The 72,089-nt window shown below is 40.9% G+C and overlaps 1 protein-coding gene across 1 annotated transcript; it reads right to left on the bottom strand.

The window, feature by feature from the left end:
* Positions 1 to 37,168: 37,168 nt before the first annotated feature.
* Positions 37,169 to 59,528, bottom strand: OLFM4 (olfactomedin 4; the record flags this gene model as incomplete). The annotated part of the gene is made up of 5 exons (XM_080916952.1): positions 37,169 to 37,980; positions 45,311 to 45,470; positions 47,609 to 47,821; positions 53,576 to 53,728; positions 59,343 to 59,528. The coding sequence occupies 5 exons, from the start codon at positions 59,526 to 59,528 to the stop codon at positions 37,169 to 37,171; spliced, it is 1,524 nt and encodes a 507-aa protein (XP_080773078.1).
* Positions 59,529 to 72,089: the final 12,561 nt, after the last annotated feature.

Raw genomic sequence — 72,089 nt, 5'->3', positions numbered from 1 at the left:
GTTCACCACTATGCACACATAGACACACACACACACACACATACACACACACACACATACACAGAGAGAGAGAGAGAGAGAGAGAGAGACAGAGACAGAGACAGAGACAGAAGAAAGACAGACAGACAGAAAGAAAGAAAGAAAGAAAGAAAGAACGAAAGAAAGAAAGAAAGAAAGAAAGAAAGAAAGAAAGAAAGAAAGAAAGAAAGAAAAGGATACCTTCCTGGGTGATTTATTTATCTATACTATTCCCATTCAAACTCAATGAAAGTTATATTGCTAATATTCCATGTAGTGCTTTGAAAACTTTTATTAAAGACAAAACAACAACAAACAAGCCATAGAGCAAATCTTCTAGTTAAAAGCATTTTTAATGCAGAGACCTAGATAAGAGGCCCAGAGAGGTCCCCTGAACCCAATGTTATTCAGACTCTTAACCTCCCAAGGGCAGCACAGAAGGTGCTTTGGGTACCTTGGTTCAGTGTCCATATTGGGAATGATACTGTTCCCTTTCCTCCTCAGAGAGTACACAGCATCTCTGCCCTCTCCCATGCTACTGGGATGCTGGTAGGCAGTATCTGCCCACGTTCAGTCCTCTGGAGCCCACTCCTTACCAGTAGCAGCATCCTGGATAAAAGCAACTGTAGCTCTGCTGGTAAAGTGCTTGCTATGAAAACCATGAAGACCTGAGATCAAGTCCAGAACCTATGGGAAAACGCCAGACATAACTACACACTTTAATCATTGTGTTGCAGTAGTGGAAACAAATTTAACCTTGTGGCTCATTGGCCTCCCAGACTAGCCTACTCAGTCTGTTCCAGGCCCGGGAAGGAGGATGGATGAGTGGGAGAGGGGACTGCAAACTACAGATGGCACCTAAGCAAGAACACCCGGAGTTGTCCTCTGGCCTCCACACATAGCACATATATGGGCATACACGCTCACACGAATGTACACACATCCCTCACCCACTATGCCAGTGGCAGGTGGCAAGCTGGGAGCATAAAATATGCTAGTTTTTGTTTTAGGGCCGCTTTGGGGACTTTGTTTTTTTTTACATTTTTGCATCTACCAGATGGTGGAAAGAAAACTTACATATTAGGACTATTGCGAGATGAAAGACACAAAGGTGTTTGGTAAACACTCAGTGTAAGACTCTGCTTACATTTATTTCATAGTTTGCATCTTGTCTCCTTTTCCTAATGGAATTAAGCTTTGACATGACCAGTGGATAAGCACTGGCAGAAACAGTTTTCTGGAAAGGGTGGAGTTGAATGAAGAGTAAAATGTGACCTGGAGGATCAGCACTTGGGCTCACCTAGAGCTAGCAATAGGACAGAACATTTGTGCAAGAGAACTGGGTGTGTTTGTCTTCTGTGTGAGGCTATCGTCCCCACTGTTCTTGGGGACTCCTCTCTGTCAGTTTCTTGGGACAAAGTAAAGACCTAGCCATGATGTCTTTTGACAATTATACTAATAAGAGGCCAAAAAATAAATATATAAGAGCTGAAAAGATGTCTGAACATTTAGTAGCACTTCTTGCTTTTCAGAAGATCTAGTTTGGTTCCCTCTACCCACACTGGGTAGTTCATAACTGCTTGTAACTCTAAATCCAGAGAACCTAGTACTTTCTTCTGACCTCTGAAAGCACTGTACTCATGTACACAAACTCAGGTACAGACAACAAATAGGCACAATTGTTTTAATTAAGTAAACTAGTGAAAAATCAAGACATCTGATTTACCCAATGTATTTTACCCATCTTTAGAAGGTGGTACCCTAGGAGAATGTTATCCTCACTTGCTCTCCTAAATCTACATATCAGAGATGGTCAAGCCTTCCAGCTCACAGCAGATATCAACTACACTGCTCCTCCTCAGTGAGGGGAGACTTAGTTTCTATAGTTAGATATCAACTAGCAATCAATCTAAGTTGAAACATTGTGCAATTCATGATCTGGATTCCTCATTTAGCCTCTGCTAACTCAGGAAACTTTCCTAAATACACATACTAGAGATGGTCAAGCCTGGTCTACATACTGCCAGACTTCTCTGCTTTATTTACAGATTAGAGCATTAATCAGCCTTATTTCCTTTGCCTAGTGATGGATGACTTAGTTTTCTACTCAAATATCAACTACCAATCAATCAAATTTTAACCACTGTGTGATTCATGATCTGGATTCCTCGGTCATTATCCAAAAGGCCAAAGTGCACAGAGGGGCAGAAGTTTTTCTGCATGCCTGCCAAAGGCTCAACCTCTGAGCTTTGATTAATTCCTGGAACCATGGGTGTCAAGAGAGATGACATGTGCCACAGAGGTGCTTTTCTATACTTATCAACTTAAGATTATGCGTTCATGTCAAAGCCAGTAAGAGAAAGATCCTTACAGAGATCTCCTCTCATAGCTTCTACCTCATCTCTAGGCTCTCCAGGGGTCACCACCGCACAGTGAAAGATGGTTGTCTTCTTCATGCTGCCACAATTCTACTTTGCTGTCATCCTCACTAGAAACATGGAAAAACACAAACCACTAGCTGAGTTACTTGTCTGATTGGAGTGTAGCTAAGTTAGCTGAGTGCTTACCCAGCTTGCACAAAGCCCTGGGCTTGCTCCCCAGCACTGCATCATAAACCAGATGTCATTAAAACATGCCTATAACACAAAAACTTTAGAGGTAGAAATAGAAGGATCAGAAGTTCAAGACCATATGTGACCATGGATCAAGTATAAGACCAGCTTAGGATACCTTAGGCCCTGTCTTTAAAAGAAAACAAAACACAAGACATTTTTTTTGCTGCTTACTTTTTCCCCCCTCTAAATTCCACAAAGGGTAAGAACTTTTGCCCTTCAAACTAACCAACACCTATCTGTGAACATGAGGATTCTTCTGGTTGGGATGCAGTCCTATCAAGATCTAAACTAGTATCAAAAGATATAGGAAGGGGTTCGTTCTGACTTTGTCCCACACTTCCCCTTAGGAGGGAGAATTAGTGACACTAATTAATGACAATTCATATCATTAAGCTTCATAACTCTGAGATGTGTTTATCCTTTTACAAATAACAGGACTGGGTTTCAGGGAGATTTAAATCTTTTGACAAAGTCATACAGCAAGTAAGGGATTTGATTCAAAGGGTAGAGTAGATGCCACCTTTAGTCCCAAACTCCTGTTATCCACATGCTGCTTATATACTAAAGTTTTATGGGGCAGGAACAATTCAATGTTGGAATATCACTGACTAAGGAAGATGAGCTTGAAATATTCCTAATGTATACTTGTATATATTCGCTCAGACTCCAGACTGATGTTTACAAACAGGTAAGTGGCAGCAATAGCTTTAGCCTACTTCTCCGAGGTGGTTAAATCTCACTACAACAAAGACATCAGCACGTTTATGAGTGCCATGTTTCTACAGGTCTCAGCCTCTGTCAAAACGACTTCTAGACATGCTGCAGTAGTTTAACTTATCGCCCTCACTCACCATGTTCCAGAATCTGCCCATATAGCCATCCAACTCCCTCTGTGAAAAGCACCAATAACTTCTCATTGCTCTTTGGAATAAAATTTGTCTGCTGATGATGGCTTGTAAGATTGTATCCTGTGGGCTCCTTCCTGCTATCGTCATCTTTAACTTACCCATTTTTAAAATCTGTTTTATGTATGTTTTTTATACAGAACATTTATTTTGGAAAATGCATATTTTTCTTATGTTCTTTTTATAACCCAGCATCTAGCGAACTGCCTGGTTTATACTCACTGCTCAAAACTGTCTGTTGACTTTATAAATGAACATTATCTGCAGCATGTAAATGAACATAAACTCCCTCCCAACACTGTTTTCTCAATGTCTTGGTTTGAAGAACATGAGGAGTGTAAAGGCTTAGAAACAAGTCTTGGATCGGGCATTCCACTAACAGCATGGGCCTAGAAAGATCCTCAGCCTCAGTTTCCTTGTATTTTAGTAGTGTTGACTTCATCATAGACTGATAAGTTGGTGCTATTTATGCATCAAATGGCACTTTGACTATTGTGTGCCGGGCACTGTTCTTGGTAATGACTGTGCCAGCCTAAATGAGATACATTTTCTGCCTAGGACTTAATTCAGGATGAGAAGGGTATATAAATAAGTCGTACCTTTCTACTGTATGGTCCAAAAGAAAGCTAATGGAAACACAAGATGACACATCAGAGCAAGAAGTCAGCTCATCTGAGGTTTGACATGAAGACTGCTCTTGAGCTAGTTGTGATGATCAATAGAATATCCCCTCTCAGTTGGGTCATACTAGTGTGTAGACCATGCAAAGGTGTGACAGTTATATTCATAAAATAGAAAATAGTTCACCATCACTGGTTATAAAGTATGAAGTAAAAATGGGGTTGGACAGGTTTACCTGTCTATGAAGTATAAAACTTCATGCCGGGCTAAGGAGTCCTGTAAGAAAGGGGTTTTGTACTCAAACCAAAGCATGTCCTTCAGAAAAAAAAAAAAAAATCGTTCCAAGAGTTTCTTTGGAGGGTGGCATAGAATAAAACAGTAGAAATGGAGAATAAACCATGACAATAATATGGGCAAGCAGGCTTCACATAGTGTCTGGGAGATGAAGATGTAGAGCAGGTGGGACCATTGAGGGATATGGTGTATCTTCATTCCAAAACTGCTGGAAGCATAAGTCATTGATAAATAAAATTTCTATGTTATTTATTCATCTATTCATTGATAAATGACGGCATATGGAAAGAGGTGTTTAGGAACAAACGTTCAAACTGTTTTAAACCCTCAAGTCGGTTCCCTATGCAAACAGGTGTGTGTTAGATTGTGATTCCTGTCCTTTTTGCTTTTCCTCGGTCACAGAAGCTGGGACCTCTGCAATGGATCCATCATTTCGTCATCTTCTCTCATCTGTGAGGAAAGCTAGTTATGATGGTTTCCTTCCTCAAGGGGGTGAAGTGAGGCTTTCTTAGCTGTTGAAAGATCTGTGTCACATGCAGACAGAAAGGGCTCTGTTCTGTTCGTGAAGAGCATAAGGAGGCCAAGCATAAAGAAGCATTTAAAAGGCTGCCTGAAGGGTAGGAGACAGGCTTGCAGGGGGCTCATTCTGGCTTCATAATGAGATTTAAAGACTCAGAGATGAAAAACAGAAGATACAGGCAGCAGAAGATGTGGATGAGTTCTCTCTCCAGATGGATTAACATTTGGATCATTTTCCCCAGATGTAAGTGCCCAGGATTAAAAACCTACCATATTTCTTCTGCAGGGGGATACTCACACAGAGGCAGTTGAGATCCCCTGGGGGTAGCATAAAAACCCAGCTGTCATCAACTCAATGTGGGGACATCACTACAAAGGTGCAGAAGCTGGGAGCCATACAGTTTCAAGCATGAGTTACAACTTGTCACAGGCCAGGGAGCTACCACCAGGCATGCTTACAAAGCCCGTGGGGAATGGCCATCAGACAACTGTGCCCGGGAGCCTGGAAAAGATAAAAAACAGTTTGCTTGGTCCTAAACACCAGATGGTTTCCTTTCAGCCAAGACTTCCCAAGTGTCCCCAGCAACCGTTCCTCTCAGCTAACCTTTGAGGTAAGCCCCCTCTCCCTTCCCTGGATACAACTCCTTTGTGCCAGATGTTCTCCTCCCACCCCTGCCCCCAAGGGCTCTGCAAAAATGAATCTGGCTTTGTAAGTTCTGGAGAGGAAAAAATGTCTCCCCTAAGAAACAAGTCTCCAGAAGCAGGAGTGGCATCTCTCCCTTCAGGACATGACTCCTTCACACACGTGGTTCTCTCCCACTCCCATCCCTCCCACCATGACCAGGACAGGATGCCTGTGCTTCCCCTTCAACCAGAAAAAAAAAAGTATTTCTTCCAAGCTTCCAGCCAAAGCTGAATCCTTGCTCTTCCTTGCTCTCCCAGCTCATTTGTCATGTTTTGTTATCTGCAAGCCCGAGTCTATTTGAGCTATACTTGCTGTGTATCTAAGTTTCTCTCCGATTCTCACTTTTCAGCCTCGGAGGGAACTATCTCAGACTCACTGTTTTTGCTTCCACGTCCTGCACACTGAAGCCATTTAGACAGTGTTTGTGGGATTCATTAGAAGAGGTGAGGAGAAGCCACACAAGGTGTGCTGCTGCAGATGTTCTCAAAACAAGTGTGTTTATATGAGCTGCCTGGATTTCATAACCCAATGTTATTGCAGGGGGATTTAGGGATGTCTGGTCTGGCAAGAGCCGTGGTTATAAGCTTGACTAGTTTCTGGTCAGAGCTGCTAGAACTGCACAGGGGCGGAGGCTTCATGACTCTGTGAAGCATCCTGGCTTAGACACGGATTGGTGGACTGCAGGCATTGGCTCCTTGAAATAGCAAGACAGTGTCTGGTCCTCTGGGTTTCTCAGTTCCTTCCTTTGCAAGGTGATGAGTATCATTCCTATGCTTGCCACCTGTTAGATGAACAGGTGGGTACTTTTCAGTGTCTGGCACCAAACTGGCATGCAACCAATTAGTTTGATAATCCAGTCATTCACTGGTGGAGCATACTAACTACAAAGTACACAGAATAGAGATGGAGACCCCTTCGCTTTCAAATAAGGTTTGAAGATGTGATGCAGGTTAGCAGAAATGTCTCTATATCAATGCCACAGGAACCCATTGACCATGTCAAGCAGAGAAGCAGGTAGACTAACTATAGCTCTTCATCTCTCCTCCAAATCCAATCCTCTAGTCTCATCACCAGCTCTATAGCAGATGACCGGCTGCTGCCTTTCCTTTCTCTGTGCCCTGATCTCCAATGGATCTCACAGGCCCAATGATCTCCTCCTACCCAAAGCAGGCACCTGGGAACCCAGCAGTCAAGCCTGCCAGAGAAGCAAGCAGACAAAGTAGGCAGATACTCTAGCTTCAGATACTCTAGCTTCAGGTCTTTACTCTCCCTCCTCTTCTCTAAACACAACCCTCCAGTCTCATCCCCAGCTCTACTAAAGACTGCCTACTACAGCCTCTCTTCACTTTCTGCCCCCATTCCCAGAGGACTAAGCAGATCCTGGTGACTCACCCAGATTCTTCCCTCAGGTAGACCCTCAGCAACTCTCCCCAGCCCATCCCCATTCCCGGGTGTCAGCACACAAAACCTAGAAACACATGCAAGATGGAACCCCCAGTGGCCACACATGGATCACTGAAGAATTACCTGCCAGGAAACACACGGCCACTCCAGTCTACTAAAAACACGAGCAGGCAACAGAAACCAAGGAACAAGACAACAACACAGCAAAACGAGACCAGGTATCATCACTTAGAATCACAATCATCCCAAGCCCAGATGTCTAGATGCCAGAACACCATCAATAGTCAGGACACTATGTCTTCACTCAGGCCCAGCAAACCTATTACAGTTGACATGGGAAATGCAACATAACTGAAGCACAAGGCAAGGACCTTATAGTGCTTATGAATATGATAAGGGTACTTAAAGAAGAAATTAATTAGTCGATTTCTTAAAGATATTAACCCACTAAGTTAAATTCCTTAAATAAATCAATCCCTTTGTGTGTGTGTGTGTGTGTGTGTGTGTGTGTGTGTATGTGTGTGTGTGTAATGACCAGTAAAATGAAATGAATAAAAAGGTTCAACACCTGAAAGTGGAAATAGAATTAATAAATAAAACCCAAACTGAGAAAAATAAAGAAACAAAGAATTTAGGAGCTCAAACAAACCCTGAGGCAAGACTTACCAACAGAGTGCAAGAGATCATCTTAGGCATTGGGAACATAATAGTAGAAATGCATACCTCAGCCAAAAAAAAAAAAAAAAAAGTTCTAGCAAAAAACATCCAGGGAATCTGGGACACTGTGAAAAGACCAAATCTAAGAGAAATAGGCATAGATAAAGGAAAAGAAACTCAGGTCAAAGTCACAGAAGAAAATTTCCCTAACTTAAAAAAGGAGATGTCTATCAAGGTAAAAGAAGTATACAGAACACCACATGGACTATACCAGAAAAGAAATTTCCCTTAGCACAAAATCAATGCACCAAATATACAGAAAGAGAGACAATATTACAAGCTACAAGAGAAAAAGACCAAGTAATATACAAAGGCCGGCCTATTAAAATAATATCTGAAATACCTGGCTTCTCAATGGAGACTCTAAAAGTCTAAAGGGCTGGACAGATGTTCTACAAACTCCAAGAAACCACAGATGCCAGACCAGACTACTATACCCAGAAAAACTTTCAATCACGTGGATGGACATAATAAGACATTCTACAATAAAGCCAGATTTAAACACTATCTATCTACAAATACAGCCTTAATTTAAATGAGACTCTAGAAAGAAAACTTCAGCCTGAAGAGATCAACCACACCAAGAAAACACAAGGAATAAATTCTCGCAGACCAACAACCAGAAAAGGGAACACACCACCACCATCACCACAACCAACCAACACCACCAACAAAATGGTTGGAGAAAATGAACACCAATCATTGATCTCTCTCAACATCAATGGTCTTAATTCCTCAGGAAAATGACACAGACTAAGAGAATGGGTGTGAAAACATAATCCGTTATTTAGTTGCATGCAAGAAACACAACTTGTCATCACCTGAGTGTAAAAGGATGGAAAAGATATTCTAAGCAAAAGGACTTAAAAAGGAAGCTGGCATCACTATTTTAATATCTGATAAAGTAGACTTCAAACTAAACTCATCAGAAGAGATAGGGAAGGGCACTATATAAACATCAAAGAAAAATTTTTCTAAGAGAAATTTGCTTTGGTATTATGTACCAAAATAAAGGCACCCAATTTTCTAAAAAAACACTACTGCAGCTTAAATCACACAATGGCCCTCACACAATGATAGTAGGAGACTTCAAAACCCAGCTCTCACTAATAGACAGGTAATCTATAATAGACAAAGTTAAACAGAGAAATGCAGGAGCTAACTGAGTGGACCCAACAAATATTTACAGAACATTTCACCTAAACACAGAAGAATATACCTTCTTCTCAGGACATGGTTTAAATATGCTTGGTTCTAGTGTCTTGAAGCCAGCAACTGACACACTTTTACTTTGAACTTTATACTCAAATTCTCAATACAGTTTTGGCAAGTGGGGTAGGGGTGGGGGCAACAGAGAGAGAGAGAGAGAGAGAGAGAGAGAGAGAGAGAGAGAGAGAGAGAGATAGACAGAGACAGACAGAGACAGACACAGAGAATTAATATGCCCAGCCTTTTGTTTGTTTGGTTTTTACTTCTTAAAATTTACTTTTTTTATTGGATATATTTTATTTACATTTCAAACGTTATCCCCTTTTCCAATTTCCCCTCCATACCCCCTATTCCATCTCCTTCCCCCTGCTTCTATGAGGGTATTCACCTACCTACAACCCTATCCCTCCTCCCTGCCCTGACATTCCCCTGGGGCACCAAGCCTTGGCAGGACCAAGGACTTCTCCTTCCATTGATGCCCAACAAGGCCATCCTCTACTACATGGACAACTGGAGTCATGTACACTCTTTGGATAGTGTTTTAGTCCCTTGGCGCTCTGGTTGGTTGGTACTGTTGTTCTTATAGTGTTGCAACCCACTCAGCTCCTTCAATTCTTACTCTAACTCCTCCATTAGGAATCAAATTCTCAGTTCAATGGTTGGCTGTGAGCATCTGCCTCTGTATTTGTTATGATCTGGCAGAGCCTCTCAGGAGACAGCTATATCAGGCTCCTGTCAGCATGTACTTCTTGGCATCATCAATATTGTCTGGGTTTAGATGCCCAGCCGTTTTAAAAACTAAGTGGGCCCAACAAATATTTACAGAACATTTCACCTAAACACAGAAGAATATACCTGCTTCTCAGCGCCTTTCTTCTCATGTGACTTTCTCCAAAATTGATCACATACTGAAATACGAAGCTAGTCTCAACAGATAAAAAAGAATTTAATCAAAGCCCTGCCTCCTGTCTATCACAGATTAAAGCTGTAATATCAACAACAGAAACAATAGAAAGCTTAACGGAGTGGGAAAGTGGGAAGAGTAGAGGCAAATTTACTTCACACTAATCAGAATATAGTATGTGGAGAAAAAACTATTTTCAATAAAATGTCTACATATTAATGAAGCTATCAAATGGGTAAAGAACCTGAGTTCTAACCTAGCTTCTCTGCCACTCCAGAATGCACTATATCTATCTTAAAGCCGTGGTTCCTGTCATTATCTTGATGGGTTAGTGAGAGAAAAGTAAGTCATACAAGGTTGCTGACCCTTACAGACTGTGAACACCTTACATAGCCCTGCCTTCATCCTCCAGGGAGCAAGCCATGAGTAAGGAGCTGCCTTTGTTTGTACTGTTATACAGTCCAATCTGCTACAGTCTAAGTGTCTTGCACTCAAATTCTCAATACAGTATCTGGAAAATGGGATGGGAGCGGGGGTTCATGTGTGTGTGGGGGGGGGGGGAGAGAATTAAAGAACTGTCCAGCTCTTTTTTTTTTAATTTCTGAAGCTTTCTGTGAATCAGAAAGCCTGTGATGATCAGTCATGCTGATCCTGTTCTATTGGCATAAACTGATTTCTAGTCAGATATTATGACCAGTGCAAGGCAACAAACATTCCAGCTGTTGAATCTGTGACTACATTGTATCATGAATAAAAATAAATCAACATCTTTCTCAATCTACTTATTATCTCCCAGCAGTAATTGTGTACTGGGAGAAATTCTATGTTCCTTCTTTTTCTAAATGTTGACCCACAAGCTTACAATCTTGAACTTGTAGTAACAATTAGTATTGATTAACTTAATTTGCAAACTTGGGCACATTGCTGTGGGGGTGGAATTCTGAAGATCTTCTTGACACTGGCAGAGAACAATCAGTATCCATAACCACGGCGAGACACCTCTAGACCAAAGACCCAGACAGACTTCCCATTCTATCCAAACAAAGGCTTTGGGAGTAGAACCGAGAAAGGAAAGTGTGCTAGCCCTATGCAGAGACTTTGTACTCATTCAAGATACCTGCCAACCAAACATCTCAAGTTTTTCTTTTAGTCCCACCCTCAATCTGAACTATAAAATGTGAGCAGTGTTTTTGAAGAGCCAGCGTTATACTTTGCACACTCACAGATCCTCTGCCATAGCAATGAATCACACAGTGGTGCCTCCTCCTTCAGCCTGTGGTCTGGAGAAAAGATGATCTGGATCAGAGTCCTCAGCTTATTCCACATGAGTATGTGTTATTATCAACAAACCATTTCCCAGGTATAAGGCACTGAGACCTGACAGCCACTGTTGGTAAAGTGTAGCTTTTACTAACCCAACTGATAAAATGTGTTAGAGCCTTCAGTGCTCTTTTTTGCCTTCTTCTTTCTTTGTTTGTTCATGAGGTGGTGTTGAAAGACAATTCTTAAGGGCTCTCATGCATCCTATATGTCTTTTGAGCAAGACACTAGCTACCTTTGTTTCAGAGTATCTTTTCAAGGACATCAATAGAACTAACAGCCTGGAAAAATACCATAAGTGGCTACTTCCAGGGGAAATTCTAAGCATACTTATTGTCCATTTTACATTCAGATACTCTAAAGCTTAGAGTCCCTCTCATTTAGTAGAGATCATTGTGCATGCAGACATCTCTCTGGCTATTTGCAAGGGAAATATATAGAATAAGGTGTCTTCCATCCTCTGCCATGCCGTGAGTAATAAAGTCCTTGTAACTGACCCAAACCTTTTATGCCTTCTGCCAGCATCTTTGAGACTGTAGCAAGCAAGATTTTAGATTTGGTGGTGGGTAAAATCTTTGACTTACCTCATTTCTCAATGGTAGCTGTTGGCACTGATCTAGCAGAGCCATAGAGAGAGCAATGCTCAAGGTGACTCCGTTAATAATTTCTTTTAAACATCCCATTTACCCTGTTATTCTACAGTGGTTGCCATGGGTGAAAATCCAAAGCATCACTTATTCAATATTCTATTCTTTAATTCATTCATTCACTTATTTGGATGGTGTTCATTAACTACATTTCTTTAAGCACTATGCTACAGTGATGTTTTCTAGGGTTCTTTAAAATATCACTGTAGTTTGAAAAAGTGCTTTTTTATTTAGACACATGGGGGAAGTGTAGGAGGTTGGTCTGCACCCAAATACTAAATACTGGCCCCATAGATCTGGTTCCTCCTGACAAGGACATCCTCATATACACCAAGTGATGCTGTGTAACCTTACTCAAGTTAATTTGTCAATATAAGGCAAATACCTATGGTTGGGTAATAGATAAATAATAGGTGGGTTGTCTGTTACCTGACTGGGAGTCACAGGAGAGAAAAGGAGAAAGGAAAGGACACCAAACTAGAGAAAGAAGCTGCCAGGAGAAGAGATGGACCATGAGCATGTGGCTAGGAGAAACAGCAAGTATAAAGGGACACATGGCTGGAGTGTAAGTTAGAACTGCCCTAAAACCTGCCCAATCTAAGCTTACAGCTTGAAAATAAAATACCAGGCTTGTGTGTCTTTTCTATGGGATAGCTCAAGTCTATAACTTCCACATATCACAGTGGAGCCCCCACCCCATCCTGCCAATATAACTGGTTTGGATTCTTGGTGAGATTGTCTTAACCTTGACAGATATTATACTCACTTTTACTGGCATTATCCCAGCAAGTAGATGACCTGTGTAGTATAATAGAGAATCATACGTCCTACAAATTAATATCCAGGGCACGCTTTGGCTACGGGTACAGTAGTAATAGGTCTGGCAGCTTGGAGACTTCAGGAGTGAGCATAGAGTGTGCGCAGAATCAACCGTATGTAGTCTTAAAAGCTACTTACTTCCTACAAAGAGTACTGAAACACAAAGAGAGGATTCAATTTCTCTGAGTTCTCCTAGGCACTGCCACAAAGAAAAGGGAACCAGAGGCTAAGTATAGCTAAACTGCAACTGCATGAACTTCCCCATATTGCAAAAGCCTGGGCATCTGAGACCCCAAGAAGACTGAGCCAGAGTCCCCCGGGCAGCCTGACTTGAAGTCCTCATTTATAGCACGGTGCAGAGGACTTAAGCTGACTGATGAAGACTTATCTGTCAGTTCTGCTTCTAACCAACTATTCATGACTCTGGTGTAGGTTATTTTGACCTTTTCTAGACTCTCATCTTCTCTTCCATAAAAGTTACCATCCTGTTTTATAAAATTCTCATGCAAGTTAACAAAGAGGAACCTGGGGTAACGTACAGCACTTAGCACATAGTAGGCTTTCAATATGTAGTCGCAACATACATTATTAGTATCATCATGTTTCTTTGACTGAGTAAAATGAACATCCCTTTAAACTAAAAGAAAATTAGAGATTAGGTGCAGAGCCACTGGCTGAAAGCCAAGGGGGGAAGATAAAGCTTTATAATTGCCTCTCCTGGGAAAAGCAATAAATTCAGGCAGCTGTGCTGCTCCCACACTTGGGCTGGCAGAGGATCGCTGTGTTTGTGGATGACTTACACACCGTCTTGGAACACATGAGCATCCACTGTGCATAAAGCACTCTGTGCCACAGACACATGTGGGCAAGCCTTAGCCCTGCCCTCTGGAAACGTGATATCTGTACAGATTAGATAAAAGAAGTGATACCCAACCAAAGACGTCACTTTAATATGAGGCATGAGATGGTCATCAAGGGTAAGATGTGAATCTTACCTGGCTGGCAGGGATGGGGTGGGTTCATTATTACAGGTCTTAATAGGGATATGTGGGATATTAGGGGTAAGAATAGATAAACTTCAATAGAGAGACCCAGAGAAACAACAAAGACAGTGATGCGTATGATAAGGAGTAGTTCACTGAGATAACAGCAAATACGTCTGTATGACTTCAAGTAGGATGATGTAACCAGTGTCCATAGATGGCCATTAGGGCAGCTTGCTGTGCTTGTCAGTGGCAGTGGCAACCTTTGGACAGTATAGAAGGAGGTTATGCTAAAAGCTACATGGATGATAGAATAAAGGAAGAAATTAGAACCAGAAATGTCAGCTAGGAAAATGTGCTGTACATAGTAAATTCAGAATGGAGGCCAACAGATGGAGGAGATCCATTCCAGGCCCTGTACTTTAAGTCAGAGCTTCTGTCTATGGGCAGCTGCTTGGTGAGTGAGAATCATTCTTTCTGAGGATGTTCTCACTAATATGTTTGTATACTTCACACCCATGTACATGTAGACTAAACTAATTGGCCTTAGGGGTTACCAATGTGTGTGTGTGTGTGTGTGTGTGTGTGTGTGTGTGTGTGTGTGTAGAGGTGGACATGTTAGGGAGGTATAAAGGCAGCTGGAAGAGGAAAATGGGGGTTTTATATGATCATCTGTTATTGAATATACATGTACAGAATACTCAAGATCAAGAAAACTTATAATTAAAAAAAAGCTTACATTGAGGGATGTATCATAAAAATGATTTAAGGCTTAGGTGGGAGTCATATGCCAAGAAGTTATAAAGGCACAAAAGCTTCTTTTAAGGCATAGAAAAGGAAGAAAAGGAAAAAATATGTTAAAAATAGAAGTCCCAGAAACAGGAAAGAGGCTATATTATTTTATGTATATGGAATATTTTCATATATTAAAAATCCTATTTCTTCAAATATTTCATCAATTTGAAGATAGGGACAACATATTTGTTAGCTCTAAGTACAATAAGACTCTACAATTGCCTCCCAAAATACATCTTTAAAAACTGGGGGTGTGGGGAGAGGTACTTGTTTACAAAAGAAAGTTGAATTAAAAAACAAATAGTTTACTGAACTATATATACTTTAGGGTAATATATTGGCTAGTTTTGTTATTTGACACAAGCTAGAGTCATCAGAAAGGAAGGAGCCTAACTGAGAAGATGAGTCCATAAGATCCGGCTGGAAGACATTTCTCAATTAGCAATTAATGGGAGAGGGCTCAGACCATTATGGGTGGTGCCGTCTGTGTGCTGGTAGACCTGGGTTCTGTATGAAGCAGGCTGAGCAAGCCATGAGAATCAATCCAAGAGCACACCTCCATGGCCTCTTCATCAGATCCTGTCTCCAGGATCCTCCCCTGTGCAAGTTCCTATCCTGATTTATTTCAGTGATGAACAGCAATGTAGAAGTGTAAACCAAATAAGTCCTTTTCTCCTCAATTTTTCTTTTTGGTCATACTGTTTTGTCACAGCAATAGAAACCCCAACCAATATAAGTTGGTACCAGGAGTAGGGTATTGCTGTGACAAATCTGACCAGGTTTGGGGGGAAGGTTGTGGAAGAGCTTTGAAAATTTGGAGCCACTGGGTATTCAGAACTCTATGGGATGTTCTGTAGGAGCTTGGAAGATCATAATGTTGAGAACAGTACAGACAATGGAGTCTGATGTGTGAAATTCAGAGAAAACTTTAGAGACTCTATTAGGGACACTTGTTTTAAATTAAGATTCTGTGGTTCTGGTCAGCTGGGGCTGAGGAATCAGCTTTGATTAACAAGATGCCAGAACTGCTAAAGTAAAACTTTGCTTTGCTAGTATGTTTGATGGTGGTCGGCTGCAGTTAAGAAGTTAGTGGTGATTAAAAAGAGAGAAGCATTGGTCTAACTAAGATGTTGGTATATAGAATGTAAATAGATCCATGTCTATTACCCTGAACAAAACTCAAGTCTAAGTTTATAAAAGACCTCAACATAAAACAAGATATATTAAACCATAGGGAAAAGCCTTGAATGCACAGGCACAGGAGACAGTGTTTTGAACAGAACACCAATAGCTCAGGCACTAAGATCAACAATTAATAAATGGGACCTCACGAAACAAAAGCTTCTTTAAGGCAAAGGACACTAACAATAGAACAAACCAGCAACCCACAAAATGAGGAAAGATTTCATCAACTCTACATTTGACAGAGACCTAATATCCAAAATATATAAAGAACTCAAGAAACTAGATATCAACAAATCAAGCAATCCAATTTAAAAATCTAAACAGAGAATTCTTAACAGAGGAATCTTAAATGGCTGAGGGACCTTAAAGAAACCTTCAGCATCCTTAGCCTTAAGGGAAATGCAAATCTGAACAACTTTTAGATTCCATCTTTCACTGGTCAGAATGAATAAGATCAAAACCACAAGTGACAGCTCAAGCTGGCAAGAATGTGGAACACTCTGCTACCTCAAGACCCAGTTATACTACTCCTGAGCTTATTCCATTCTACAACAAGAATAGCTGTTCAACTATGTTCATAGCAGCTTTATTCAAAATAGCCAGAAACTGGAAACATCCTAGATGTTCTTCAACCAAATAATGGATAAAGAAAATGTTCTATAGTTACACAGTGGAATACTACTCAGCTGTGAAAAACAATGAGATTGTGTAATTTGCAAGCAAATGGATGAAACTAGAAAAGAAATCCTTAGTGAGATTACCCAGACACAGAAATACAAAAATGTCATGTGCTCATTTATAAGTGGATATTAGCTATATAGAAAAAGATAATTAAACTACAGTCTACTGACTCAGAGATGCTACGTAGCAAAGAGGGCTTACAGTAACATACAAGGATCTCCCTGGGAAGAGGAAATAAAATAAATATTTAAGTTGGACTAGGGGTAGGTGGGGTTGGGAACAGGAGGGATCAGATATCCAGGTACAGGGAGAGAGGAAGAAAATCCTGGAAGAAATGACTGAAATTGGGGATGGCATTTCAGGGGTAAGGTGGAAATATAGGTCAGTGGAAACTCCAAGAATCTGTGCAAATAACCTTAGCAAAAACTCCTAGAAATGGAGTACATGTAACCTAAACATGCCATAAGAGATGAAGAGGGCTGTGTCTTACTCCTTCGCCTGTTTGTGAGACCCTTCTCCACCTACTGGGTTACCATACCCAGTCTCAATGGAGAAGGAGGAAGAGGAGAAGAAAAAGAGGAAAAAACATCAATGAGGTAAAATTTTCTGGTAAGTGTAGCAATAAATATTAGTAAATTGGAGATTCTGTTCCATGCCCCGTGTCACGCTACCTCCTGCCACTACCTGTTCCTGCCAGCAGCCATCTTCCTATCACTCTCTGCCCCAAACTCTGTTTACATTCCCAGTATCTGTCCCCTGCAGTTACTGTCACAATTTCTACTAGCCCAACAAAATTAAAATTCAGGAAGCTTGTAATTTATCCAATATATTTATATCAGTAAATTCTCACTCCAAAAACTGTTCACACAATAAACACAGAGCTAATTGATAATGATACAAACTGGCCACCTAGATAAGACAGATTGTCCTATAATAATCTATTTGTTATAAGATATTCATAGCTACCTGTGGCTATTTAAAACTACATGGGGGTAATCATCCTCTTCCTCCTCGGTCTTCTCAGTTTTTCTTTCTCTTTTTCTCTCTCTACAGCTGTTCAAAACTCTGTCTCTGCCTTACTTTTTCACTGACTAATCACAAGCCTTGCCTTATCTTGTGGCTGCCCTCACCTCCATATAGACATCAACCATGGAGAAGCCTTTCCTGAGATTACAGAGAAGCTTTCTTCCAGAAGTGACCAAGGTTGTACCTCATGCTGCCAGTTAGACTTGATAATGTGTAAGAGTGATCCAGGTGGTTTTGAAGGCATGAAGAGGGTCATGGAAAGCAGCTAATGCTTAGGAATGTGAGGGGCTAGAAAAGGCCATTGGTGAAGATGCATCCTCAGTAGCAGTTGATAGCCCAGGACTGAAAGGGTCATGAAAAGAAGCTGAGGTTTAGCATCATGAAGAGAGCCTATGAGAGGCTATTGGTGAAAATGCAGCCCAGTTACAGCAGAGGACCCCAGAATTTCAGAGATGCTGGTACCATGGAATGATCACCAATGAGAGCAGCAGCAATAGAGTGGGGTCAACCAGAGCCTTAAAAACAAGCTGTGTGTGCCGCAAAAGGTAGAGACAGAGAAGTGCCCCAAGCCTTTGGAGGAGACCAGATCATGAGTGATTCACAGACAGTGGTCAGTAAAAATTTAATTTGACAGATCTCTGGGAGCTCTGAAGAGCGGCAGGAACAATTTTCATCCTAAGTGGAAGGGCCAGACATGGCCCGGCTGCATTTGGACAGACGGCCAACCCACGCACAGGTTCCTGGGAGCTCGAAAGAGATGCAGACATGCTTTCCATCCTAAGCGGAAGGATCCACAGGAGAGACAGGCTCCACACAGAGACAACAAGATCACCTATAATCACAGATAACAAGATGGCAAGAGAAAAGTGAAAGAACTTAAGCAATAGAGACCAAGACAACCTGGCGACATCAGAACCCAACTCTTCCACAACAGCAAGTAGTGGATTGCCAAACACACCAAAAAAAAAAAAAAAAAAAAAACAAGACTCGGACTTAAAATCATACTTCATGATGATAATGGAGATCTTGGAGAAGTGCATGAATGACTCCCTTAAACAATTACAGGAGAACCAGTAAAAATCACTCAAAGAACTACTACAGGAAAACACAACAAAACAGATAAAAGAATTGAAAACAAAAATATAAACAATAAAGAAAACACAAAAAGAGACAACCCTAAAGTTAGAAAACCAAAAAAAAAAAAAAAAAAAAAAAAAAAAAAAGGTCAGGAGTCACAGATGCAAGCATCACCAACAGACTACAAGACGTGGAAGAGAGGATCTCAGGGACCGAAGACAACATAGAAAACAGACAAAATAGTCAGAGAAGATGCAAAAACTCTAACCCAAAAAGTCCAGGAGATCCACAACAAAATTAGAAGACCAAAGGTAAGGATAATAGGTGTAGAAGAGGAGGAAGAATATCAAATAAAAGGCACAGTAAATATCTTCAACAAAATCATAGCAGAAAACTTTCCTGCCCTTAAGAACAAGATTACCATGAACATACAGGAAGCCTACAGAACTTCAAATAAGTTGGACAAGAAAAAAAAAAGAGAACTACTCCTGACAAATAATAGTCAAAACAATGAATATTCAAAACAAAGAAAGAATCCTAAAAGCTGTAAGGGAAAAAGGACAAGTAACATATAAAGGCAGACCAATCAGAATTACACCAGACTTCTCAAGAGAGATTATGAAAGCTAGAAGATCCTGGACAGACCTCATACAGACCCTAAGAGAACACAAATGTTAGCACAGGTTACTATATTCAGCAAAACTCTCAATCACCATAGATGAAGAAACCAAGATATTCCAAAACAAAACCAAATTTACAAAATATCTGTCCACACATTCAGTCCTACAAAGAATGATAAGTAGAAAAATCCAAGACAAGGAAGGAAACTACAAAATAAATAAATAAATAAATAAATAAATAAATAAATAAATAAGCAAGGAAACCAAAAGAAGAAAAGCACAAACATAAGTCTACCTCTAACAACAAAAATAACAGGCAACAAAAGTAACTATTTTATCATTTCTCTTAACATCAATGGACTCAATTCTCCAATAAAAAGACATAGAATATCAGACTGGATATGTAAACAGGATCCAGCATTTTGCTGCATACAGGAAACTCATCTCAGAGACAACGACAGATACTACCCGAGAGTAAAAGGTTGGGAAAAAAAACCTTCCAAGCAAATGGGCCCGGGAAACAAGCTGGAGTAGCTATTCTAATATTAAACAAAATAGATTTTCAACCAAAAGTTATCAAAAAAGGTAAGAAAGGACACTTTTTGCTCATCACAGGAAAAAGCTATCAAGATCAAATCTCAATCTTGAACATCTATGCTCCAAATACAAGGTTACCAACATTTATAAAAGAAATCTGACTAAAGTTCAAAGCATGTATTACATCACACATAATAATAGTGGGAGAGTTCAACACCCCACTCTCATCAATGGACAGATTATGGAGACAGAAACTGAACAGAGACACAGTGAAACTAGCAGAAGTTATGAACAAACTGGAATTAACAGAAATCTACAGGATATTTCATCCAAAAACAAAAGAATATAGTTTCTTCTCATAACCTCATGGTACCTCCTCCAAAATTGACCATATAGTTGCTCACAAAACAGGCCTCAACAGATACAAGAAAATACTCCCATGCATCCTATCAGACCACCATGGACTAAGTCTTGTCTTTAATAGCAACAAAACAACAAAAAGCCCACATACACATGGAAGCTGAACAATGGTCTGCTAAATGATAACTTGGTCAAGGAAGGAATAAAGAAAGAAATTAAGGATTTTTTAGAATTTAATGAAAATGACACCACTACATACCCAAACTTATATGATGCAATGAAAGCAGTATTGAGAGGAAAACTCATAGCTCTGAGTGCCTCCAAAAATAAAAATAAAAACTAGAGAGAGCATACACTAGCAGCTTGACAGCACAAATGAAAGCTCTAGAACAAAAAGAAGAAGATACACCCAAAAGCAGTAGACAGCAGGTAATAATCAAACTCAGAGGAGAAATCAACCAAATAGAGACAAAAAGAACTATACAAAGAATTAACAAAACCAAGAGCTGGTTCTTTGAGAAAATTAACAAGACTGATAAACCCTTAGCCAACTAACTAGAAGAAAAACAGAGAGTATCCAAATAAACAAAATCAGAAATGAAAGTGGAGACATAACAACTGAAACTGAGGAAATTCAAGAAATCATAAGATCCTATTACAAAAGCGTATACTCAACAAAACTGGAAAATCTGGAGGAAATGGATGAATTTCTAGACAGATACCAGATACCAAAGTTAAACCAGGACCAGATAAACCATCTAAATAATCCCATAACACTTAAAGAAATAGAAGCAGTCATCAAAAGCCTCCTAACCAAAAAAAAAAAAAAAAAAAAAAAAAGCCGAGTACCAGATGGGTTCAGTGCAGAATTCTATCAGGCATTTAGTGACGACCTAATACCAATACTCTCCAAACTATTCCACAAAATAGTCAGATGGAAGACTACCCAACTCATTCTTCAAAGCCACAATAACCCTCATTTCTAAACCACACAAAGACCCTACAAGGAAAGAGAACTTCAGACCAATCTCACTTATGAATATTGATGAAAAATTACTCAACAAAATTCTTGCAAATCAAATCCAAGAACACATCCAAATAATCATCCACAAAAACCAAGTAGGCTTTATTTCAGGGATGCAAGGATTGTTCAACATATGGAAATCCATCAAAATAATCCACCATATAAACAAAATCAAAGAAAAAAATCCACATGATCTTCTCACTGGATGCTGAAAAGTCATTCAACAAAATTCAACACCCATTCATGTTTAAAGTTTATGAAAGAACAGGAATCCAAGGCCCATACCTAAACATAGTAAAAGCAATATAAAGAAAACCAATAGCCAACATCAAACTTAACAATGAGAAACTTGAAGCAATCCCACTAAAATCAGGAACTAGACAAGGCTGCCCACTCTCCCCCTACCTATTCAACTTAGTACTGGAAGTCCTGTCCAGAACAATTAGACAGCGAAAGGAAATCAAAGGGATACAAATCAGAAAGGTAGAAGTAAAAATATTTGCAGATGACATGATAGTATACTTAAGTGATCCCAAAAATTCTACCAGAAAACTTTTACCGCTCATAAACCACTTCAGCAAAGTGGCTGGATATAAAATTCACTCAAACAAATCAGTAGCCTTCCTCTACTCAAAGGACAAACATGCTGAGAAAGAAATTATGGAAAAGATACCCTTCACAATAGTCACAAGAATATGAAATACCTTGGTGTGACTCTAACTAAGCAAGTGAAGGACCTGTATGACAAGAACTTCAAATCACTGAAGAAGGAAATTGAAGATCTCAGAAAATGAAAAGATCTCTCATGCTCATGGATTGGCAGGATCAACATTGTAAAAATGGCCATCTTACCAAAAACAATCTACAGATTCAATGCAATCCCCATCAAAATTCCAACTCAATTCTTCATAGAGTTTTAAAAAGCAATGTGCAAATTCATCTGGTATAACAAAAAACCCAGAATAGTGAAATCTATTCTCAAGAATAAAAACACTTCTGGGAGAATCACCATCCCTGATCTCAAACTATATTACAAAGCAATTGTTATTAAAAAACAAAACAAAACAAACAAACAAACAAAACCCTGCAGAGTATTGGTACAGAGATAGGCAGGTAGATCAATGGAACAGAATTGAGGGCCCAGAAATGAACCCACATACCTATGGTCACTTGATCTTTGACAAAGGAGCTAAAAACATTCAATGAAAAAAATAACAGCCTCTTCAACAAATGGTGTTGGTTCAACTGGATATCAGCATGCAGAAAAATGCAAATTGATCCTTTCCTATCCTCTTGTACAAAGCTCAAGTCCAAGTGGATCAAAGATCTCCACATAAAACCAGGTACACTGAAACTATATGAAGAGCAAGTGGGGAAGAGTTTAGAACACATAGGCACAGGGGAAAAATTCCTGAACAAAACACCAATGACATATGCTCTAAGATCAAGAATCAACAAATGAGACCTCATGAAATTTCAAAGCTTCTGTAAGGCTAAGGACACTGTTAAGACAAAACGGCAGCTTACAGATTGAGAAAGGATCTTTACCAATTCTACATCTAATATAGGGCTAGTATCCAATATATACAAAGAATTCAGAAAGCTAGACTATAAAGAATTAAATAATTCTATTAAAAATGTAGTGTAGAACTGAACAAAGAATTCTCAATTGAGGAATATAGAATGGCTGAGAAGCACCTAACAAAATGTTCAAGGTCATCAAGGAAATGCAAATCAAAACAACCCTCAGATTCCACCTCACACCAGTTAAAATGGCTAAGATCAAAAACTCATGTGACAGCAGATGCTGGAGAGGACATGGAGAAAGAACAATACTCTTTCACTGTTGGTGGGTTTGTAAGCTGGTACCACCACTCTGGAAATCAGTCTGGCAGTTCCTCAGAATATTTAACATAGTACTAACTGAAAACCCAGCCATTTCACTCCTGGGCATAACCCAAAGATGTTCCAACTTATAACAAGTACACATGCTCCACCATGTTTATAACAGCCTAATTTATAATAGTAAGAAGCTGGAAAGAACCCAGATGTCCATCAACAGATGAATGGATTCAGAAAATATGGTACAGTTACACAATGGAGTACTACTCTGCTATTAGAAACAATGACTACATGAAATTAGTAGGTAAATGGATGGAACTAGAGAATATCATTCTGAGTGAGGTAACCCAGTAACAAAAGAACACATAGTATGCACTCACTGATTAGCAGATACTAGCCCCAAAAAGCTTAGAATACCCAATATCCAAGGAAGAATGTACAGACATTATGAAGCTCAAAAAGAAGGAAGGCCTAAATGGGGAGGCCTCGGTCTTTCTTAGAAAAGAGAACAAAACTCTCATGGGAGGAAATGCAAGGTGAAATAGAGGAACAGGGATTGAAGCCACCTCACCTGGGGATCCACCACATATGCAGTCACCTAATCCAAGTACTATAGCTGATGCCAAGAAGTACTTACTGGCAGGAACCAGACAGAGATGCCTCCTCGGGGACTATGCTAGAGTCACATAGATAGAGCTGAGCATGCTTGCAGCTAACCATCAGTCTGAACTTGGGGATCCCAATGAGGGTGCCAAAGAAAAGACCTAAAGAGCTGAAAGGGATTGCAACCTCATGGAAAGATAACAACATTATCAACCAACCAAACCCTCCAAAACTCCCATGGAGTAAAACACCAACCTCTGTGCACACGTTGAGAGACCTATTGATCCAGTTGCGAATGTAGCTGAAGATAGCAGTGTCTTGCATCAATGTGAGAAGAGACTTTTGTTCCAGAGAGGACATGATTTCCCAATGTAGGGGAGTGCCAAGGCAATGGGGTGGAGAGGGGCATCAGAAGGAAGTGCACCTTTGTGAAGGCAACTGGAGGGGGAGAGGGGAGGGCAGCGGGGTGGAGTAAAGAAATAACATCTCAAATGTAAATACAGAGTAGCTAATAAAAAAAGGGAAAAAGGGAGAAAAAATTTAATTTCACTTTGATTTGACTGTGACTATGCCCTGATTTTTTCCCGTTGACATAAGAAAGTGTTTTACTGGTGCCCAGGATTGAGAGACTTTTAATTTTAAAAGAGATTGGCTATCCTAATAGGACTGAGATGGAACTTTTTAAGTTATTTACATTTTTAATGTGAGATCTTTTGGATGAATAAGAATGGAAGGGTTTTGGCTTAATAGTGAAGTGTTTGTGTATCAAGTTGACAAGGGGTCAGTTGTACTGGCTGGCTTTGTGGGTCAACTTGACTCAAACAAGAGTCATAAGAGAGGAAGGAGCCTAGTTGAGAAAATGCCTCTATAAAATCCAGCTATATGTGGTAGTGCCTACACTGCCAATAGCTACTCTGAATCGAGCAAAGGCCTGAGGATTTGAAAGACATGACTTGATTACTTGTGTTACCAGAATATACTGTTTTACTCTCCCTATCCAGCTCTCAAGATATACAGCTACAAAGGCATTTTGCAAATTCCCTAGCTGCTCAGTGGAAGCAACAACCCCTGGGGTGAGTCTGTAAACTATGGCAGTATGAACAATCGGAACACAGATGTGGATCAGCTTGTGACTGGGCCCATCTAAACTTGAATGGAGGGCACATGCTATTCCCAATGTCTAGGCTTACAATCGGGCAGTTCAGCTAACCCTTGGGGGTGAGTGGAGATGGCTCCCAACATATATGGCATTTTCTTAATTAGTGATTAATGGGGGAAGGTCTAGCACATGATGGGTGGAGCCATCCTTGTGTTGGTAGTCCTGGGTTCTATAAGAAAGCTGGCAGAACAGGCCATGAGGAGCAAGCCACAAAGCATCTTCTGTGTCCTTTGCACCAAATTCTGCCCTGCTTAATTAAGTTCCTGTCCTGACTTCTGTCAATGATGAATGATGAACATCGATGCGGAAGTGTAAGCCAATAAACCCTTTGCTCCCAGCTTGCTTTTTGGTCATGGTGTTTTGTTGCAGTAATAGAAACCTTAACTAAGACAGATAGCATGCTAGCATACTAAATGGTTTGTTCCCTCAGTTTGTCCCACCAGGGTTTAGTCAGAGGGCCTTAGATTGATGTGATTTTATTTCCTTCTTCAGAAACCTATACACTTACTAATTTACATCTATAGGTTTGCATTACAACAATAATAAACATCCATGGAAGACTAACCAGTTCCACATAAGGAAGTATGAGCTGCATATGTGTGTCTTCCCATCCAGTCCTTGTGATAACTACAAAACAACTATTGGGTCAGTTTTACCACTGAGGAAATAGAGGCGTATGGAGATTAATTGATCAATATCCATCAAATGGGTGGGAAAGGGCAGTGGTCAAAATCAAAGTCTAATCCAGGGGCCACGATCTTTCTCTCCCACTTTTACTGATAATTTTCTTTTTCCTCCCAGCACTTTCCTGTTAAGGAATCAAAGGATATTCAACAGAGGAGAATATGGTCTTCAGAGCTAGAGTCTCATTTGTCGCCCTTTGGATAACAAGGTCACTTCAGTACCAAAAGTAACTCCTTTGCAGTTGAAGGGATAAGCTTTACAAAAGGGCGAAGAAAACTACTTTCTGTTGTTAGCTATTAGCTAATTAAGTGAATTATGTTAGTCAACACTAAAACTAGTCGTTAGACTTTATGAGTAAATTAAGAACAAGTGAGAATGTGGCTTTGATTTTGTTGCTTTCTTCATTTATTTGTTTGTTTACTTTGAAATAGAATAAAATTAGAAAGATCAGCCCATTCCACACCCCTGGGAACCCTGACTATGTTCCAATAGGCAGAGCCACGGAGAAGCACAAAGAAGCTTACTGGGGCTTTCGACGAGGTTCAGCCACTTGAAGCTGTTATGAGGGCCTTGGAAGAATATCCACCATTTGTGTCTCTTTCATCATCTATAAAACAAAGGGGTCCATAAGTTTCTAGCTCTAGTGATATCTGTCCTATTACAGACAGTATCAAAGACAAACCTCTGGCCTAATATCTGGCAAGACTAGTACACTTCCAGGTAGAGAAATCCAATTTTTTAACATTGCTGCTTCTCCCTGAGAGAGAAGGATCTGGAACCCACAGTTATTCTCACCAAGGCCAAGGATTTCTGCAGCAAAGCAGCTAAAATGATGGTTTACTAAAGAAGCCAAGTGGGACAGTACAGGAGGGAGAATATGACTCTTTTGGGATGTCCAGATCAATTTTTACCCATGATGCCCTTTGTGAACTACCACTCAGAGCACTGTGTACTGACTGGCCCTTTTCAAGTGACTCGTAATCCCAAGGGTCACTAAACTAACTTATAAAACGAGGAGATGAAGTTACTTCCTGTGTATATGGCACGATCCCCACACCCTCCACCCCACCCCACCCCAACCCACCCCACCCCCAACAAAGCCCTCCCTGGGCTGGCAGTATCTGGCTCACTCTACTTTCTTCACCAGTTGGTTTTCTGCTTATAACAGAGAGCACAGAAAAATCAAGGTGAAACCCAAATGCTGTGCAACAGAAGTGGGCTGAGAGCAGGCTGCTTAGTGGGGAGGGATCCTAGCTCTATCATACCATTTAGGGGAAAAGGACAAAGAAAGAGAAGCTGGACCTCTACAGTGTCTTCGAAAGTCAAAGACCCACACTAACTCTCTGACCTGCAGGAGCTTTAAAAACTACAATGGCCCTGGATTCCTAGCACACCAAACATTCCTGTGCTTCATTCTTCTAGCCATCCACAAACTGATACACATTAGACTCTGTGCAAATATGAGGTTGGAGGAGTTGAGCCAGATCTGGATGTCACTTATAAAGAACATGAAAAGTGAAATGAAATCAAAGATGACTTCCTCGTCAGAAGAGAGAACATTTCTCTTCGGCATGCCTCCCTCAGCTCCAGGTTCTGAAACTTGACAACTGAAGGACAAAATGAATAACAATTGGTGACTAACCAGATAGGCCAACCATGCTAGCAAAATTTGGAGCAGATTTTATTATATAATTTTCACAACCACTAAACCTTATAGCAAGGGAAACTGAGACTTGGGGTCTGTTTAGAAACCAGATAAGATCAACACAGCTAGTAAGTTGTGGGGGGTGAGAGAATTTAAATTCAGGTCCTAGTGCTCTGATGCCCTCTAGACCTAATCTGTTTCTGTGAAGCTTCTCATGGTTGAATATTGAGACGTTGAATGTCTATGTTATGGGGTGTGTCCCTGTATATGGATATCTTCAAAACTGACACAAGTTCTGTTACCTAAGATGCCATTCAGGCAGGGCAAGAGGAATTCAAGATGTACTACCTGTAGGCTTCAATGTCTGCTGGAGTGAAGACAGATGTGACTAAGTACCTGTGCCATCAGATGCCCCATCACTTACCAACATTGTCAGCATGCTTCATGAAAAAATTTCACTCAAGCTCCTGGGCCATTTCCAAAGCCTCCTCCTTGATCCCCTGGTACTGTTGGCTCAGAGCAGTGGTTTCTGTCTGCATTTGTGGCACTGGATGTTCTACAGCAGTCAACCTTTTTTTTTTTTTTTTTTTTTTTTTTTTCTTTTTTTTTTTTTTTTTTTTTTGATGTAGCCTGGTGTCCTTGAGATGAGTCTTGACCTCTTTCCAATGGAATTGTAGTTCTGCTCATCATTAAATAGCCATGTGAAAGTAGAGGCCACACGTCTCCTTACAGCTTGCCTGAAGCACTGACAAAAAGAGATAAAGAAAAACTAGAATTTTTCCTATGAGGTAGCAACCGTTTGGGTGAGTTTATGAACTAGTGTTCATACTAGACCACCTCTGAGAGTGAACGTGCTCAATAAATATTTACTCCAAAAGCCAGATGTGGAGGTGCATACCTGTAAACCCAGTACTCGGGAGACAGAGGTAAATGGATTATGAGTTAGAAGCCAGCTTGGACAACATATTGAGAGCATGTCTCAAAAACAAGCAAACAAACAACCAATTTGACATTACATAAACCAAATTGTCCATAGAAACCAAGTTGTCAAACCCCTGAATAGGGTGTAACTTGAGCGAGAAAATCTATGTTCCTTCTCTTGTCTGTGTAGCCTGTAGCGTCTTAGGACAAAGTCATGGTTGTTGTTATAGATTTTTATGTCGATATAATACAAAAAGAGAGGTTTATATTTCCCCCAGGGAAGGAGCTGAAAGAAGGGGAAACAGTACGGAATGAGTGCGGGTTTTTTGTTGTTCTTCTTCTGGTTTAGTTTGTTTGGTTTTGGGGGTTTTGTATGTTTCGTTGGTTGGTTGGTTTTTGGTTTCTGCTTGCACCACTCCTTCCCTCCCCCTGAACCATCCAACTGGCCCTCATCTACACTCAGGCCTGCTTCCAACATTTTTATGTATCCCATGATTCAAACTTTTAAGGCAAGTGTGAAAACCAAATCATTCTTTTTCCCAAAAGTTGTTTGCACTTTAACTCTGAACAGATTCTACGTCCAAAGAGTGGCTCTTGGCACCTCATTCTGTACCAGGTATGAGAACAGCCTGTTCCTCCTCTCACAAAGCCCCTTCATAATGGAAAGCACCAGCCCCTTCTTAAGTTTGCCAAAAGGCATGAGGAGAATAAACTAGCTCTCGTGCATATCGAAGCCCAGGATTAGCTGACTCCAGGCTTCGTCAATACAAGGTTAATGAGAGGCTCATGCTGGAGACACATGACATGCCAGGCATACACCGCGGCACAGACTACCTCACAGACACAGGGGCCTATCTACAGTCTCCACCTCCTGTTGACAAAAATGAAGTTTCTTTCCCTGCAGGCAGTGACAGTCCTGCAGACCTGAGGTCTGCTGCTGGCCGGGTCTACAGCCAAATGACAGCAGATACCACCAGGAGAGAGCTTCCGGGGTACGTCTTAATTGGGCACACAGAACCTAGAGTCTACTAATGGCCATTTAAATAGCAGCACCATTAAGCACTTCACTGTTTTACAGCTTACCAGATCGGATGTATAACATCCATACTTACTGGTCTGATTGTAGCTGGTTGTACTTTCTCTGGCCCCATGCCCCATTCATTCAAATAGCTATTTCCCCATCTGTTTAAATGGAAGAAACAGCCCAAAAATATGTCATCTCAGGTTTGCACAGAATGCCCTGTACAAGATTGGGAAGGAAGGCAATGTCAAGGTCAGGTGATAGCAACAGTCTGAATTTTTCTGTTGTTACAAAACAGCCTTTGAGAAGAGCAAATGTGTTCTTGCTACTAGAATGCTGTAGTTGCTTTTGCAGTTGGAAGAGGAATAGCTCCTTGGATGTTTTATTCAACAGGACTAGACCACTGGTACTAGAAATTTTCTTTCCAAACTATTTCCCTGAGCATAGACTACTAGAATTCCTCCATTTCCTGGGCATTTCTGCCTTCCTTAGATGACCTCTAGGCTCAGGCTAGGGAACCTGTCACCTGAGTTTCCATGTAAGTTTCCTTGGGAAGACAAAGACTAAAAGGCACAGTGCTTCCATGAATTGCCTGGACTCTTCTTGTAGAGATAGAGCTGGCTAAAAGCCTGGGTGCTCTCCAGATGTGATGCTACACCAGGATTCTGAGAAAAAAAAACCTTCCATGAGCAGCTGCTTGTCAACCAGTGATCCCATTGGCCAGACAAGGGAAGAAATGAGAAGAAGGAATGGGATATTTACCCCAAATTCTGGAAGATTCTGGGAGGTTTTAGATATAGAAAATATTGTTACCCATAGGCAGAAGAGTCTTGAGGTCTGGAAATATCCTAAGAGACCCTTATGTGGGTGACATAAGATGACTCACTACATGGAGAAGGTCATCCCTAGTAAAGTCTACCAGAGGGGCTGTAAAGTTGTAAAAGCAAGTTCCCATTGCAAAGGTCACTCAGAGTCACCACTATGGAAAGGGGCTCTCCTCACTCTGTTGGTATCAGACAAAGCTATCACTGGAGTGTGACGATTAAATATATAAAAACATATATTTATGCAATATATATTTAAATCTATATTTATACACACATACCCAGATGGCTTTGAATTAAAATGTTTCAACTTCATGATGGTGCAAAAGCAATACAAATTCCACAGAAATCATGCTTCACATCTTGAATTTGGATCATTTCCCAGGCTAGCTATATTCAGTACAACACTCTCGAGGTGCTGGGCAATAGCAGCCACATGCAGCTCCAAGTCATATCATGAGGGGAGGCAATATTCCACAGTGTACTACTGTGTTGCTTTGCTATGATGTTGGGGGAGGTTGGAGATATTCAGTGCATTTTTTACTTGATATTTTAAAACCAACAGTAAGCCTATCTGAAACAAGCCCCAACACAAATTGAGAAGTGTTTGTAGTCAGGCATGTCCAGAAGATAAATTATAGGTGCTGAGAAAAACATTCCCCTAAGGCAGAATGGGAGCATCAGCGACATCAAAAGCAGTAATGGCATTAACATCAGTTCCCCACCTCTCCTGTCATCTTCTCTTTATCTTAAGAAAAGGATCATTTCAACAACACATAGGGGAAAGGTGCAGCAACCAAAACTAATTATGTCTGACACTGCCACAGGATGCCTGTTAACTTGTGTGCTGTTTAAGAAGAAATAAACTATTTCTGTGTGTTCTTTGGAGATATTTTTCTGAGTACTTTAGACTCAATCAACAAAATCCATTTATGTTAGATTTGGAAAGTAAAGAATTTCTTTGGGGACAGGGATCTAAGTGGGCATCACAGAGGTGACTGTCTACAGCAGATGGGCTCTGGGGTCCATTGTCTGGTACCAGTTTGGAAGGATACAGGGATGGTACCTAGGATGGAAACAGATGTAGGTTGTTGGCTTCTGGATTGTAGGGGCAGTATGACCTCAAAACTAAATGTTAATTGATAGTCTGTGCTTGCTTCACCTATAAACTTCCCTAGAATTTCTGGAGCAATTCTTTGTATTGACCTCTTTCTGTGTAATACCTTCCATGGAAAAGCAGACTGAATTGGCTACTCGGAAGCCATTTTTCTTTCTGCTGTGTAAAAAGTACACCATACATTTCCCACCCTGCTTTCTAGCTAGCTGTGGCTCTATGTTAATTAATATAGATATGAATGGTGTACATTGCTTTTAGATCAGAGCTGAGTCCACCTTACACATAAGATACTCCATATTCTCTTTCTGTCTGCTTTGTATAAATAGCCACAGTGACCTTAGGTGCTTCATGGAATAAGCTGGAATCCTAAAGTCATTGCTTAGGAGAGAATCATTTTGGAAAAGAGAAAATAAGACCTGGTGCATCAGGAAAAAACAACCACACAACTAAGACATGAAGTAGAGAAGAGAAGGTTTGGGTCATGAGGAAGAAGTTAAAATGAATACTAATGAGAATAAAATAGTTTAATTGGTACCACAGAACTGAAGGAGAAAAGGCATGCTGCTGTGCCAAGCCATTTGTTATGGCTTGAATGTAAAATGTTCCCTGCAGGCTCATGTGTTTGAAATCTTGGTCCCCAGATACTGGCATTGTATTGGAAGGTTATGAAACCTTTGGCTAGTGGGGCATAGCAGAGAAAGTGGGTCACTATGGGGGCAGGCCTTAAGGGTTCTCCTAGTTAGCTTGAGCTTTCAAAATGACACAGTCTAGAGTTATCAAAAAAAAAAAAAAAAAAAAAAAAAAAAACATTAACTTGGATATTGCCTATATCAATTTGGCCTGTGGCACATCTGTGGTGCATTGTCTTGATTACTTATTGATGTCAGAAGACTCCGCCCACCATGGGCATCACCATTCCTAGTTAATGAGCCCTAAGATGTGTAAGAAAGCTAGCTGAGCATTAAAGTGAGAATGAGTCAATAAGCAATGTTTCTTCATGAATTCTGCATCAAGCTCCTGTTGTGCATTTCTGCCTAGGTTTCCCTCGATGACTGCCTATCATCTGTAGGCTGAAATAAACTCGTTTTTTTTTTTTGGCCATAGTGTTTATCAAACCAACAAAGGCAATAGTAGGGCATGGAGTGATGTTTGGGCCCCACTTTCTAATGATTGCTCTCTGCTTCTTAGCCTACTGAGACACAAGATAATAGTGGTCAGACACTAAGGCTACTACAGAGCCACCCCCATCAGACCCTTCCTGTTATATTGGACTATATCTTCCCAAACCATGAACAAAATAATGTTTTCTCCCTTAAACTGGCTTGCCAGGTATTCGGACATAGAATTGAATTAATCAGGCATGGTTAATAGAGTTAGCAGAACCCAGGTTAAAGAAGCTGTTTCTATCCTTACAATACAATTTAGCTGATAGTAGTTATTCTTGTGAAAGTTAGAGTAAATCACCAATAATACCTATATAAAACATTATTGAAGTTCGGTAGTGCGTCACAATTATAGAGTACTTGCTGCCTAGCATACTCAAGGCCTTGAGTTCAATCCCCAGTTCTACAAATGCACCAAGAGAATTATTGCCAACATTTCAAAAGCAATGCAATTGGTTGGCAGAACCCAACTAAAAGAAAACAAATGCAGTCGTTATGCGAAGTAATGGGCATAATAATAAGCTCAAAAACATTGGGCATTTAACAGTGCACCACAATGAACATGCAATCAAAGTCATGTGCATCGTTTGCTTATTATTTTCAAGAAAGTTAAAGTGGGAATGTAAAAAGAAGGAAGGAAGGAGGAGAGAAAGGAAGAGAGAGAGAGAGAGAGAGAGAGAGAGAGAGAGAGAGAGAGAGAGAGAGAGAAAGAGAACGCTAACCCATTCATCATTTCATCATATCCTCTGCCACTTTCACATTCACTGAGATCCAAGACATCTGAAACTTCTCAATCACATAGGTCTTCTTCTTTTAATAATTATTATGGGAGTCAAGGTCCATGAAATCTTCCTTACAGTGGGACTCCTGGCTCTAAAAATCCTGGGGTGACACTCTTTGGGGAAAAAAGATCCTCTTTTGATGCACTGAAGTTCATCTTTCTACACCATGGACCTTAATTCCAAGGGTGGTTTCCCCTGAATGTGCTCCAAGAACAGATGCAAATTTCAGAGACAAATGAGTACATCCCATGCAACGTATGTGGGGCCTGGCAATGAGCTGACAACTTAAATAGCATGCCTTACCCATGAGCCAAGCCAGCTGGTCTTTTTTACTGGTTGGGACTATGCCTTAGAAATGTGCTTGCGTTTTATTTTCTGGTATGTTGCAATTCACCCTTTTGTTGCTATGGGATATTCCGGAACACCAAAGACTAATACATCAATACTTCATGATGTGACATCTGATTGAGATAAGACAAGGCTCAGACTCAGATCCCAACTATGTCATCTGAAGGTAGCTGCACACTGTCCCCTGTGTCTTTTTTGTAGGGCTTTCCCTCTGTGTCGTTCACAACTTAAAAAGACAAAGCACACCATTGTGGTTAGTAACGTAATAAATCCTAACATGTAGCTATACTTAACTAAAAGTGACAAACAAAATAATACCCATCCCTGATCTGAAGACTGATGTCCCCGTTGAGTACAGAAACGCAAGTAGAAAACAGATACATCTATTTTAAACTTATCTGCAGAGCATGATGAAGTCAGATTCCAGCTAAGTTAAAAAGAAAATGGCAATGAGCTCAGTTTCAACTTTTCTTGTTGGCCTTATTCGTCTACCAAAGCACAGGAAGTATCAAGTCTAAAGACCAATTCTGGATGCAAGGACAAAGAGAGAATGTTCTTGCAAGTCTTTCAGGCCAAAATGTTCCTACTCAAAGGGAAACTGCTTACAACAGCTATCACAGAGAAATGAAACTCAGGCCTGGTTATCCTTTTCCTTATCAACACAATCACTACTCTGAACCTAAATTGAAAGAAACAGAGGTAACTGTTTGTGAAGGGCAGAGCACATACCAGAGTTTATATGCTTAGCATCATTTAATTCACCCAAAAAGACTCTTATCTGGGTGCTCATACAGAATTATCATGCAGAAAATGACATTGAGTCTCAGGAGTGAAAGGCACCTGCCTACAGCCATACCCTTAATATCAGGGAAGAGTCAAATCAGCTTTGCAAGACTGAATCCTGTACTCAGCGACATTCCATGTGTCATGAATTAGCATCAAGTCTCACTTGAGTGAGAGATGCTCAAGGCACAAGGTATGGAGTTGAAGAAAGGCCTTTGCATAGCTAGGTGCCTAGGAGCTTTCACACTTTAGAAGTACTCCTGGGAGGTTAAGCCCCTCCCCTTCATGGCAGCTCCAAGCCTCTGGCCCCTTATGCAACCCCAAGGAAAGTAATGAAAATGAAGGAAGCCTCCAGAGACGTGATAAAGCCTTGGTGCAATTTAAATCTCCTATCTGTCCTTAAAAGGAAAATGAAGAACCCAGACTCAAAAGGCTATATGTTCTTCTGAAAAAAAAAAAAAAAAGATTAACAGTATGGTGGTTGAGAGGTGAAAGAGGAGTTGACTGTAAAAGGGTTTGAGACATATTTTGAAAGGTATGATAGAAATCTCTTCTTTCCTAATCATGGCAGACATCTCATTACTATCCATTTGTCAAAATGCACTAAATTATACATCAAAACTCAGCACACTTTACACATATAAATTCTACATCAGTAACTCTTAAGTTTGTGTGCACACAGGAAGCTGAAGTGACAGCTTAATCAATAAGTGCTTACTGAGTAAGCATGAGGATCTCAGTTTGATTCCCAGCACCCATGTAAAAATCTGAGTGTGGTGATTCACACAATCACAATCCCAAAGATCCCAAGGGCTCACTGGCCAGTCAGCCTAGCCTAATGTGCAAACCCTAGTCCCAGTGTCCCCCCTGTCTCAAATAATGAAGTGAATAGCTCCTGATTAACAAAACCCAAAGATCTCCAGCCTCTACATTTAAACACATATGTATCTACACATGTGCAAGTTCCTGCACACACAAGGATATCTTTTTAAAAATTAAGGTTGTATCTACATATATACAAATATGTGTTTCAAATAGAAAATAGTTGATAAATCTTAGGCTAAAATTTCTGTGTATAACTGCAGTGCATAAACCCTTGAGTCCAAACACTTTCATCATTCAACCTTCCCAGTGGAGAGATTTTTCTGCAGGCAACCACTGCAAGCTGATACACCATGGCCAGGGAGAGTCTGACAGGAATTTTCAGGCAAACACTTTTATAGCAGTTGGAGTGAAAACCTGATTGTTAGGGTTATCTTGCCTTCCTGCCTTCTTTCCAGAATTTTCAGAGGTCATTCTGTGTACTTAATAGAAATACTCATCTGGAAAATTGCCTTAAGCCAGATTAAATACAATGTCACTGTGTTTTAACTTGTATTTCATATAGCATGTGTGTCTTTACCTTCATATCCTGTTGTAACGTGAAGGACATACCTGTCTCTATGCTGAGCCCTGAACAAATGGGGGTAGAATTTTGCTTAAAACATCAAACAGTATAGCTTCCAACCCAATTGTCTAAAATAGCTTAGCATGTATTTTAAATGAGAATTTGGTGAGAATAATTATGTAGCCTAGTTTCTCTCTTCCTCCACTTGATTTATAAGTTCCCATATGCACTTTTTTTTTTTTTTTGGTGAAGATGTTTCTCTTTATAATTTGGCCTTAGTCCCTTTGTTTCCTATTCAACACATGTTATTTGAGAAAGTATTCAGAGATTTTTCAGACCCATTGTTGATAGCTCAGTTTTGAAAGGAACATAAACCACACAAATGTGGGCTTGCACTGAAAATAATCATTCATTCAATGTCAGTCATTCAAATTAATTAGACCATGAGGTCATACCCCTGAAGAAAAAGGGGCAGACTCAGATGATAAAAGCTGCCAGAAAGAATGGGTTTTAAAGGGAAATAAACACTAAAAACCCATCCAAAAATTGGCTCTTCTAAAAGCTATTGATATTTTCTGCTAATGTGTGCACTCCTGACCACAAATGTTTAGGAGGTAAGCATAGTTTATACCCCATAGCAAGATATGGTCACTCTATTAAGTTGGGTGTTTGTCTTTTTAAAATTAAATGATAAATAAAATGAAATTCTTCAGTTCAGTTCACTCTTTAATAGTTTATTTAAAAATATAGGAAGACAAAATTTAAAGATTAAGATTTGAACATCAAAGGAAAATAGCCAAGACCATGTGATAGAACCATCCAAAGCCACCAGAGTGTTTGCACATAACATGCTCTCAAACAGTTCATTGATTAAGCAGATACCACAAAGCACTTTTCTATAATATCTCTATATATAAATGTTTATATATAAAAAATCACTTTCTTGGGAATTTCAGGCTTAGAGGAAAAAACTATATGAAATAACTGTTACAACTTATTCCATGATCTGTATTATATCGCTAGAAATGCTGTCATTATGTCACTAATAACTTGTTTACATTTGCAGTCTTATAATTACATAAGTCAAAATGGCATGATAAAACAAGAGAAAGTTAGTTTATTTTATATATGTCCCATGATAAAACTAGTTAATGTTTAAGAAAAACACATAAGCAGTAGAAAAAGGTGAATGGTTGTTACGTCTGCTTCTAATCTTATGCCTGCCTTGGGACCTGAATTATAAAGTAAAGGATTCTACTGAGTTATGTAGGTGAAGAATGAAAAAAAGAAAGAAAGAAACACCAAGTATATTATCTGAACCACCCCCAGGACTGATTTGCACTGTACAACTTAATGTGCAATAGGTCCATACTCCCAAAAACTCAAAACATCTAACAGATATATTTAAGATGCCAAATTTACCTATCTGGTATACACAAAGCAGGTTCTAGGAAGAAAACAAAGCTAATATTTGATTTCATGTGCACCTTCTGATCTTAATCTATCTAATTAAGCCTTAGTATCGGTTCCACAATGGACAATTCCGTGGTCCTATGTGGTAGGTGACAGGTCACCATGCAAATTCCCCAAGAGAAAGAATTTTCAGAATTCATACTGAGTTCCCCTTAAGTTCTTTAACTTCTAGACTTCACCTCACTAGAAATTTCTTTAGACTCAGAGTATCCCTAGCCTCTGAGAACTTTACTTGTAAAGACCTTACTTCAGTTGTTAAATCTATCCAAAGAAGATGAGGGTTCCCAAGAGAAATCAAATTGAGACAAATAGCCTAGGTCTCTATTGTGAAAGAACTATCTCAACTAACATCATGTCTAAAGAAACACACCTCTAGACTTCCCTGCAGATATCTAAATATGTGGAGAAGTCAATTTCCGACAAACTGTTTATGCCTCCTTCACCCTAACACTTAGACAGGTTGCCTAGACTGCTGTAAGAAGACAAGATCGTAGTTCAGAAGATAACCATCATTGTAGACATAAAGTTTTTGGTCAAAGGGGTGATAATTAATGCTCTGAATTCTTTCCTGCATCTTTCTCATTGTGATGGCTAGATTGCCTTCCCTCTGTGTGTTGGTGTCATAGTAGTAAAAGATCTCTTCTGTTTTGGTGTTCAACGTGCGAGTAGCATAAAGAACCCCACATACCATGAAGGCATTAGAAACAGATGGCTTGTACTGCCTGGTAACCCAAGTGCTGATCACCTCAAGAGTGGTATCATTGAGTTTACTAATCACTATGTTACCAGTGCTGGCCTCAGTTGCATAAATTGCCCACAGTGCTTGCTCATCCACAGCCAGGTCAATATCTTGCCAATTCACATTAGCATATGAAAAGCGATTATTGTAAACAGCCAGAGGGAGGCGCTGTTTCACAGTGACTGCATTGGTAGTTAGGTTGATTTTGGCAATGTTCCCTGTATTGTACCAATTCACATACAGGTTGTTGTTGAATGCTACTGTACCACCCCCTTGACCATAGGCAACCCGATAGGCTTGGAAATGTGAATAGATTAACAAATTATCCAGTGAGTTGTACAGTCTGTAATACTCTAGAATTCTTGCATCTGTATTCAAAGGTGCCACCCAGTACAGGGTTCTCTCTGGATGCTGAGGAGAGTAATCTCGGCCCCAGGCACCATATTTATAACTAAACCCTAACCAGTTGAGCTGAACCACGGAAGGAGCGCTGATGTTCACCACACCACCATGACTACAGCTTCCTATAAAAGAAGAAAAGACATTCTTAGACAAAATGGGTGAGTAAACAGTTTAGTATCCTAAGAACCAAAATCAACCCTCAAAAATTTCCCCATCATGATTCAATCGCAGCCCTTTTCTAGAGGAGAGCCACCTTTTGTTTCCATCTCGGTGTGAAACCACTGCTGGAGCTAGAGGTCTGCAGAGTAGCATGAAAACCACCTCATGTTATCATCAGTGGGCTTTCAAATTGGAAAATAGTTGTAATGGAACTCCATAAAGACACATCTTAAAGTTTGAGATCCCAGACATAAAAAGGCAGAATTGCTGTTTTGTACATTTTCTTCTCCCAGATAGCATTTTTCAAGTGTCTTAATTTTCTTTAGCAAAATTGATTAAGTAATAACATTCTTAGGAATGCATTCTTTCCTCATAAAACCAATGGTGCTACTTGCCAGGATCAACCCTAAGGTATGAAAGATAGTCCTAGGGGGAGTCCTCCTGCCTTTTCTGGGATCCCAAGTCTATATGCTTAGTAGGTACCAGTGCAGCTCTAAACTAATTGAGGAAGAAGAGGAGGAAGAGGAAGAAGAGAAGGAGGAAAAGGAAGCAGAGGAAGAGGAGGAGAAAGAAGAGGAAGACAAGAAAGTTTTAAATATGAGAGTGGAATCTCAGCCTTGAGAAGCTATAAAGTCACTTAGCCATGGACTTGCCTAACCTGTACCTAGTACGCACTCCATCACATAAGTCACTTGCTGGCCATTGTTCCTCAGAGCTTTGTGAGATGAGCTCTGGTCTTCATAACCCACATGCTACTGCCCCATAGAACAAAAGGCAAGTATTTAATCCTCCTCATTCTAATACAGCCATTGTTAACATGTGTACCATCACACAGCATCAGACGCACTGATCCACTGAATCTTCACTCCATGGAACACATGGATAAATGACCTGAGTTGGGCAACTGGCTCTTTGATTGTATACCCTCGAAAATGCCTGCCAACCAAAACGTTTGTAAGCTACATTTAAACAATGAAATAAAATTCCTCTAGCATTTTTATAACAACCTAGCCAAAGAACTGGACATATTTTCTGATATTATAATAAATACTGGCCTTTAAAAATAGTAAAATAATTTATTGGCTAACAAAGAAAAACCTAACTTTAGGTACATTTGAGATCATTTTTGCTTGTTTGCTACTCAGATTATGGAGGGATAAGAAAGGGAGTGAGGGAAGGCAAAGGAAAGAGCAGAACATGAACACTCTATCTGGCTTTAAGTGCCCAAGAAGAACTAAGAGCCATGAAGGGCAGAGGCATGAGCTAGAGTCAAAAGCAAAGCTGCACCAAACTTCTGGAGACTAGCACTGGGAAGTAAGAAGGACCAAGTGACTGCCTGGGTCCAAGAGAGAAAGACCCATTCCTCCTCCTCTCTAAATGTTTCACTCTCTCCCCTCCTTACTCAAGGACTGCTGGGAGGTGAAACCATTACTAGAAATCCTGCTTTTATTTTTTCAGTCTGCTGGGACTTTTCAGCACCAGAATTAAATATGTGTTCCTTAAATGCTCTCATAAATCCACAGTTGGTGGGAGAGCCAGCCAACCATACAACAGGTAGAGAAATAAAAACCACACTGTACCCAACCTCAAATAATTTTGCATATCATTAAGCAGAACACAGTCACAGGTTTATTTTAATAATGCATGCACCATTTCATAAATAAAAAAGCAACGTGTGTTCAGCCAAGAGACTGCTCTCTGCTAAAGAAATAATAAATAAAATTATAAATTATTATTTCTTCCCCTAAAAGTGATCCCTCAGATGAATGCTTGTTTGCCTTTGTTTATGAAACAACACATGAATTATTAAAATAAAGTTAGCAGTGTGTTCAGTTTAATGATAACAGAAACTGTTCCAGTTTCTATGTGCTAAAGCTGGATTTTCTGGTTAAAATGCCAAGCAGAGCGTTTATTTATGCAAACTACATTTCACTTCAGGAAATGAAAGTCTCTTCTCTTCTTTCAGGTTGGAAGACTTAAGGGCTGCTTGCTTCATTGAGCTTAACTTTCCTGGAAAGAAAACATCCCAAACCAACAGTAACACGATATTTCAGAAAAGTTGATGATGCATATAACTTATCCTCATATTATAAAAGGTTTAAAGATAGACCATTCTGTCTCAGATGCATAATTTTTTGATATGAAGGAACCAAAATCCACCATTAAATCTGTTTAAGTTACTGCAATGATTCCCTCATTAAAACAATCATTCTACTTCAAGCACAGTACTAATAGTGTTCCTACAGATAATACTAAAGGTCTATCATTTCTTATGTTGGCCGGAAACTTAAACTGTGCCTGTTACAAAGATTAAACTTAAATGACACTTCAATTTTTTCTTCATCTCCCAATTATCCCTAAACACTCGTCTAGTCTGTCTTGTTACTTCTTTTCTGTCTTCTACTCTCTTAGGATATTGTTAGAGTTCTGGATCTTCTCAAAAGGAAGTAGAAATAGGAACTGAATAGGGAGAAGGTGTTGTTGTCAGAACTTTGGCTGTGTCTTACAGCAGTGACAAGTCAGGAGATAGACTGTGGTGGGCTTCCCCAATGGCCAGACACAAACCAACAAGAAAACTATTCAAATTGATGGCCGTCTTGGAGCCAACTCTTGTAGTATGATGTCATTATGCAGGAAGGTGGGGCCAGAATAAGGTGAAGCCTATTACTGCATGAAAAGAAAGGATGGGCAGGGACGGGTTTGGGAAGGGGAGGAGGGAGTGAGAGGAAGAGAGAGACAGAGGAGGTGGAAGGAGAAGGAGCTGGGAGCCAACCTGGAGGCAGATGTAAATAGTCTTCTCTGCGCATGCATACAGGTTGTTATGAGTATTTTGGTGTGTTCTTTAATGTGGCGACTTAATCGAGTTCAAAGGAAAGTGTAGTGGCGGGACGCACAAAGTCTGCCACAGAATTAGGATGAGTGTGCCAGGCGTGGTAACAACCCGCCTAGGGTACCCTGTGTGAAAGCGGCTGGCAGAGAGATAGTCAGGAGAGGGTGGCTCCCGAACCTCGTGGCAGAGAAGCAGACTGCACAGAGTGAGACCACACAGGAACTGGTAGACTCCGCTCTATAATATTTACTGCAACAAACTCAGCACTGTCTGTCCTCTACCCTTTCTATTTGGATCTTCCACCCAAGCCTATATCCTAAACCTGTATCCTAGGCCCATCTTTATCTCACACCCTTTCTATGCCTACATTCATGTGAAGATCCTCGCTCTACTCCACGCCCTTTATTACCCATTTCCCACCCCAACTTTACCAGGGCTTTTTGGCAACAATCAGTTTCCAGCCCATGATCCAAGAACTATCAAAGGCTAGTGAATCATTTTACATGTGCTGGTGGGAAGGAGCAAAGCACCAGCGTTCAGGACCTAGGGCATCCTTCCAGCTGCTCTGTGAGTAAGGAAGCAAAGTTCACTAAGAGCTTATCATGTGGATGCCTTGTTGGAACTGCCCTGTCATTCCAGAAACCACAATGACACGCCCTTTGCTAGAGTAGATGGGCACACACAAGCCTGGTGCAGAGAAGGTGTTACCAGACAGGCTACAGCCTAAATCCTGACTCCACTCTTTAGTAACTACATCATGGAGCAAGTTGCTTAATGGTTTCAGACTCAGCTTCCTTAAGTCAAATAAGCAATGCCTACCCTGCAGAACTGTTAGGAGTGACAGAGATACACTTGCAAATGCAACTTAATCGATTGTAACCACCATCATGATAACCACATCATGATATAGATTCTGATTTATATGACTATTTCCAAACACTCATTTCTGGGTGTTTCTTCACCTCTTCTGGTAGTCCTAGCAAACATAAGACGGCCTACCACACAAAGGAATAAATGAATAAGACACGAATCAAATCATTAAACCCAACCTCTCATTTATAAAACACTAGACATCCACCCTGCTACATACACAACTGACGTATTTACAGAATGTGAAGCAAAGAATTCTCCTCATCCTGCAATCCATTAGCCCCTGCTCTGATATTCTCATGGTCCTGAGCCTTGAAATATGGCTAGGCAAACTTTTTAAACTAATAGAGTGGATTTTCAGAGCCAAACTCGGTATGCCTACAGAGAAAGCTTCATTATGGGTCTGTCAGTTCAGATTATCACCGGATCAGCTAAGCTATCTATCTGTATACTAAGACAGAGTACTAAGAAAATATGATTAACTTATAAGAGTTAGGCGATTAAGCCAGGTGTAGTGGCTCACACTTTTAAGCCTAATACTTGGAAGCCTTAGGATAGAGGCTTGACATGAATGTGAGGCCAACCTGGGCTACAGCGTAAAACCCCGTCTCAAAAAAATTTCCAAAACAACCAAAGGATTAGGTGAGCAAAATGGTGATAATTGTAAGGAAACTGATAATGAACTGAATCCGAGTCACTGGCATCTCTGAACTCAGGCATTTATCCTGCCCCTTCTAGTATCTTCAACATCTCACCCCATCACCTACCATTTACTTAAATGCCTTTTGTGTACCTAAAAAGCCCAAGAATTGTCACCATAATTTTTTAATGTGTGTTGTCATTTACATTCAGAGAAGAAAAAATAGACTGAAGTCAGTTTTTTGGGGAGGGTTTCAAAAATACAGGACCAGTTATTTTAAGTTAGAAAGCTCTGTAAAATGAATCAGGAAAAGGTGTTTTTGCAGCAACACACTCACAAACACCACATACAAACCACATACATACATACACCTCCCACACTTGCATTATATATATATATATATATATATATATATATACACACACACACACACAAACATGCACACCACATATAAACCACATACATACACCTCCCACACTTGCATTATATATATATATATATATATATATATATATATATATATATATATACACACACACACACACACAAACATGCACACCACATATAAACCACATACATACACCTCCCACACCTGCATATATATACATATTCACATATATATGCACACACACAAATATGCACATATATTTATATACACACCTACACCACACATACATCTCTCACGCATACATATATACACATATATGCACGTATACACACCTACACCACACACACATGCCTCTCACATAACATATATATATATACATATGCACACCTACACATATTGCATATACTGCATATTATTACAACTAATATATACTGGATCTAAGTTCAAGCTGACCACTGGGTTAGTTCACTACCGCTACAAGGGAGCCAATAAGAGTGCAGAGTAATTTTGAGCTGAGACTCTTGCATACAGTCCTTGTTGTTGTTGTTGTTGTTGATTTTCTTCTATGAAACTCTACAGTTAAAAAAAAAAAAACAGACAGGCCAGATTTTAAAGTCCCATAATAGTGAGGAACTTTAATTAAAGTCTCCACAGGCTCACAACTTCTTGGTGCCTGGGGTTTTTCCAATTCTGCATTATCAACCAATCCAAACATGAAGAGAGCAAGTGAAAGAAATTGATTTAAAAACATGACAAAAACTCAGCTTAATATAAACATCATAAATATAATATGAACAAAGCTGGAGAAGGGCCAAGTGGCTTGGCAGGGGTCCAGGGGCAGTCAAGGTTGTGCAAAAGTGAGTGGAAGTCTGGTTTCCGTTTGCTTAAACAACACAGCTGGGCTGACATAGTCCACAGAAGTCTAAATGTAAAGGCCCAAGGGAAGGTTCTGGAAATATTTTTAAGGGAACCAACTCAAAAGGCCCATTTGCTTTCTTCCTTAAATCCTGAGCAATGGACTTTTTGTGTCAACCTACGTGGTTGACACCTGACTGGGAACCAAATACGTGTTACAGCATGAACCCTGTCACAGAGTGCAGGTGTGCCTTCAAGAAAAGCTACATTCTTGAGACTCAGGTCTCCCTACTGAGATATCAGAGAACTAAGGTAGATGGCCCCAATTACTCCTTGCTTTAAAATGCCCTCAGTTCCAGAAACCAGTGCCAGGAAAATCTATTGCAAGAGCAATATTTTCTGGGGCCTGCCTGCTCATCTTTATCAGAGGTCATAACATTGCTTTGACTCGTGCCTTACAGAGCTGTCATGGTCCAACAGATCCACCTCCCACTTCTGACATGTTTACAGCACTGATCCTGGACCAATTCAGCTGAAGACAGAACATGGTCCTCACCTAAACGCCCTCTGTAAGTCAGATTAGATCAGACCTCTAACTACATCTGCAGAGACATGTCCCCTGAACAAGAGCAAACAGCTTACAACTTTAGTCCTAGCTGATTGAAGCCTTAAAGAAATGAGTTACATGGCAAGATCCAGAAATATACAGTCCAAGAGAAAAGGCTTGTGAGAATTGGAATTCAAAAACCCAACAAAGGCTTCACAATTTGATAACAAACAGTAATTCCCATCCAGGCTGATGCTTAAGACCCTAAGAGAAGTTCCTTTGCTATGGTCTCTCTAAGGGAGGGAGCTGAATGATGTGTGATTTGGGGGAGAAAGCGACTTCAGTATACCAGGGTTTTTAGCCTTTTCTCTCTCCACAGCCAGGCTTTCACTTCAATTATCATGATTACTAATAATATCCATTGCCGGTGTGTGGATGCTGATTACAGAGCCCCGAGCTTCCCAAGCACTGTCTCATTAATCCCCATAGCAACCCTATAAGGTGAGTACAATTATTCTCCCATTTCGCAAATAAGATAACGGATCTTTTCTCTGCAGCCACATAGCTGGTAAAGTCAAGGATTCCAAAGCTATTCTCTCTTAGCCAACACCCCATTGTTCCCATTCACTGATGAATTTAAGTACCTGCCTGCCCCAACCCCCCCCCCCCAAAATCCCTCTCCCACACACATATTGTTCAGGAGTTAACCTGGGGAATCTGGGGGAGAATGAGATGCCATCCTGTCTTGGTGGGTAGCAAAGCATGCCCATAGCCTGGGAGACCCCCAATCCCTTTCATTCTCAGTGACTTCCAGGACTCAGAATGCAGCGGGTACCAGCCTGTGCATAAAGGTGAAGGTGCCTAAGTGAGCCAATCAGCTCATAAGGCAATACCAAGATCCTAGATGCTCCACCATCTGCAGTCCCATAGCTCTTCCCTCTCTAGACAGTGCAACAAGAATATGTGTGGCTAGTTTACAAAACCTCACTGTGCTCTTCCTCTGTGAAACCGAGAATATTGACGATAGAACCCGTAGAAAGTGGGAGAACTTTAAGATGAAAGAATGAAGTCAGAACTGCAAAAATGCCTCCTGCCTCCATCACTCCAACCCCACCCCACCCCCATCAAGGCTCACGTGGTAAAAACATACACAGCAGGCTTACCAGGAGCAGGAGGAGGGGGCGTGGCAGGCACAAGGTCACTTTTAGAGGCCTCACATTCTTTCAGCTTGGTCTTCAGAGCCAGGATTTGCCTTCGAATGCTAAGGACATTGTTTTGGTCCAGCGTCTCCAGCTTCTCTACCAGGAGAGTCATATTCCTTATCTAAAGAAATAAAAATTCACAGTGACTTTATATTACTGTGCAATTTCTTTCATAAACATTCTAGGGCTGAATTTGTCATTTAGTGAAACGTTGCTACAGAATACACCAGAGATTCTTCTGAATGGTTTCATTTGGAAGAATACATTTTACAGTTTAGACTGAGCGCCTGTCACATCTCAGGCAACGTGTGTGACAAGAAGAAAATGGCAAAGATTTTAACAGTTTTAATAATAGAGCACAGGCTCACTCCAGGCATTCACAAATGTCCATTAAAGTTCATTTCTAATAACCTTCCCCTATAAACTCGTGTTTACTCATGTTGTATTATAATTAAGTTTCTAATGAATGATGAGGGCTGAAAAAATGTAAATTCTAAAACATGCAACTAAAATTCTCAATTATAGCCCATGTCATGACCGTGCTGGTAAATGCTGGCTGGTGTAAATTACCCAACCATAACATTAATATAATAATTTTATCCATAGATCTTTAAAGATTTTGCTAAAACATATCCACAAGAAATATATTTTTGGCTTAATTTTTTAAAGGTTTTTAATTTTTGATTTGTTCATTGAGAATTTTTACACAGTATAATTTCATCATATTTTTCCCTTCCCCCAACTCTCCTCCTCCACACTCATTCAACTTCATGCTCTTTCTCTCTCCTAAGAACAAAAACAAAGGGAGGGACGGCAACTAAAAACACAGAGCCCAATTTGTGTTGTCAATCTATTCCTGAGCACAGGGTTACTCTGGAGTGTGGTTAATGTGCCCAGCATCATTCGATTAAAGAAAACTAATTTAGTAGCTATCATTTACCAATTTACCTAGCTTCTTAGCTAGGGGTGGGACTTTGTGCCCAGATTTTATCTTCCTTGAGTTTGCACACACTATGCATGCCATCAGCCTCTGTGAGCTTGTGGTGTATCTGCTCTGTTGCACCGGATGAATGCTACTGTCTTAAGATAGTCCACCGCCTCTGGCTCTTATCCTAGTCCCACCTCCTTTCTGTGTAGGTCCCTGAGCATTGAGGGTGGTGTGAAAACCGCATCCCATTCAGAACTGAATACTCCAGAGTCCTTCAATGTCTGCCCATTGTGCAGCTGTCAGTCTCTGTGTTAATTACCATCTGCTTCAAGAAGAAGCTTCTCTGCTGAGTGTTGAGTGACACACTGATCTATGGGTTTAGCGATACGCCATCAAGAGCTGTTTTATTGCTATGTTGGGCAAATCACCACCCCACATTTCAAACTGTACTACAGAGCCAAGTAATAATTTTTAAAAAAAGCAGTGTGGCACTGGATCAATGTAATAGAACTGAGGATGAGATGTAACTCCACACACCAATGGACGCCTGACTTTTGACAAAAAGGCAGAAAATGCACACTAAAGAAAAGACAGGATCTTCGACAAACTGTGCTGGTCAAACTGGATTGCTGCATGTGGAAGACTAGAAAATGATTCATATCCATTACCTTGTAAAAAAACAACTCCAAACAGATCTACATAAGGCCTGATACGCAGGACATTTCAGTATGTGGAGAATCCAAGAGAAATAGGTGGTCATTCAAAACCTGAAGATACCCGCAATCAGGTAAACTGTGTTTCTAGTCTCATGAGAATAAATCCAGAACAGAGAAGACGCCTGATTTAACATGGCCAAAGACAAGTCATTAAGATGTATGGTACCACTTCCTGGAACCAGAAAGGTCATTTAGTTCTGGGACAGAATTCTTGGTTTCCAACATCTGCTTCTCGGTCAACATGTTCCCAAAACACTTAACTTATTATGTAAGTATAGTCAGCCATCCAAAACAGAACGTGGATATGTGGATGGACCTCATGGTCCTGAGATAGTGGAAGAGTCAGGGTTAGGAAAGAAACTATCCCATCCAAATCATAGCACTTGTTCAGTAACTGAATGAAATACATTTATTTTATTTTGTTTGCTTGCTTGTGTTGAGACAGTTTCTCTGTGTAACAACCCTGGCTGTCCTGAAACTCGCTTTGTAGACCAAGCTGGCCTTGTACTTACAGAGGTCCACCTTCCTCTGCCCCCCCCCAAGTCTTGGGATTAAAGGCATGTGCCACCACTCCCAGCCCCCAAATACATTGTTGATATTCTAAGGCATTCTTACCTCCACTTCCAGCATGTCAATGATATCTGTACTGCCGGCGAAATTCTCCTTCAGCTGTATGACCAGCTTATGCATCTCCTTCACTTCCAGTTTGATCAACTCAAAGTCCAGCTCTGTGTAGGAAATGCTGTCCTTCTCCATCACCTCTACCCGAACAGTCAGGTTCAGGAGTTTCTTCTCATACACACTTATTAGCTGGGCATACTCCTTCACCTAGAGCAGAAACAAAAAGCTTGTTAGATGTCCTCCACTAGGAAAGATGTGAAGATTATTTGATCCTTGTCAATCACTGGAAAGAAATGCATTTTTTTTTAATCCAAATCCAAACTAAAAATACCATGTTATTGAGGCTTCTGGTCTCATTTACATATACTGAATATAATCTGTATGTGCATTTTAATCTCCATTTTAAAGCCTGAGGATGCTAGCTCACTAGATTGAACCAGATGGGATCATCTCTGTTCTCAGCTCACTTCCTGGAAATCAGAGTTTCTCAGCCTCTGTGCTATTGACATTTCAAGGAAGACTCTTTCTTCTTGTGTTATACAGCGCATTGTAGGATATTCAGTTGCTCCCAGTTATGACAATCAAAAAAATGTCTCAAAGTATTATTAAATGTACTCCGGGGACAATCACTACCTCTACCAGACTTTGGTTTAGAGCCGTTGTTCTCGCTAAGTCTCAGCATTTCCTAGAAGAGAAGAAATGCATTGGGTAGAAATGTATTTCCTTGTGAATAGTGTGCCAAGAATTTGGAGCCCCTCTGACTTTTACATAGAAACATAACCACCCAACTTCCTATACAGTGTGTGTAGGCACAACTGCAGAATGCACATTTCATCAAGTGAGTTCACATTTATTCCAAGAACTGATTATTGCAATCAGACCTTTAAATTGCACATTTGTTGCATACATTTGAATGTCTGATCATTAAGTTAAGGTTCCAAAAATTCCCTTGGTAGTTGGGTGTATAATTGGAATCTCCAAAAGGATATTTCAATAAACAGTCAGGGACACTTTTTTTTGTATGTGATCTCTAAAAGAAATGTCATGGCTTTTTCAAAGACCTGCTCATTAAAAAGTTGCTGCTTTCAGTTTCTTTTTAAAATAAGTAATACTGCTTCCCTAACTGCACTGATGTCAGACCCCTGGATGGATTCAGACAGATGTTGACCCATGGTCTCTCTAATGACGAAGGCAGCCCTAACTCCTGTCATCGTAACCCTTCCACTTCACCCCACCATGAAAATTAGAATAGACTCATAGGCCAAGGACCTTCAGAGCCAGGGCCTCAGGAAAAGAGGTGTCTAATGAACGTTGGAATTTGCAGCCCTTGGCACAACTACTGTATCTCCTCAGGCAGCGATGTCCGCTGCCATCAGATGCCCCATCACTCAGAGGCTGATAGGAATCATGATGATTTTGTGTATACATGATTTTTTTTGTAAAGTGTGGGAGGTGCATATAATAAACAAGCTCCCCTCCCTGGCTCCCCCAAAATAAACACAAACATAACGTATCCAGGTTTCAACTTCTTTTGAAAAAAATGGTCACAAAACCTTGCCTGTGGTAAAAACGAAATAATGTACCAATCCATTGCAGAAATGGAAGTTTGAGAAATGAGTGTGCTTGGTGGCATTTGGCCTTGCCAGCTCTTGGAACAAATAAAACAGCCTCAGCTTTCCTGGAACACTTTGGTGGCATTACCAGCTACTGTTCTGGGCAAATGAACAATGCCATAGTCATTTCTGCTAAATAAAATGTGGTCTGTTGCCCACCCCCTTCTGCCCCCACTCTCAGAAAACCAAGGCCTGGCCTAGAGTTTGTGACCTCTGAAAATTTGTGCTGGGCCTCACTTAAGTTCAGATGTAAAATAAAAGGTCTCTCTTAATCTGGCAGGAAATGTTGAAGGGTGATCCTTTCTGCTGACATTTGGAGGAAAGCTGGATGATGTTCAGGAAAAACTGAAATTATCCACAGTTATGGTGGGCAGGAGAAAATTTGAAGATGGGCCAGGAAGATTTCACACGTGAAATGTTCAGTTGTACAGATTTTGTTCATGGAAATGGTGCAGACACCCCTGCTCAGTAACAGCAGACCAGCTACCCAGTGATGAGTCCAGCCCCACATCACTGGTATGCAGTATCTGTAGCACATTTCTCCCTCCTGGATTTAGAATCCTTCTTCTAAGCAGAGGGAGGAGGCCCAAGTGGGGAGTTTGTCTCCAGAAGATACTGTCAAGTCTAAAGACATTTGGGTTGTCACATTGAGAACTGATCGCGTGCTCATGGCATTGAGAGTCCAGGGGTGCTGTGAAGTGTGCTACAAAAACATGAGTCTAAGATGGAGAGAAAACATCACTGTAGCAACATCTCTGCCCCAATTTCACCACTACAGCAAGTGTGCGCCTGAGAACATTCCCAATGCCTGCCTGCAAATCACCAGACTGAGATTCATAGTTCTATTTTATTGGTATCCACTTAACTATGTTATGGATTAATGCATATAATAAATACATATATATTATATATGTGTATGTATATATGTGTGTGTATGTATATATATATATATATATATATATACATATATACATATATATATATAGTTTGGACTCTATTTTGAGATGGTTGCTTATTGTTTTTTAAAATAAATGTAGTCTTGTCATAATTAAGGAGGTAATGTGGCTGGCTATCTGGCTAAATAATTAGTATGGTTCATAGTTCTGTCAGCTCCTCAAAACCCATGATGATAGCTATAGGCAGATTACTTGAAATAAGTAAATGGACTTTGAAACATACTGTTATTTTCAACATATTCTTAAAAGCAAATGTAATTAGGTTAATTGACCCTGAAAATATCATCAAAATGTGCAGTATTTTGGTACAAGAGCTGCCTGAGCTCAAAGCTAACTTCAGTACCCACTGGGAAAATCACTCAAATTCTCTAAGTTTTACTCTACTTCCAAAACCAAGAGTATCGACATCAAGCTTGCAGGATTATTAGAGAACAGAGATTATGTACACTAAGGGCCTCACTAATGGCTGCTCTATAAATTCTAGAAATGAACAGAGAAATGGCAATATCCGTGTTTTTTTTCAATCTGACCTTTTAATTTACTTTTATTCCACTGCACAAAGCACTGCTCAGTCAATGTTGTTTGTTTATAGGTTGTTCAAATATCTCCCAGACTGCCTCAGCCTTCTCATGCATGAGCATCTATTAGCAAATGTGTCATATTAAATGACTTGCCCCAAGGACTAGGAGGCTTGAGACAAAGAAAACAAAACAAACTAATGAACAAAACCTGAGTGGCCTTTTATGTCATCTTCTTCCTAGGTATGGCCACACAGGATGTGTCATAAGTAACAGAAAAATCTAAAGGCTTTCGGCATTTTCCACAGAGGCAGCTCCTGACAGATAATGAATTAATGGAAGGCAGTCTCAAGCCTTTCACCTGCTCAGAATGGGCATCCCCCCAGGCCCCTAGATAAATGGTGATTTCTAAGACAGCCTGGAGACAGCTATAATAATTCACCCAGAAATCCAGAAGCCCTCAGCTAAAGAGATAACTGGGGATTTGAAGGCATAACTGACCTAGTACATATCTTGGGTCTTCTCAGAAGAGCAATAACATCCTAGACTGGGGGTAGGGGTGGGAAATCTGGCTTGATTCTGAAGACTTAAATCCCTGACCTGAATATGAATTCCAAGAGAGGAATGACCACGGGGAAGTCCCTTTATCCATGTAAATGTTGGGTTTTTCTGTCTTTAAAGTGGGAGGGAGGAGACCTGCCTATCTCCATTAAAGACTTGCTTGAGAGAATACTAGAAGCACTTGAACAAATTCAAATGAAGGTTTCCACTGTTCTAACTGGTGCCATCTGCCACTGCAAATCAGCCCTGCAAACCTCAGCTGATAGCAAACTCCTGTGTTAGGCTTCCATTTCATCTGGGGAAAGGCGTCAGCCGACAAACTACTGGCTCCTCCAGAACTGAAAGATTTCCCACCTATGCTGCCCCCTCTCTCCTCCAATTATTAGCAAAGCAGGTGCCACCTGCCCCATTCCCTGTTACAGCACTGGAATTAAATGCCCCACACTCACAAACCTGGCAAGCCACATTCTTCTCTGGAGAAGCTGGAAGTTTCAAGCTACCCATCACACTCCTGCCAGCAAAGTGCAAATCGGGGGCTTCCACTATTGCAAAGCAAATGACTCCAACTGAAAAAGACCTTTACCTAGGGTTTTCCTCTGCTTGTTAGGTTTTTATGCATAACTTCTTATCTTCACTTGATTATGCTGGAATAAGGCTATGAATATTAATGGTTGGAATTTATAATTTAGTGCTATGCCTTTTTTACTGATTAATTCAAGGACATTTTATTTCTTGGGAAGCCAGGTTTCTCTAGTAGTCAAGCACGTTTTCTTGGACACTCATTTTAACTTAGAATATTTTTCTACCAATTCAGGTTGAAAGCAGGATCTCGGGCTCGCCATCATTTTTTTTTTTTTTTCTTTTTTTTTTTTTTTTTGGTCTTAAAGGATAACTACTTTGGATGTTGTGGTGGCTCAGGAAAACTTATTTGGAAGGCTGCAGTAAAGCCAGAAGTCCTTGTAAATTAATAGGGTTGTATTAAATAATGCATAATGTGATTATATTCTAGCCTGGACTTCACCTAAGCATAAAATAGGAGCCTTTCCAATTGATTTGTAGCACGGCAAACACTGGATGACGTGGAAACTGTATGGCAAGGCACATTGCTCCAGCAGGCTAGGATAAAAGCAAGCCCCTTAGAATAAATTTCTCTGGCTTCACAGAGCAGGAACCAGAAGATTCTAGTCAGGGTTTTCCCCAAGGATAAGAGGCCTATTAATCTCCACTCAAATTCATAAAGAAACCTTCAATTTTGGTCTCATTGGAGACAAGTGGAATGAAATGTTCCTGTTGTGACAATTGAAAAATAACTTATCAACAAAGAGGGTGAGGAAGAATGTGGAGGGGATTTACACAAATTTAAATATGTTCATCATTAAAGGAGGAAAGAACATAAAAGAGGTAAGGGAGAAAAGCAGGAAGGGAGAATGGGCAGGAGAAGATTTGAAAGAAAAAGGAGGAGAAAAACCAAGGGGAGAAGGAGGAGGGTGAGGAGGAGGGTGAGGAGGAGGGAGGGAGGAGGAGAGGAGGAGGGAGAGGGAAGAGAAAAGAGGAGGGAGAGGAGGAGGGAGAGGAGGAGGGAGAGGAGGAGGGAGAGGAGGAGGGAGAGGAGGAGGGAGAGGTAACAGAGAGGAGGAGAGAGAGGAGGAGGGAGGGAGGAGGAGAGGAGGAGGGAGAGGGAAGAGAAAAGAGGAGGGTGAGGAGGAGGGAGAGGAGGAGGGAGAGGAGGAGGGAGAGGAGGAGGGAGAGGAGGAGGGAGAGGAGGAGGGAGAGGAGGAGGGAGAGGAGGAGGAGAGGAGGAGGGAGAGGGAAGAGAAAAGAGGAGGGAGAGGAGGAGGGAGAGGAGGAGGGCTGTCTAAAGGTGAGAGAATACCAACAATAGCACAGCAATAAAAAGTCAGAAAGGAAAGTAGGAAAGCTTAGTAAGAATGAACAAAAGGAAGAATTAAGGCAAAGGAAACCACTGGGAACAAGAATGGCACAGGAATTGAAGTAAAACATGACAGAGAAACAAGACAGAATAGGTCCAAAGGGGAAAAGGAGAGAGAAAGCAAATTAAAACTGGAAAGGTTGACCAAGGCCAAAGAAAGCACCAAACATTCAAAGTTGCTGGCCAAACCAGAGGGTTTTCCAGTCTTTTCCACTGTGAGAGAAGCGCTGTTGGGTTTTGTTTATTTTGTTTTGTTTATCTTTTTCTTCATGCAGTAAATTTTTCAGTCAAGCCTTGATCCCACTGTCTTCCTGAGTTCCCCTAGTTCCGGAGCTCAGAGATTTCCTATAAACCAACACATTATTTGAAAAGAAACCACTTACCTTAGAAAACTCTTTCTCAAATTTCTGAGAAAGGGTGTGCGCCGTGAACTCTAAGCGCTCCACTCTGTCTGCAGGAAAGGTGGTGTCCGGCAGGGAAACAGAACACTGGCAGGTCCCATGGCTGTCCACTGTCCCAGTGAAATTGGAAAGTGGCTGTGAGTAATAAAAGATGAGCGTCAGTAATAAGCTGGGAGGTGAGCCTTGTAAGCAGCAGGAATGACAGAAATTTGTGGGTCAAAAGAGTGATTGGAGGCAAACTAGTAGAATCCAACATATCAATGAATGACGTCATAGAGACAAGCCAAACATCTCCACCCACCGGTTCAGCCACTAGGTCAGTAGGTTGTACCAAAAGGAAGATGCCCCATGCTTGGGGAGTCTTAAAGAAATCACTGCTGTCTCTGTGGAAAGAGACGTTTAAGAGACTATTAAATGTGTACATATGTTCTATTGTTTGTAGGATGTGACATCTCTAGTCCATTTCCTCTTCTGTGAAATTGAGACCCCTTGATTGATGGGTCATCCTCTGGAGTAAGCAAGTAATGTGAGCTGAGTCTCTGCACACACACATACACATACACACACACACACACACACACACACACACACACACACACACACCAATCCCAGGCCAGTTTCTCCCAGTTGTAATAAAGAAACCATGAAGGTTTGTGGGCCATGGTAAAAGATATCCAGTGAGAATTCAACTCCTCTCTTCAGGTGAGAAATTACAAAACTCATTTTTTTTTTTGTCCAAATGGAAACAAGCCATCTATCTATTGAGTCAAAAACTAAGTAGAGTATGAGTTTGTAGCTCACTCACAAATTTCTCAAATAGAAGTTCCCCAGCTTACCACTTGCAAAAAAAAAAAAAAAAAAAAAAAAAAAAGAAGAAAAAGAAGTCATTTAAAAATATTTGAACCTTCTTTAAGATATTCAGGCTCACACTTCGATGCCACTGTACATTTTAAAATGACAGGTTTGAAAGATTCTGTTTTCTTTTTGTCCCCTTTGAACTACCTCAAGGGAATCCCAGCACAATTAACATTTTCCATTACTACTATTGCCTTGCAGAGTGAGCCCTGTCTGCCAACTGGCCGTGCCTTTTAATGATCTCATCACAAGGCCAGCCCAAAGCTCACCTCTGAAGCGTCAGCCTGAAGGGACTCTTTATGAAACTAAGGAGGAGAGAGCAGTTTTCAATCTCGAGAGATTCCAGCCATGTCTCAAAGTTCACATTAGCTGGTGGTAACGGAGTGTATCTGCTCCACACGCAAGCTACCTCTACTGATCTTCACGAACAATTTTCTAGATATTAGATACTCCTGTAATGAAAATTTAGCTCATCTGGGACTCATGGGCCATAAGGTGCTTGCAAAGGGTGGTGGTTGTGCTGTTTTTAAATAAACTGAAGCATCTCTAAAACAATAGGAATGGTGTGTGTGTGTGTGTGTGTGTGTGTGTGTGTGTGTGTGTGTGTGTGATTTATATCTTTATGGCTATCTGTATGTCTGCATGTGGAAGCCAGAGGACAACCCTGCACACTGTATAGGTAGAATTTCTCTTTTTTGTTTTGCCTTGAGACAGTCTCTCATTGGCCTGGGAATCACCAAGTAGGCCTAGCTGCTGGCTAGTGAGCCTCGGGAATCCTTCTCGCTAGCACTGTGACAACAACCTTACACTACCACACCTGCCTTTCACATTTGGGGTTCTGGGAACCAAGCTCAAGTCCCTGTGTCTGCAATCACTTTTCCTTTTACTGTGTCACCTTATCAGCCCCCACACTCCAGGAAAAGGCTTGACATTGCCCTTCCTTTTCAAATCAGAGGCCTCCATCAGAGGGACGAGGGAGTACAGTGTAGGAACAAGCACGTGCTGCACATGGGAGCTGAGGGGTAGAGTGGGGTGGGGAAGGGCATTGCAGAGGATGAGTGAGGGCTGGAGAGTATACCCCAGAGTCTGTTGGAGAGGCTGGATCCCCTTGGGCTCAGATCTATCATGCCATCTAAAGGTAGAAAGACTCTGGCATAGGTGTGCCAAGTCTTTTGAAGAGATGCCTTATTATAATAACCATCTAGCAAAGAAAAGGTCCTGCATTGCGTTGACAAGGGGAGGTTAATTAGCTTCACGAGACAAGGTGGGCCATTCCCGGAGTTCTCTGTGAAGCTCTGTCAGCTCTGGAAACAGGAGACATCATCAAGCAGTCCCTAGACAATCAACTAGAGACCACTAGCTAACAACTTTCAGTCCTGAAGTTCACCTGAAAGACATGCAAATAATTATGAACCTTGCTGACAGCCATTCCACTGGCTTCCACTGAACATCTCTGTCCCACTGCTGTGGACTCCATCCTGCTTATCATCAGCCCAGCGTGCTTGGCTGACATCAAAATGGTCCATAAGTTTGATCAGTGTCTCCCATTAGAGATATTTCTGCTCCTGGAATTCAAAGACAATGAAGCTAATGGTGATGAGTCTCTCTGCAGTGAATGCTTAAACTACATGAGCGAAATGTGGGCACGGGACGCAAAGACAAGTGCTTGTCCTCTTGGCCTTTGAAAGGATGCGTGATCCCCTTCTGGAGGGCAGGTAGAACCCTGTGTGCTCCGCAAGAGTGACTGTGCTTCTAAATTTCTGCTTGGTATATATTCAGTTAACATTTACTAAGGTCTTTAATACCCCACACTCTGGAATTAAAAGCTGATTAAGAGCAATTCTGGTCCAATCAGGCTCACTCTCAATTCTGAATGCTCTAGGGACTTTCCCCACAGCGTCATAACCTGATGACAAAGGTACCCAGACCATTGTGGTTCCAACTCTGCCACTGACTGTGAGAAGCCCTCCTGACATCTGTGAGAGGAAGCAGCCACTTCTTTGGAGGCATGTATAGCGTGGTGAGCCCTCCAGCACACGGTGAGACTCATGTTTGTGATTTAAGGTCGCAATCGGCTCTAATTAGCAGCCAAGTCTAAGTGCCCACAAAGATTCACGAACATAAAATAATGGTACTCAGCGTTTCAGAAGTACAGAAAATGATACATTTGGAACTTGCTCAATGACAGTTATAAAAGGGTTTCCCACTCCTTTCCAACAAGCTCATCAAGCTGACAGCCAGCCTAGAAAATTAGGTTCATAGTGGAATTGACACCTGGTCCACTATAAAAAGGAGGTTGGAGTCTGACTCACTCACCCCAAGCAGATAAGCAAACAAGGAAGGAAATTGAAGCCTCTAAGTACAGTTTAACTACTAGTTCCTACCTACTTTTAAATATTTGCCTTCTTACTAGGCAGTGTCACTTTGAATTCCTCTCTTCCTTCACTGGTGTCTTATTTTCTATTAGTTCAGCTGATGATGTTACATCGAAATGCTGGGTTTTAATTGGTAGTGAGCGTTTGCGACAAATTATTGTTGTTAGCCACATCTTACAAAACAAAATAGCCCATTCTGATTGTTCCCAGAAATTATTTAGTGCCCTGGGATAAGATTTTTGGCTACTGAGTAGCCAGTATATGATTGTGATTCTCTGAACTCTTTGAAAGGCAATTTTCATCGGTGCCCTGGACATACAGAAAGCTACATGCAGTGAGATGGTTTTCACAACAGGCTCCTTTGACATGAGTTAAAACCTGAATGAAACAACTAAATTGTATGAATGGCCTGATCTGAGGCAGTATAACTTCCCAGGTGACTCTAAGTCAATGACCCCTCACCATAGTAAGCTTCAAATTTACTCTAAAATGGGACCCTTGTGTTTACCTAACTCTTGGGGTTAAAGAAGGTGTATTATGTATTAACCTAGTCTTGGCATTCATTAAGCATGCACTGGGTATTACTGATACCCTTGCCCTCTGGGCCCCACCCAAATCATTTATTGATCACATTTTCGTTGTCCCAGATTTTTATGGAACTAATGTAAATACTCACAGAAAAGCCTCTTCCTCCTCGTTTCCTATTTACCCTTCCACTCAGACAAGTTCATGAAAGTGGCTGACTAGAGGATCTCTAAACAAAATGCCTAGCAGTTCTGAAGGAGGCACTCTGAGGAGTAAGGAGCCCTCAAGCACAGTTAACCCTGCAGCAAGGTCAACCTGGAAAGTTTTACAAAGTAGGGTTCCTGCAGAAAGCCTGGCCAATACAAATGCGGATGCTCACAGCCAACTCTCATCTGAGCACAGGGACCCCAATGGAGGAGTTAGAGGAAGAACTGGAGGAGCTGAAGGGGTTTGCAACCCCATAGGAAGAACCACAATATCAACCAACCAGTCCCCACAGAGCTCCCAGGGACTAAACTACCTACCAAAGAGTACACATGGGGGAACCCATGGCTCCAGCCACGTATGTAGCCAAGGATGACACTATCTGGCATCAATGGGAGAAGAGACCCTTGGTCCTGTGAAGGCTTAATGCCCGGGAGTAGAGGAATGCTAGGGCAGTGAGGCAGGTGGGTGGGGGCCACCCTCATAAAAGCAGGGGGGGTGGGATAGGGAGTTTGTTTAAGGGAAACCAGGAAGGGGGATAACATTTGAAATGTAAATAAATAAAATAACCAATTTTTTAGAAATATAAAAAAAGAAAATCCTAGAGGTAAAGTGGGCAACTGTTCCTGTCCCAAACCCTGCAACTCCTCCATGCCTCTCTTTGTTTTTCTAAAGGAAAGCCAAAGAGTTCTCACCCCCAAAGAATTAGGCAAAACCAAGCATTCTCCATTCTTGTAGAATGTGGACCTTTGTTCGTTCATTTTACTGCTGCAGTTGTTTGGCACTGGAAATATAGCCCCAGTGATTCCATATTAAAAAACAAATAAATAAATTAAAAGATTGAAAAGAGTTAGCATTCTCTTGGGAAATGTCCGCATACAATGACATTTTCCTGTGATTAGTTTTTCCTCTTCTTATAACCGATGTTTTGTGTGTATGATTGTGTACATGTGTATGTGCTTGTGTGTGTGTGTTTCTCCACTACACGTCATTTAACTTTTCTTGAGATAAGCTCTATCACTGAAAGCAGAGCTCACAAATTTGCTAGAATGGTTGGCAAGTAAGCCCCTGGGATCCTCCTGTGTCTGGCTCCTCCAACCAGTTTGCAGATGACTGCCACCTTGCCTGGCTTTTTAGGCAGGTGCTAGATACACAGACACTGGCCCTCACACTGGAGTGGGAAGTGATTTATTGAGTATTCCATGTACTCAGACCCATTACCGATCTTCGATCTTCGTTATAAACTAGGCGCAGAGGAACTGACAGGGCTCCAGATGTCACCTGGAGAGTCTCTCTCCCTCGGAGGGTATTATCTATGCCCAAGATACTACCTCTGGGCAGAAAATCCATTGGATAGACTTTGCTGGAGTGGCAACTCATTGTATCTCTTTCCTGAATCTCTCATCCCAAACAATGTATTAGAATCAATTGGATTTCTTTTTAAATTCCTGAGTTGTACACACGTGTATAGGATAGAACCAAGGATTTTTGGATTTTTAGGATTTTTCCCACCACTGATCCTATAGGTCACCCTGGGTAGAGAACCTCTTTAGAACATACCTTTCTCCAAGAACGTTAGCTAGAAAACTGGGCTGTTGTCTCTCCTGCTAACAATTTAATTACTTCACCCAGGTTTTAATTCATTTCCCAGGCATCTCCAGTGAACAGAAAGAGTCATAAATCCTTTAAAGTGCCCAAGTCTAGTCAACCATGAAATTGTATTCAGGTCTCCCAAAAAGTGAGCAGAAGAAAATTGAACATAGCTCACCCAGACTCAGCAACTCCCTCACCTGAGACAGAGAACCACCTTCTGCCCGAGATGTGCCTCCCGTAGGCAACCAGGCAGCTGTAGCCTGGGATGATGTTGGAGTTGTGGTCAATTCCAGGGAATGTGTAGAGGTCAGAGTTGTCAAATTTCCACAGTCAGGGCCAAGGCAGAACAGAAGGAACAGGAGGAGGAGATTGCTGTAACACATCTTGCCTTCTTAACTAAGATGCTGACTTCTTCCCAGAGCCCCAGGGCTTCTTATAGCTCCCAGTGGGGATTGCCCCACGGGCAGTGTGTGACGAAAGAGGAAGTAGCCACCGGAACATGTGACCCACCCTAAAAGCATCAGGTCACCTGCAACCCGAGTCCTGTCCACACCTTGCCCCTGAGCCCCACTCTGTGACCTGCTTTTAATAGATTTCCCCACTGACAAATATTAACTCACATAAATTTCTTCAAGAAATTATCTGGTTTGTAACTTGATACTTCCTTGAAGGAGACAGAATCAAAGTAGCCTTTGTGAAAGAGACCGTTTGGGGGTGCCTAGAAAAAAGCAACCTTTGGCCTTCTGCCTAGAAATGACTTTGGGGTGTTTGCACCTATTTTTGCTGAATTCCGCTTTCCACAGAGAGAGTAGTATGGGCTCACATTAGAGACTGAAACTTTCCTCCAAGATGTCTGAAGACTTCCTCTTCAGAACCTGGTGCCCATCGGCTCTGACCTGCTCTTTGTCTTGTTTCCTTCTACATCAAGTCCTTTCCACAACCCCACCAAGACTTTGCTCTCTAGAAATCCACACAGGACTGTGAATTCTGTGCTTCTAAAGGAAAAGAAATAGCCTAACTGGACAAGGGACCCAGATGATCTCTTGGTTATTCCTCTAGGTCAGGGTATCGCTCCCTCCTCAACCAAAGAAGCCCAATGAAAGGATTTCTCTGACCTTATTGCCACCCACTCTGTGTAGGCTAGCCAGGTATTTACACTCACAGATCTTTACATAGTGAAAGTTCCTAGAATGCCTTCTATGTTACCTAGCCCTGAGTTTCAGGCCCCCCTTTCCTCTCTCCAACATTGTGCACACCTTTGTGACCTCAGCTTTCTTCTCTGCAGAGGGGAAAATGTATTGGTCTTCGTGTTAAAACCTAGTTCTGTCACTCAGGAGTCAGTGGCCTTGGGCATGTCATTTGGCCTCTCTATAGTTCTAACAATCCCTAAAGTATTAGGACTCAGTGAAATGGTATCACGACAGTTGCTTGGGTGCTTTAAAGAACTATACAAATGTCAAGGTTCTTCCAGTTTTGTGTTTCATTCTCAAAGCCTGGATCATTATGGAAGGTTATGGAGTTTAAAACAAGAAAATCAGACTGAGACTACCCTCTATCTCAGCCCATCTCAGGAGCATTCGGAAGAGCCTGGTGTGTGGGGTTCTTTCACAGCCTAACATCCTAAGCTCCATGAGTTTCCCAGACTAACATGGTGCCAGAGTGTGGGGTTCCAGTGTGTGATTCTCATCCTCGGGGGAAGAGATAGGCAGAAAAATGCAAGCAGAGAATGGAAAGAAGAGAGAATAGATTTGGGGGGAAGCAATGTCTTTTAAGTATCCCCAAATCCCCTTTGGACTACTTCCTCTGATGTAGGACTGAATGGATATAGCACACAGAAGAGTGTCCATAATGAGTTCACGTGATCTCATCACCCAGGCTTATGGTGCTGCCTTAACCATACCCACGTTGAAACACATTTGTCAAGTCATCTGAGAGTATGCACTCAGGCCAATGTTATGCCTGGTCCATGGAACATGAGATTGGAAGCAGCTAAAGGAGAGCTAGGAAGGATAAGAACCCTATGCCAGAAACAACGTCATCCACCTAACATCAATGCAGAGGAAATCTGTGGTGAAGCACAAGGTGAAAGAGAGTAAAAGAGAGTAGACCCAAGGCTGGCTGTCCAAAGAGTGAGAGATGTATTTCTAAGCTCATATGTCTCTTATTGTTCCATAAACACAGTTTCATGTTAAAACTTCAATAAGCAGCAAATTGGTTTTAGTATCAGTAGACCCTATGCATATTTGAGATATATTTATAATAAAATAAGTGCTGTCAGTTTAATATTAAAATTGAACTAAATGTCCTCACCCCGCCCCCGGGAACTCTCTATTGAAGCAGGATGTGGATTGTGAAATTCATTATTCCCTGCTGGAAGTCATTCAGCCTTGGCCCTTTTCACAAAATGTTCTGGTCTCTTCAATGCTTAGCCAGACAGAGAAAGCATAGGACATTTGTGAGAAAGAAAACCGGTGTGCTGACTCCATTATACTAAGACTGAATGCTATGAATTGGGTGTACAGATGAGATCGTACCTCTGCCTTCCATCTCAGGTCCCCTCTTCCTCCAGATTATCACCAAAACAAAGGATAAAATCCACTTTTATTTGCCTGTATCCCCTGCCTGTAACTATAATTAGCCTTTTTTATCTCTGTTTTCAAAAAGCATGTTAGGTTCCTAGTCAGGAAAAAAAAAAATCTCATTAACAATGGTTTCCTGTTGTCATGGCTACTTTTGAAGCCTTCTGTGATGAGTCCTCTAGAAGACCCCTTACCAGAGGGGTTGCAACCCTCAGAACCCGGGGCCCCACACTTCTCCCCAGCACAGGGGTGACTTAGCAAGAGAAGCAGTATCCCTTTGTGCTTACAAGTTGCTTTGTTCCTGGATGACTCCAGCGTCTCTGGTAGCCTAAGATGCACAAATCACCAGTGATGCCTTCACAATAAGAACGTTAATGATAATAGTTTGATGCGTTCCTCTGCAAACACCTTTGTGGTAAGAAACAGCAAGCTTCTTGTATATTTGACAGTCTGAAGAATACGGGAGAATTATCAGGGCTGCAAAGCAAGCATTGTTTTAGCTATAAAAATGTAGCCCAACCTGGACTCCCCTCATCATAAGGGGTCACTGAAATTCACTTCGCTGACACAACACTTCTCACTGACAGCTTGAAAGTTATTATGTATGCACTTTTTGGGATACTCTCCCAAAGCTGTATTTTATGAGCAGGTGCAACAGAAGAGGAAGAGATTCGAATAGATATCACGTTAATTTAATCCTCTTATCATTAAAAAATAAAATGGCAAGTTCACTTTCCCACACTTTCCAAAAGAAGCACTTGTAGCGTGTGCGGTGGGTACAAAGAGAACAGAGATAAGATGTAGTCTGCCAATTGACAATAGAGGCTGTGTTTAGCTGACCATTTCCATGTGAGTTTTTTTTAAAATCCCCAGAAATAATCAAATCTTGTTAGTAATATCACCAAACAAATGTGAAAAAGACAGAATTCACTCATTCTGAAAAGAAGCCTTTTGTTAATAAGTGGGCTAGAGCCCAGTCCAGGGCAATGCATATCCTATCATGAGTTCTAAAGATGAAAAAGCAGCTTAACCCCAGCTCTGGGTAGGTGGAGACAGATGAAGTCTGGAGCTCACTGCCATTCTTCCAAGCCTATTTGGAGAGTTCCAGGCCAGTGAGAGACCCTGGCTTGAAATGAGAGATGTACAGTGCCCTGGGAATGATACCATAGATTGACTTCTAATTTGCACATATATGAACACACACACACACACACACACACACTTAGAGGAAAGGGAGAAAGAAAAAAGAGAGAAAGAGAGAGAAAGAAAGAAAAAGGGAAAAAACAAAGAAAGGAAAGCATACATTTGTTAAAGGAAATGTCTAGTCATTTTCAACAGCAAACCCTCTAAGGGACTAAACAAACTGAACACAATACCAATTGTAAAAATTCTGGAATTGCTAAACAGACCGTGGAGACCTGAGTATGTGGCTTAACTGAGAACTGTCCACATGTCAAATGTCTAAAGAAAGATCCTAGTGTAAATCTTCAGCACTTAGACCCATCTCTCACCTGATGATCAATAAGTGTACACTAAAAAAATGCTGAATGAATGAATAAATGAATGAATGAGTCAATTGAATAAGGTTATGAAGGAGAAAACACACCTAAATTTTCCCATGCCCTGGATGTCTTGTGCAGTCAGGCCTCAGAACTTATGCTTGGGTCAAACTCACTCTTGGGTCACTATTCCTCAGTGTAATGCAGACACCCTCAAACCAACATTTCTAAGACCTTCCTACAGCAGAAACTACTTAGATTTAGCTATCCTATCACGATGCAGAATTTGCAAACACCGGATTACAGATTTCAATGAAATCCTTAAAGTTTTTGATTGTAGAAAAATCACAAAATAAGGACAAAACACCCAACTATATTAGTTTTTAAAAGCAATAGTGGGGACCAATGCAAACTTCTGCTCAATGGGCACAGGAGAACAGAAATATGGAAGGCAAATAAAGGTTATTTTGTAAGAAAAACAATGAAACTTTAAGTTCTCCACAGCGGTATTTTACACAAATTGTGTGCAGTGGTGTGCAGGAGAATTTCTGTCAGGAAAAAAAAGCCAGTATCACCTTAAAGGATTCACTAAGAAGACAACACTTTTCTGTAGCCCAAGATGAACTCTGCCCAGAGATCTGGAGCCACGTCTCTGGAGTTCCTCTTGCCATCTTCAGACTACACTGAGAAACTCCTTCACTTCAGCTCCCCTGCCTTCCAGAGCTTCATGTGCTTTTTGGAGAGCATGAACTGGTTTTTCCTCAAAGACTAGGTAAGTTGGCTTCTCCAACCAGAAGTAAACTGCTTTCTATTCTTACTCATTTTCCCCATTGCTAAAACGCTGCTTGCCTCACATCCAAACCACCCATCTGCATCCTTAGCAAGACCAGTTTTCTTCATAGCTGATTGCACATGCCCAACCACACACTCTCCTCACTGTGAGAAAGATACAGATTCTTCCTGGATCCAAGAGGTGTTTTAACCCAGAGATTTAGTCATGTTGGACGATTCAGACTTAGTCAAGTATGCATTAACATAGCAAAATCCTTGAGATAGTCATATTGAAAAAAGGAAAGGCTCCTTTGGCTCCTGACTTCAAAAGTGTCAGTCCATGGCACTGTTGCTTTGGGACTTGTTGAAAGACAACACATTGTGGCAGGGAATCTACAGTAGAGATACTGTAGTGCCTTCACTGCCACTAGCAAATATTAGAGGAAACTATTGTCCCACACTACCCGTTGAGGACACACCCCAATAATGTAAAGTTCCCACTGGGCTTCATTGTTTAAGGTTTTGAGCACCTTCCAGTAAGTCCAAGCGGAAGAATGAACACTGAACATGTGGTTCTTAAGAGAACATTCCAGACCCAAACTACTAAACATGCCCTTTGCTTTTCTGTCTCCTCCATTTCCTTGACAAGGTCTTCTAGAGATCTCTGTTATGGACAGATTATATATACATTCCCTAAAATTCTGATGTTAAAATTCAAATCCATTATAATGATATTAGAAGGCAGGTATTGGGGAAGTAATAATTTAGTCCTAAAGGCAGAGCCTTCATGGCAGGAGAATAATACCATAATTTACAAACATAGTAAAAGGTTCAGAGAAGTCTTCAGCTTTCTCCACACCTCTTTCTTTGATGTAATAATGCATCAAAACCTTGAAGACAAAGGAGGCCTCCACATAAATCTAACCTGATATCAACCAAGTTTGAGAACCTTCTAGATGTGGGGCCTTGTGTGACTCGGAGACCTCCTGCCCATGAAGTTGATCTGAGTGCACTGAGGTGAATATTATTGATCCTGGGAGGGTTGAGGAAGTTCCAGTAGGAGAAAAACTCTCCAAATGCAACTTGAAACATTTTCTGATCCCAGCCACTAGAATTATGGGTAAATTTCTGTAGCTAATAATAAGCCACCAACTCAGTACTGTAGCACTTTGATTTATCAGGGAAAACCCAGAAAATCTACAAATACTAAATCTAACCAAGATGTCAAAACTCTGCACTTAATTTATTTAAGAACAAGTAAATGAGGTGAACAGGGAAAATATTCCAAATATAAAAATAACATTTCAGGCTTGGGCTTCAGAAAATGGTAACCACTAGTCATATATGGTGTTAGAATACCTAAAATAAGAGAGAGAAAGAGAGAGAGAGAGAGAGAGAGAGAGAGAGAGAGAGAGAGAGAGAGAGAGAGAGAGAGAGAGAGATGAGGGGGAGGAGAGATGATTTAGCAGTACTATCTATACATCCAGATTCCCATTTCCAACAACCACATGATGGTTCACAACCATCTATAATGGGATCCAGTTTCAAATATTCAGCATGAAAAGAGAACCAATTGTACTAATTAATAATTATACATTGACCATATATTGAAATGTTAAGTTTTGATACATTGAGTGAAATAGAATGTCCTATTAAAATTAATTTTATCTATCTTCACCTCTTATTCTGTTGTTAGGAACTTTTTAGCACATTTGTGGCTCACGGTGCATTTCCATGGAAGTGCTACACCAGAGCTGACTTCCTGATGTGCTCTGATGGAGAGGATTCTAAAGATTTCCAGAAAGCCAAAGTTATGCCAGCATCACCACCAGAGAAAGGTTAGCTAACCAGGCGGCTTGCTGTCACTGGGCTTCAAACTAAATTTCCTTCCCAAGTATTAAGTTCTATGGAAGTTTTCTCTAAAAAGCCTCAAGATGAAATGAGACTTTTTCCCTTGGTCTCCAAAGTTTATCATTAAAAAAAAAAAATTAAAAGCAGGTCCATGATATTTGAGACCAAGTAAATGTATCATGTTAAGAATTATTTCTCCAAAAGCAATCACATGCAATTTATTTTATTTCCACACCTTAAACAGATTTCACACAACAATGTCTCTGTTTGTGGAAAAAAGAAGATCCCAGGACCACAACCATGGTATCCCTCACAATCATGTTGAGCTGAAGCTATGTGGTGCCAGCCCCTCCGGCTGGCACAGACCCTGATGAACACAGTTCCTGTTATCCACACTTGAGGAGCCAAGTGAGGAGATGGGACTATCCTTGAGTGTTCAAGCGTTGTCTTAAGATTTCAAATTGTAACTAGACATTTTTCTTTAAAGAAAAGAAAGAAGGAAGGAAGGAAGGAAGGAAGGAAGGAAGGAAGGAAGGAAGAAAGAAAGAAAGAAAGAAAGAAAGAAAGAAAGAAAGAAAGAAAGAAAGAACACAATAATTTCATCGTGTTTACTCTTTGCAGGATGTGAGAAATGCTCCTCAGATATAACAGGCCTATAACAAACCCTCAGACTCCTAAGTTCTGGGAAACAACTACACCACCAGGAAACCAATTTTAAACCTGTTATTTAAATGGAACAAAAGTTAATGAATCATTAAATGAAGCAGTATCCAAACATGTGCAGGAAAGTTTTACAAATAAATTTTACAAAATTATCAAATAACTCAGCCCTGTCTGTGATTGTGTTGGAGACCATTGGCTCATCTACCCTGCTCCTACTGAGCACGTTAGCTTACCCAGCCAACATTTACTGGAATGACTTGGCTCTTGTAGGGCACGGGGAAAAATAGAAAAATGTATACCCCTGTTCAAACTGATTTAAAAAATTAAGTTAGTGACAACAAAGCCTTTGACCAAGGATGAGAGTTCTCTAGCCATGGAGCCTTGTGTGACTTGGAGCCCTTCTGCCTGCCCATGAAGGTGATCTGAATGTACTGAGATGCATCTAATTAATTCTGGGAGGATAAAGAAGGTTTCTATAGAAGGAAAATCTCCAGATTTGACTTGAAGCATGTCAATCACACATTCTAATCAGCATCCTCAAAGCCCAGTCTGAGTAGCATCAAGTAGAAGGAAGACATGTTGCTGGCACCTGTGCCCATAAACCAACAATTGATAATGCAGTTAGGACCTCAAAGATGCAGAAATACTGTGATGTCAGTGCCAGAGGCTCCTCTAATTTAATCACACTATGAAAAATTTTGCCTTTCTGATGTTATATAATGATATTACATGCTTTCATATTTTCTTGGTATATGCAAATCTTGCTACTGTACTTAGAATAGTCATGGCTTTGATGTCATCATGAAAATTTTATAAGACTATTTTTAAATAAGTACATCTGTGCAACACTAACCTGAATTTTTAAAGCGTATTGCTTTTTCTAAGCCTCTGGTGATTAGACCAACCATTACCAAATACAAATAGTCTACACCCCATCTTGACCCCACACCTCCCCTCCTCTCCCTAGGACAAACGCTTCTGTTTTACTCTGCCTATGCTTGATTCTGGTTCAGTTTGTATGTATATGTGTTTTAGATTGTATTGAGTACCCGGCTTTTCATTCATAGAGTAGAAAATAATATGCAAATTTGCTTTTTAAAAATCCTAACTGTTCATTTACTAGCAAATATTTGATGCCTGTTCTGTATACCAGGCATTCTTCTAGGTGCTGGGGGATATAGCAACAGAGCTACAGAGTTCTGCTTTCGTGGGTCTGATAGGCATAAGAGAATAAAATAAATGCCAAGCAAAGTGAATAAAATAAGGGAAGGGGAAGGGACTGAGCAGGCAGGGCTGCATGTAAAATGGGCTGGTCAGGAAACACCTCTGCAAGAAAGAGATGTTAGAGCGCTGGTAAGAAGGGAGGGAAGGAGGAAAGGAGGGAGGGAGAAAGAAACATCAGTCTGAAGAGAAAGCACACCCCCCCAAAGAAAATGCATATCCCTGGACTGAACTACGCAGCAAGGTGGCCAGGACAGCAGTCATGGAATAAGGTGGGAGAGAGTGGTCTGAAGTCAGCAGCCACCTTTAATGCCATTATGAGGAATCTGGTTCATGCTCTGGGTATGTGGAAACTGTAGAGTAGAGAAGCAAAGTCAGATTAACATTTGGCTGGATCTGCTCTGTTTGGAATCAGTTTTGAATAGAAATCAAAGCAGAAAATTAGAGTGGGGGCTACTGAACTAATCATAGCAGGGAATAACTGGGTTTCAGACAAGGTGGACACGTGACCCACTGTGGAGTCAACCCTGGGACACGGACATATTCTAGATGGCACTTGACAAGAATTATAGCCATAGAAAGAAAGAAAGTGAGAAAGAGAGAGAGAGAGAGAGAGAGTAGGAACAAAAAAAGGAAGGCAGGAAGAAATAAAGGAAGAGAGAAATAGAAAGGAAGAAGCAAAGAAGAGGAGGAGAAAGAAAAATTAAGACGATTCAGGGAATTCAGGGAAACACTGAGGTACTTGTACTTAGCAAACAGAAGAAGGAAGTTGGCAACTGACACAGAGACCACAAAAGGAATCTGCTCAGAAGGGAAGTCGAGAGACTCTGCTTTAGGAATGTAAAGTTGCAGATGACTTTTAGAAATCCAAGCACAGATAATATGTAAGTGTTGAATATGATTCTTGAAATAGGGGAGACCTGGGCACATGATGAAGACTGAAGAATTTTTACTATATTGCTAATGCTTAAAACCATGAGATGCAAGGAGAGTACTAATGGGTATCAGTAGGAGAGAAAGGTCACCTGAGATCTGTGGTTTGGAAAGTCCTAAGCATAAAAAATTCAGGCAGTGCAGTTCACTCTGCCTAAGACATGGAAAAAGTTGCCTGTGAGGTCAGAGAAAACCAGGTAGGTGTGACGTCCTTGGAGCCAAATGAGGAAAGAATAGCAAGGAGAGAGCAATCGGCTGTGTCCAGTGACTCAGCTGGGACCAGTGACATATGAAGACGAAGAATTGACCCCCAAAGAGGTTACCTGTTGGCTATAGTGACCCTTAGTTGCCAGTGCCAACAGAATCCGATGAACCTAAAAATATAATGAGGGAATTCATAGCGAGAGAAAGATCTTGTGGACCCCCACTTCAGGAAACTCTGAGAGGACTTCTTTTTAAAAAGGGCACCAGATATAAGAACCAAGTGAGATACTGTTGTTTGTTGGTTTGTTGTTTGTTTTTTTTAATTGAATTTATGAAAACTACATAAGTAGTGGCTGTGATTTTAAGAAGTAAAATCTATCGTGTACTAAAAACATGGCTTTAAAATGTCAGCTAGGCTAAAGAATTATCGTATTCAATTAGAGCTTTATTACCCTCCAAATGCCATGACTACACCCATACCTACTTGTAGCAGTAAATCCTCAAGAAATCCGAATTCAGAATTCTGGGGACAATTAAGCAGGGTCTGTTAACTTTCCCCATCCTGCTTAGTTATACAATCAGCCCACAAAGGGCAGGATGAGGAAGAGGTGAGACCTCGATACACAAAGCAGAGCTACAGTTAATCTCCCGGAGGGAGAAGGAGGGCAGGAGTTCTTTGTTCTTGCAGTTTGTAAAAGATTCTTGAGGAAATTCTGAAGCTAATCAGTACCTCTTGTTTGACTTCATATTCAAACACACGGAGGAATTTCCAGCACAAAAATGTCCATCTGTACTGCTCAGAAGAGCAAAGACCCCTGTGGCATCAGCGATGATGTTAATTGTTAGAAATAGAGCTTGCTCAGGTCTGTTCCAGATGCTGGAAGCACGGGTCTACAGTGTGCCTGCAAGGTGGAGTCCTCAGGCTTAAAACACGGTGTTCAAGCCCAGGTTGCTCCATCCTTTGGACCAGGCCGCCCATAGAGAGGGCCGAGCCTGAGAGAGCTGAAGCTGAGCCGGAAGGACAGACATCACGGATTCATTCACTCATCGGTTCATTCAAGCAGATGTGGCTGACAGTATGTTCCAGACCAGCAATGCTCAAGAGAACTGAAGTGTGAACCACAGACACAAGCTATATATGTCTTATTTAAAACCACATATCCTAAGTTGTATCTCAACAAGGTGTCAATATTAAAAGGCAGAAATAAGAATATTCAACTGCCCTTTTAAAAGTTTTTTAGTACAAAGTCTTTGCAAGCCAGGGTAGGTTTTGCACTTTCTGTATGTCTCAATTCAAAGGCACCATAGCAAGTGTTCATAGCCACCTTTGGCTAGAAATGGCCAGAGCAGACAGCAAAACTCTAGACACAGTGATCCCACAAAGACAAACTGATGCCCTACCTTTACAGCACGAAGCTCGTAGACTGTTAGGGATAAAAGAGGTCTCAATTGGCACTGGGCTCCACAACTCTGTATTTTGATTGGTTGTGGTCATCTGTGATGGTTTTCATCCATGGCAAAGAGAAGGAATAAGGACTATACTTATATCGGGGTAAAAGTGTCCATATAAATAAACAAGAGAACTGCACCTAAGGCACAGGGACCATGGCAGAAGAGAGAGTCAGAAAGTCTGTAAGAGCCCAGGATGACATTGTGTCTCCGAGAATGCCAGTGCCTACATCCTTAATGTCGCACCAATATAACTGCCTAAAAATGGCCTAGAAACATGAACTGAACAGGAACAACTATACACTTGCTAATGTGGATGGGGAAAGATAACCAGGACTCAACCCTACACAAAGAACTACCGGCAACTAAGGAAAGCTAAAAGCAGGAAAGATAGTTTTCCCCAGGGAAGAGCACACCAACTCATTATCTAATACTAAATGTTCAATCTTGAAAACATAACACCAGTACCATTATACAGTCTGAATGTGTTGTAGCTATGCATTTAAGATATATATATGTAAGTATACCAATATATATTTGTATACATATTTATATATATCAACAATTGAAGAAAAATGAGGATATGAATTTGAGAGACAGTGAGGTGAAGGAAGTACATGAAGGGGAGGGAATGGAAACAAAGAAACAATGTAACTATTAAATCTCAAAAAAAAAAAAATTAAAAAGAGTACTCATAAGAAAACAGGTCATTAGGAGTCAATTAAAATCAAATTAAAGATAACACAGTAGTAGAAGGTAAGAAAGTAGCAGCTACCAAATCTGAGCAAGTAGGAGCCAGAGAGTTACTTTAGGAAGGGAAGTCTGAGTTTTCCAAAGCAAGTGACAACCACAAGAACTCAGAAGGAAGTGCAGGAAAAGAGCTGAAGACAAATGGATACTGTCTTCAGTGTCCGAGACTAAGAACGCGAACGGCCTGTCTGGGAGCCTCACAGTGATCCTTATCACTGGACCATCCAGTCTAAAGAAGAGGCTGAGAACTTAGACCTCAAAGCAAAGAGGGACCAAACCACGAGGACTTTGTGAGTCTTCAGTGAAGACATTAAGATACCTCCAAAGGGGATGAGAGTTGTTAAGAAATTTTAAATAAGGCTTCAGGACTGCCTGTTTTCTAAGCCCCATAGCCAGAGTAAAGAATAAAGAAACTTCAGTAGAGTGAGGGTCTTGAGGATCTCCTACTGGATGGCAGCAGAGCTAAGAGTTCAGGATCCTGATCCTGACCCCACGAGGCCCCTTCCATTGCTCAGCCAGCAGAACACAGGCATGTCAGAGCAGAAAGGGGAAGGCCATTGTTTCACACACCTGACGCAGGACACAGAATGGATCACAGAAGACGGTGAAGCAAGGGGATTAAGATCTAAGCTGTGTAATCGACCGGAACAGAAATAAGTGGCGAAGGCCCAGCACTGCTCGCCTGTCTGAGCCCAGGCAAGCCTGAGGAGAGAACTGCCACGGATAAGAAGAGAAAGTACTGCGGTGTAGACAGCTGCCTTAGACTTGGCTTTAACACAGACCATCTTGGGAAGCAAGGAGAGCATCCAGCCCAGAAATCTGGCAAGTGAACTAAGTCTGAAATGAAGGCTTCTTTTAGTATGAAAGTAACATTGAAGCTGGACACACCTAGAAGGCAGACCACATTGATCCCGTCCCCTAGCCCACTAGAGAAAACAGGGAGCTCAAGGGCTCAGCTCAGCCAGCTGTAAGGTGGATCAAGAAAAAAAAAATCATTTCTCTAATGACACCCAGGGGGAGCTGA

The sequence above is a fragment of the Micromys minutus genome (assembly GCF_963924665.1).
Source record: "Micromys minutus genome assembly, chromosome: 5".
Taxonomy (NCBI): Eukaryota; Metazoa; Chordata; class Mammalia; order Rodentia; family Muridae; genus Micromys; species Micromys minutus.
This window is presented reverse-complemented; position numbering and strand designations above follow the sequence as displayed.